The sequence below is a fragment of the Mytilus trossulus genome, chromosome 2 (assembly GCF_036588685.1).
Source record: "Mytilus trossulus isolate FHL-02 chromosome 2, PNRI_Mtr1.1.1.hap1, whole genome shotgun sequence".
Classification (NCBI taxonomy): domain Eukaryota; kingdom Metazoa; phylum Mollusca; class Bivalvia; order Mytilida; family Mytilidae; genus Mytilus; species Mytilus trossulus.
In genome coordinates, this window is record NC_086374.1 from 65,093,643 (window position 1) to 65,165,731 (window position 72,089).

The following is a 72,089-nucleotide window of genomic DNA, read 5'->3' on the forward strand; positions in this document are numbered from 1 at the left end:
CGATATCACTATCACTAATGCTAACAGTGGGTTGTTGGTTGGTCGCTGCCATGCTATCAGTAGAGCTATCAATGTCAGTACTTCTGATAAGATTTGTCTTTTTGGCAATATGTGTGTTTTGGGGAGATGGCCTGGATGAGTTTCTACGTCTCCGTTTTTTTAAATTTAAAGTCTCAGGTGTATTGCATTCATCACCCTGCATTAAACTGTATTTGAATTCTTCAAAAGTGTTTGACACAATTTTTTTATATTTCAAGTTTGGCTTTCAATGACAAATACATGACAGGCACTCGAATAACATAGTTTATATCATCAACGGAATGTGTGTTTGTTTACCTTTTGTTTACTTTTAAAAGGTGCACTCGAATGATACTATTGAAAACATTATACCTGTTCACATATCGTAGTTTTCAGTTACATGTGATTCAAAATTCATATAATTGATGTCCGTACCGTACATACATTAAACTAAGGCACTAAAGCATGTTAAAGTCACATATGGAAGCTGTTTTCCTGAGAAAATCACATTTTTTTTAACGGAGCTTCAAAACACGTCTGTTCCTTTTAGACATGCGCACTAAATATGAATTTGTCGGAGGATTTTTCTCTCTGCCAGTTCTAGCATATCCTTTTCTTTTGCAAGTAAGTTCATCACCTCAAGTCCGTATATGCTTCTTGGTACTGCATATGTTCTCCATAGCTTGTATGCAACCATGGGTGAGAATCCCCTTCTGACATGTAACCCAGCTCCAAGAAGGCTGTATATTGTTGCCCTTCCGGTTCTTATTCTTTCTGAGATATTTGCACGGTTTTGTTCGTTTCTTTTGATACCTAGATGTTTGGTTTCATTGGTTATATTGATGTCATTGTCTTCAAATTTCAACGTTGATATGTTTGAGCCTTTTGCATTGTATAGAACCGCTTCAGATTTAGTTGGATTGATTTTGACTAGATCTCTGCTCGTATGGTGTTGTACGATGTAACCCAGCTCCAAGAAGGCTGTGTATTGTTGCCCTACCGGTTCAAGAAAGATTATTCTTTCTTGGATATTTGCACGGTTTGGCTCGTTTCTTTGGCGGATACCTAGATGTTTGGTCTCATTGGTTATATTGATTTCATTGTCTTCAAATTGCAACGTTGATATGTTTGAGCCTTTTAAATTGTATAGAACAGCTTCAGATTTAGTTGGATTGATTTTGACTAGATCTCTGCTTGTCAGTGTATAGTGTTTTACTATGTCTAATATTCCTTGTGCATCTACAGTACTATTTGCCAGGACAGCAATGTCATCGGCACATGTTGGTGCAGGGACTTGTATATCACCAATACATGCTCCAAGTCCACTTTTTAATATGCTATCAAGTATGACGTTGTTGTAGCATTTATATAGCGTTGTAGATAGTTTTGCACCTTGTTGAATTCCTTGTAGAACCATGACATCTTCTGTACATTGTCCTTCCCATTTAACCTTGATGCTCATTCCTTTATACAAGTTTCTCAGTAATATCCAGAGTTTTCCTTTTATTCCATAATGGTACAGTTTGTTGAATAGTATTTCATGGTTTAGCTTGTCAAATGCCTTTTCTGCGTCAAGAGTTACTAAGATCAGCAGTATCTTTAATTTCTTACTTTCTTCGATTGCTTCTGATGTGAGGAATGCTGCACATAGTGATGATACTCCTTCTGTAAAGCCTCTTTGCAGGGAGTTTTGTATGTTGTTAAATACTGAGTCAACTCTATCCTTCAATATACTTTGTAATATTTTTGCAAAGGTTTTAGTTACAGTTATTCCTCTATAGCTAGATGGTAATGTTTTGTCTTTTTCTTTCTTTAAGATTGGTGTTAGAATCCCTGTCTTTAGGAAGATTGGTACATCCAAATAGGTTAAGATTAAATTTAGCAAATGTACTATAAAGGGAGTTAACTCTTCCATCCCATGTTTGTAGTGTCCTGCCGAAATTCCATCTTCATCGGGTGCTTTTCCTGCTTTAAGTTTTTTCTATAGCTTTATTTACTTCCTTTACATTAACAAGATCTATGCCTTGACCTTTTCCCCTTTCTATGGATTCTATTATATTGTTTTGTATCTCTACTAGCTCTAGTTTTTCAGTGTCAAAATTTTCCTCTATTGTTGGAGTAGCTAGTTGTTGGAAATGTTCTTGCCAGATGTTCATTATGCTTGGTCCTTCTTCTGCAGTCTTTTCGTTTAGTTTCAGTATCTTGGTATTAATAAGTGGTGTTTTTCTTTGCATGTTGATAAGCTTGTAAAAAAGTTTTGTATCTGAGTTTGAAGCTTTCATAATTTTTCCCGCTGTTGATTCTCTCTGCGAGGCATAAGCTTGTCTTTGTGCTTTTCGAAGTATCCTCTTTGCAGCTGTCATTTTGATTTTGAGCTCATTACTTCTTTCTTGAGGTGCTCCATGTTGCCTCCAAACTTTAAATGCATTTTTTGATTGCTTTGATGCCTTATCTATTTGTTCATTCCATATCGCCTTTCCCTTTGATTTGATTTTGATTTTTCTTCTATACTTTGGGATTGCTGCTTCTCCGGCTTTATGTAGCAGTTTTTCTAGATTTTTTATATCTTTCTCAATAATTCCTTTTGATTTTTGCATGAGTTTTGGAAGTTCTTTATTGATGACTTCCTTATAAATTTGATGGTCGCAGACAGTCCATTTAGGTTTTGCTATGATAGTTGTTGCTTTTTCCCTGACTTTTTTCAGTTGGCTGTTCAGTGTCAAGATAACAGGTACATGGTCCGAGGTATTCTCTGGGTCAGTATCAAGGACATCAATTTGTCTGATTTTGTTAATGATTTCTGAGTTACTTTTGAAGAGGAAGTAATCAATTTGTCCTTTCGACATACCATTCTGGTGATAAAATGTCTCTTTTACTGGGCATTTCTCAGTATTTCCTATACATTTTTCCTTGCAGAAAGTCTTTAGGATTTTATCATGAGGTGTCGAGCTTCTATCCAGGGACCCGTTCATGTCTCCACATACTATAATTTCGTGTGTGTCTTTATATTTCTCTATCATTTCATCAATTTGAGCAAATGTGTCTTTGTATTCGATGTCTGCATTTTTGCTATCTGATGGCATATATACATTTATAAGACATATTGGTTTGTCTCCTTGTTGAATATGTATGGCTTGTATTCTATTTCCACCGTCTATCAGTTCCTTTATATTTTCATTAATTTCTTTTTTCCAGATAATGGCTACTCCACCATATCCCCTTTTCATTGATATGTTGAAATCAGGATCATCATTATCATCAACACTTTTAGCTATGTATCCGCTATTTTCAGTAATTTCAGCTATGATTTTCTTTTCCGCATTGAAAAGCCAGTGTTCTTGAATGCATAGCACATGTACATCCCTTAACAAGTTTTTGATATAGAGGGCATTTGATTTCACATTTTGTACATTGAGTTTACCTATAATGATATCCTCCCTTTTATCTTGTTTGATCGGCCACTGCCTAAAAAATGGTTTGGTTTCTTTCTATTCCCATCTTCTTTTGCTTCTAGATTGTCAGCCTGAACTAGTCCCTTTAGATGCTTAGGACCACCAACATTGGCCCCCCTTTGAGAGGGGAACTTCTGATGGCAGTCCGCTTCCAGCGGGGCGTCCCCACTAGAAGCCGTTGTTATAAGACCAGTTCTGGGCATGACATCTACTTGATGGCTTACTTCTGTATGTGCTTTGGCTTCATTATTTTTGGTGGCAGCTGGTATGGTTTCGCACACGATCGAAAAGAAAACAGTTTCAATTAATTGATAATTTTTAAAGTTCGTTCTTATGTTGTACTGTTATATCACTGTTCCTGGTTAGGGGAGGGTTGGGATCCCGCTGACATGTTTAACCCCGCCACATTATTTATGTATGTGCCTGTCCCAAGTCAGGAGCCTGTAATTCAGCGGTTGTCGTTTGTTATGTGTTACATATTTGTTTTTCGTTCATTTTTTTACATAAATAAGGCCGTTAGTTTTCTCGCTTGAATTGTTTTACATTGTCTTATCGGGGCCTTTTATAGCTGACTACATGCGGTATGGGCTTAACCTTTGCTCATTGTTGAAGGCCGTACGGTGACCTGTAATTGTTAATGTTTGTGTCATTTTGGTCTTTTGTGGATAGTTGTCTCATTGGCAATCATACCACATCTTCTTTTTTATATGTGAGTAATATGAACGTTGAAGATAATGTTTTTCGTAGTTTGTTTCCTCATTTTCTTCTCTAATCTCCTTTCTCTTTTTTTTATACCTACTGTTCATGCCCCCTTTCAATTATAATATATATGATCAATTATATCTTGTATGAGACAGCTGTAACAATTAAAACAGATGAATAGATATTGATTTTTTTTTAAAACAGAAGACATAAGATATTGTAATGAAACAAAGCTCAACATTTTTAGGGGCTTATAATACGGAAGTATTAAAGACCAAGACATTTATGTGTTACAATTAAGTGTGATTAAGTTCAACAGAAATGTTTCAACCAAAAAGTTACAAATTTCTTACTTATTGTTCTTATATTTTTTTAATTTTGTGGTGTTTTAACGCCACTTTTAAGCCGCATTTAGGCTATTTCGTGGCGGCCGGTTTTATTGGTGGAGGAAGCCGGATTGCCCGGAGAAAAGCACCGACCTTCGATAGGAAAACTGACAATCCTAGACAACTAAGATTGGAGTCGAGTGCACCTGCACGAGCGGGATTCGAACTCACTACCCCAGTGTTGACCGTGACTAGTGATTACAGTAACTACTTTAATATACCACTCGGCCACCGTCCAAGGCCCTTTTGCTCTTACCTATTGTATGACTGATACCTGGCCTGGATTTGGTTTACAGAATAAGGAACAAATTGGGCCAAACATAAAGAATATAGGTAGAAATAATTAATGGTGCGACCGAAACGACTTATCATTATTACCAGGTTTCACGAAAATTACGTTTATTAGTGTAGTTAAAATGCCTTCTGTTATATTTTCTGGCTCCATTGCTGTCAAATAATCAGTTAATAGGGGAGGTCAGGATAAAGAATTGCATTAGTCCCATTTGCTTGTGAAGGCGTGCTTTCACTGGTAGATTTATAAAGATAGACGGTAAAACAATGTTTGTTTGGTTTAATAATGTATCTATTTATATATATATATATGTATGTAGTTCAGAAAAAAATCTAAGTAGATGGAAGAATATAATTAGCACTCCAAAGACTAAACTTCTAGTTGTACCATTGAAATTCTGGGAAAAAACTTTAACTCTACTAACGGACAATTTTTATGGGTAACAGTCTCCGTTAACGGACAAGGAAATAATGTAGCAAACAGTTGTCTCCCATTAAAAGTAATTTGTATTTCCGGTTTCTAGAAAAAAGCAGACGCATCGAGTTGAGGATGGGAAAGACCATTTTAGCGGACGAATCAATCCAGAGCTACATAACAGAACTTCTCAGTAAAGGACAGTGGCAACTTGGACTTATTATAGGACATGTAGGTTGTCATTCACCTGTCAATTCGCTAATTGAGTCAGAACACATACACATATTCCAAAAAATGAGAACAGCTGTTCATAAATCTAGATCTCAACGTATTTTAAGATTTCTTAGGATGCTGTTGCCATAAATATACTTCAAATACTAAGTGACAGGTTAATGTACTGGTCACGTATCAGTAACTATCAGAAATTTGTAGTTTTCTCTAATAGTTTTTGACAGGAATCTGTAAGGACCATATTCTCATAAGACTCTTAAGCAGTTAAGAGGGTGTTACATGTACAGGGTTGTTTTCGTGCAACATGTTTTGCCATTTTTATTTCAAGTGCAGCTGTGAAAAAGATTCGTAACTCACCGTGTTTCTTGAAATCGATCGTTCAAGACATTTTTAATTGTTTGTTCATCGTGAAATGGTAATTTTATTTTGCGTTCTTCCGATTAAATACCCCCCTTTACGCCGCTCTTATAACTTTAAAAGGGTTACCCCATGATATTTGGCATTGTCTGGTAATTATGCGTTTTGGAACGAGTAGTCAATTTGGCATTTGTAGTTGAATACTGCATAGATTTGCTTTTTAAAATCCTGATCGGGAATGAAACGAGGAATATATACACTGAAATTATCGTTAATTGCATGATTTTGTGAATTCAGTGAAGAGAAGGGCAGATATTATTTTTAATTTTTATTCATTAGATGAACATTACAAATTAGATGCACACTGAAGCTGGGAACAGTACATCTAACTGGAAATGAAGCTTGTTTATGATCATAACATAGTATGCCGAATAAAATTGAGAATGGAAACGGGGAATGTGCCAAAGAGACAACATCCTGACCATAGAAAAAAACAACAGCAGAAGGTCACCAACAGGTCTTCAAGGTAGCGAGAAATTCCTGCACCGGGAGGCGTCCTTCAGCTGGCCCCAAAACAAATATATACTAGTTCAGTGATAATGAACGACACACTAATTTCCAAATTGTACACAAGAAACTAAAAATAAAACAAGACTAACAAAGGCCAGAGGCTCCTGACCTAAATTTTGTAAAAAATTAAATCTTTTTTTTCATATTTTACTTTTAGATGGATTTAGTATTTCTGCCGGGAAATATAACATTCACTCTGTGGTTAAAGTTTTTAATAACTTTCTTATACTATTTTGGATTTGAACCAAACTTGGACAGCTTGTTTATGATCAAAAGCTAGTATCTAGCATGTCTAGAAGCCTGAAGGAAATTTTGCTTTCTTCCAGTTAACATTACATTCAGTCATTGTCAGACTGCAGTTTTAAACATTTATTAGATTCATAAACTATCCTGGATTTTTACCAAACTTGACAGAAACTTCTTACAATCAAAAGATAGTATCAACGGGAATAATTATTGATTTATTTCCTCATTTGTGTTGAGCCTGCCATTAACAGAAAGAGTAGACGCGAAACTGGGATCAATAGAACCCTTATAATTTTTTTTATTACTCTGTTCCTATTCTGTAGCATATTAATCTATTGCAATAAAAATTCATAATTTCTAATAAAATTTGTAGATTTAGCTAACAATGTCCTTATATTTGTATATAGTAACATTCATTTATAGGGGAAAATTGTTTAAACAATGAAATAGCTACAATTAAAATTTGCTTGCCAGCCCCTCTCTGTGATCTCAAATAGATAACTCTGGCTCATTTCCCAATCAATCTATCATGAAGGGAAGTTAATTTATGCAATTTTCATTCATAGTCTATTTCAAAAATGATCAACAGTTCTTTATATTGGTATGTAAAAATTTTAAACGTTTCAAATTTATGAAATTATATTCGTACATCAATCGTTTTAATACATCAATAACAAAAACTGAAATATATTGCATTGATTCATTTTGTAATTATTCAAAATTATATCAGAAACCTAAACATAAAAAATTAACCTGTTAAAGGGAAAATAATTCTCGTATAACTTTTTCGAATTGGCACATAATACCACAGAATGTCACTCATCATACAAATGGCACATCCATATAATTAACTGCGCAATCGTGCTCCACCTTCAATGATGATTCTGAATTATAAATATTACCAAAAGTTGTTAATCTATAGATAGTGAAGACTAATGAAAGCTAACCCACTGTAAAAATATTTCTTTGCACTTTTTTAAAACTTCCTCAGAAAAATTCTCGAGCCACTTGACTTTCATAGCTCAAAATTAAACGTTTTTACAGAATATTTGAATAAAGTAGTTACAGATTATTCGCTTCTCAAAGTGTAAGACGCATTAAAAATCGTGTGTTGCACAATCTTACCGAAATACGGATTTAATTAAGTCCTAAACATTTTGACATTTCTTCGTATATTTTTTATCGAAAGCCGGTTTAAACAAATCACAAGTACGTGTTAAGATCCGACTAAATACCTATTTCCCGATATGGTCAGGTAAAATTGCTATATTCTGTACTTTTCTGTGATGAAATGAAAGCGACAGATTACAAGTTCATTTCACTGGAATCACTTTAAAACTAAGTTTGAATGACATTTTATTGATATCTGAAATAATTAGTATGATAGCGAGTAAATTTTTTAACACATGTTCATTTCCGTATCGTGTCTTTATTTACTATGACCCAAATTATGATTTAATATATAATATTGTATAAATGCACATTAAAAGAATAAAGTTTTACTGACTTTGATAAAAATCTATGTGTAAACTAATATTGGCAGCAGTTAAACCAAGCTGAAAAAACCTAACATTACAATAATTTTATAACCTAAGGTACCATTCAAAACTAAAATAATCATTTAAATAATTGTTATACGACCGCAAAATTTGAAAAAAATTTCGTCGTATATTGCTATCATGTTGGCGTCGTCGTCTGCGTCGTAGTCGTCGTCCGAATACTTTTAGTTTTCGCACTCTAACTTTAGTAAAAGTGAATAGAAATGTATGAAATTTTAACACAAGGTTTATGACCACAAAAGAAAGGTTGGTATTGATTTTGGGAGTTTTGGTCCCAACATTTTAGGAATTAGGGGCCAAAAAGGGCCCAAATAAGCATTTTCTTGATTTTCGCACTATAACTGTAGTTTAAGTTAATAGAAATCTATGAAATTTTGACACAAGGTTTATGACAACAAAAGAAAGGTTGGGATTGATTTTGGGAGTTTTGGTTTCATTATTATAGGAATTAGGGGCCAAAAAAGGGCCCAAATAAGCATTATTCTTGGTTTTTGCTCAATAACTTTAGTTTTTGTAAATGGAAATCAATGAAATTTAAACACAATGTTTATGACCATAAAAGGAAGGTTGGTATTGGTTTTGGGAGTTAAGGTCCCAACAGTTTAGGAATTAGGGGCCAAAAAGGGACCCAAAAAAGCATTTTTCTTGGTTTTCGCACAATAACGTTAGTATAAGTAAATAGAAATCTATGAAATTTAAATACAAGGTTTATGACCATAAAAGGAAGCTTGGTATAGATTTTGGGAGTTTTGGTCCCTACAGTTTAGGAATAAGGGGCCCAAAGGGTCCAAAATTAAACTTTGTTTGATTTCATCAAAATTGAATAATTGGGGTTCTTTGATATGCCGAATCTAACTGTGTATGTAGATTCTGAACTTTTGGTCCCGTTTTCAAATTGGTCTACATTAAGGTCCAAAGGGTCCAAAATTAAACTTAGTTTGATTTTGACAAAAAATGAATCGGTTAAGTTCTTTGATATGCTGAATCCAAAAATGTACTTAGATTCTTGATTATTGGCCCAGTTTTCAAGTTGGTCCAAATCGGGGTCCAAAATTAAACTTTGTTTGATTTCATCAAAAATTGAATAAATGGGGTTCTTTGATTTGCCAAATCTAACTGTGTATGTAGATTCTTCATTTTTGGTCTTGTTTTCAAATTGGTTTACATTAAAGTCCAAAGGGTCCAATATTAAACTTATTTTGATTCTATCAAAAATTGAAATCTTGGGGTTCTTTGATATGCTGAATCCAAACATGTACTTAGATTTTTGATTATGGGCCCAGTTTTCAAGTTGGTCCAAATCAGGATCTAAAATTATTATATTAAGTATTGTGCAATAGCAAGTCTTTTCAATTGCACAGTATTGCGCAATGGCAAGAAATATCTAATTGCACAATATTGTGAAATAGCAATTTTTTTAATTTAGAGTTATCTTTCTTTGTCCAGAATAGTAAGCAAGAAATATCTAATTGCAATTGCAAGAATTTTTTTTAATTGGAGTTATCTTTCTTTGTCCAGAATCAACTTCAATCTTTGTTATATACAATATACAATGTATATTCACTTTTTACTACCAACTGATAAATTAAAAAAATCTTTACCATTCAGTGATAATAAGCAGTTTTTTTACATCTTAATATTTTATGATGTATTTAAATGAGTAGTTATTGTTGCAAGCTCCATTAGAAATTTTAATTGAAATTAGTTTTGGAATAAGGGAAAGGGGGATGTGATTAAAAAAATTGGGTTCAATTTTCTCATTTGAAATTTCATAAATAAAAAGAAAATTTCTTCAAACATTTTTTTGAGAGGATTAATATTCAACAGCATAGTGAATTGCTGTAAGAGAAAACAAAAATTTTAAGTTCATTAGAACACATTCATTCTGTGTCAGAAACCTATGCTGTGTCAACTATTTAATCACAATCCAAATTTAGAGCTGAATCCAGCTTGAATGTTGTGTCCATACTTGCCCCAACCGTTCAGGGTTCAACCTCTGCGGTCGTATAAAGCTACGCCCTGCGGAGCATCTGGTTTTTCTTGTTAAAATTTAGCAAAAAGATATTTTTTTTAAATGCACAGAAATGTTCTTGGCTGTGGTGCCATCTTGACAGTTAAAAGTCAGAACAACACTTCAGGTTTAAAGATAAAACATTGCTCTCACTAGAAGTTTTTTTTTAATTATGTGTGCACTATAGAAATGGAATGAATTTTCAGAAAGAAAAATCTTTTATATATAAATTAAGCATTTTAAATGTTTATGATATGTTCTAAAAGGGGTTTACCAACTCAGTATTCAGTACATGTACTTTGGCAATGACAAGATTTGAAACAATAAACACTTGTGTACTTATGTAATATATTTTTGTAAAAATACTTATATTTGATTAAAAACCACATTTTCGTATTGCCAGATAAGACTAATGTTTTTTTTTAAATGACCAACAAGGTTGCTCAACAATGTTGACAATAACTGGACATGTAGGTCTGCCTGATTGATATAATATGTTATTTTGCTTCCATTTAAATTTTCAATATTGACCAAAAAATAAGATTTTTTATTTAAATAATTGTTGTTAATTTAATTGCAGTTTGCTCAGCAGAAAGATTTTGCAGTACGTTTGATTTGTTCACCAGAACCAGTAGAAGATGAGGCCAGTGAAGAGGACGAAGAACCAAAAGAGAAAAAGATTAAGACACCTCAAAAACCAGAAAATATGGCAGATAGTGATGAACGGTGGATAGCTACACATGCTCGCCAGGTTAGGACAAATATGGATGTCTCAGTAAAATGTACAGACTTATCACAATTTGTTAAGTCTTAAGTCTACATTGTGATTGCAAATACAGTTTCATATACTGATTATAGATATAAGAAGATTTGGTATGAGTGCCAATGAGACAACTCTCCATCTAAGTCACAATTTATAAAAGTAAACCATAATAGGTCAAAGTACGGTCTTCAATATGGAGCCTTGGCTGACACCGCATGGCAAGCAATAAAGGGCCTCAAAAATTACTAGTGTAAAATTATTCAAATGGGAAAATCAACAGTCTATGTAAAAAAAAAGAAACGAGAAACATGTAAGAACCACATCAACAAACGACTGAACATAAGATTCCTGACTTAGAACAGGTGAAATCTGTATGTGTAAAAATAACATTTACATTAGTTTTTTTTTTTTTTTGTATACAAACTATACATTTTAGAAGGTAGAACAATATATCACCGCTAACGAAACGTTAAGATATTTTATGAACACCTCACAACAATTTGGTGATGGTATTACATTTGTATTTCATAATCACCTCCCCCAAATACTTGCCTCAATGGTCTCAGAATAGCAGGTTTGTCTACAATGCAGAAAGTCTGATTTGATCCCAACATAGATAAACCATGACATTATAAATTGTACACAAAATTTTCTGCTTCGTTTTTAACACACTTTGTGAAGTAAGAGAATTACTGTTTGTTCAGCTGTCTGATTTATAATATTATTGATTGATTTTATTTTACTCATGTTTTTGGACAACCAAGTTCTAAGGAGGACATAAAATATTAATAACTCATTAGTCTAGCTATTTTAACAGAAAAAGATATAGAGCAAAAGGAAGCATAAAAAGTCACATGTTTTATATATATAATTTTTTTATCAAGACTTAAACTAAGACATACCTATTTCAGCCAATGGCTTAATTTGATACGTTGCAATGGTCAGGTTGTAATTTCTGAAAGTTTTATCGTGATGAAGAGTGAAGAGGAGAACTGTGGATTCATATTTATTAATGGGATGCCCCGGATAGCAACTTTTCATTATTTTAGTTAGTACAAAAAAAAAATCTTCAATCAACAAAAATCAATATCAAAAACTATGGGAATCCATGTACAAATGTAGTACATGTATATTATTTCCTTAAATATGGGTCAAACATTGTTGAATTAAAGATAAACTATGGATTGTCATAAACTATTATGATTACTAATAACTTTAGAAGTCATTGATGCTGGTTATTGGATGATTAATTATTTAATTATATTTAACAGGTTAACAGGATGCTTCCAGGTGGTATAGATGTGTTGGGTATATTTGCATTAGCTCCACCAAATATGATGATATCAGCACAAACAAAATTACGACAGGTAACTTATTAAAATTGAGAATGGAAATGAGGAATGTGTCAAAGAGACAACAACCTGACCATAGAACAAACAACAGCAGAAGGTCACCAATAGGTCTTCAAGGCAGTGAGAAATTCCAGCACCCAAAGGCGTCCTTCAGATATACACTAGTTCAGTGATAATGAATGCCATACTAAACTCCAAATTATGCACAAGAAACTAAAATTAAAAATAATACAAGAGGCTCCTGACTTGGGACAGGCACAAAAATGCAGATTAGTTTTCGCTCATTACATAGTACATCCTGAAAAGTTTTGATTGGATAAAAGAACTACTTATATTGTAAGATATTTAAGTCATTTGAACTTAATCAAGTAATATTAAACTGCCAATACAATATGATACACACAAACATTTTAGCTCACCTGTTCTGAAGGGCAAAATGATTTTTTCTCATCACTTGGCACTTGAATGCACATCGATTCGGCATGTAAAAAAATAAATGTCAAAACAAAAATTTATAAATTGAATATAAAAGGAAATACCTATGTTGTCACTTTTTTGATTGATGAAATATCATTAAATAACGGCATTTGGTATCAAAATAAAAGTTTTATTGGAGATTATGACAAAATCGGACAGTAAATTGTATCTTTTACAAGATTTTAATTTGTAATACTCAGTCTAAGACATGTAGTTTTGGAGCACATTTTACAGTGTACAGGTCATCAGTTTGGAATGAGATATACCACTTGTCATTAGAATTATCAGAACCCCTTGATATTGTTGAAAATATGCTGAGGGGATGTGGTCGACAGACTACCGGAGCCAATCACCATGCAAACACGCCAAAACAGTATTGGAAAGTCTCATTATTTCTTTAGTCATTGTTTTTTGCATTCATAGACCATATGATAAGGGAACTGGAGAGTGGAGTTGCATCTAGTATTATCAGAAAATCTCTTCTTTGTGCTGTATCTGTTTCATAGTGTTGTAGGACATATAACAAACGAACAAATGTCAACATTGTCTGAGGCATACGAAACTGACCTGGCATGTAATGTTGACTTATTCAATTGGGAGGTCACTCAATGCCAAACAAGTACACTGGTTTATAACATCTTGTGAGTGCTACCATGGAGATCTATCAGTGTACTACGTATGTAGAAAACATTGTGAATATTGACAAAGTAATAGAGAAGTTTGTTTCTGCCTAGACCCGAAGGGCAGATTTAGGACAATTTCGAGTAATTCTGTATGATCACAAATATGTGTTGTTTATGTATTGTTCTATTCAAAAGATTTATTAATAGTTTTAAATTCATAATTTTTTTATAAGTTCTATCTACATATAGCTCCTCTATTAACAAGGGTCCAAAAATTTTTCGCCTCACAGTACTTGCTTGCACATTGTTTCAATCTAGCTACTTCCCTGGCATCTGTCTTCCTTTGCCGTTGTCTGTCTTTGGCATAAACTTATTACACTTTGAACTTCCAAAAAACCACTGAATGGAATGAAACTAAACATGGCATGAATGTTCTTTATGAGGAGCTAGCCAAGATGGCTGCCAGCAGGGGGACTTACTTAGTTTAACATGGGATCTGATGGGAATAACATACAAATGTTTTCTTATAGAGAACCACTGAATGGAATGGATCCAAACATGGCATGAATATAAAAAAATGGGATGTGGTATGGCTGCCAATGAGACAACTCTTCACAAGAGACCAAATGACAAAAAAATAACAACTACAATGTATAGGTCATCATATGGCTTTCAATAATGAGCAAAGCCCATACCGCATAGTCAGTTGTAAAACACCCTTAAATGACAAAATGCAAAATAATTCATAGAGAAAACTAACGACCTAATTTATGACAAAAAATAAATGAAAAACAAAATATGTAACACATCAACAAACGACAACCACTGAATTGATGGCCACCAGGATTTTTTTTTTGTAAATACTGTAGCCAATATTAAACAAAATTTGGCCTCAAACATTATTTGGGTATCTGTTATGATGTTAATCTATTTTTACATCATTTTCAAAACCGACGTAGAACCGGGTGAGCAACACAGGATCTTGAGAGCCTCTAGTTGTAATTAGCATGTGAATGCTATTATATTCCAAAAATTTGAACATCATAATTAAAATTAAATCTCCAGTTCTCATTGTGCTATGTTTCAGCTTACTGGATATATGCAGTTTATAAGTGGCAGTTATACTCATTTTTTGGTTAAATGGTGAATTGTAATTGTTCACATTTTGGTCTTTATGATTAGTTATCAACATGTAATTGGCGATCATATTACATTTTTTTACTTTCAAGCTTTTGATTTTTAAAAGGCACTTTCTGTTTTGAATTTTTGTTGGAGTTTGGTAAAAAAAATTATTTTACTTTTTACATTGAAATTTTTAACATTATTTATCATGTTTTCTTTTGAAATTTGCTGTTAATTTACAATGCCTTTATTTATTTTAGATTTTATACCTGATACATAAAAGTTTAAGCAAAGGTCAGACACAACCAAACAGTACATCAGAGAGGCATTTACTGCAGATATGTTCTACCACCAGAAAGTATCCTTTTTCAACTGGAGCACCTCAGATCTCACATATTTTTTTTAATGTGTTTGTGTTATTCAGTCTTGAATTTTCTATGTTGTTTTTGTAAACTGTTGGTTGTCTTTTATTTATTTTTTTGCCATAGTATAGTCAGTTTATTTTCAAAATTTTTTAAAATCTGCCAGACCACAGGACATGCTGACAAATGCAAAGCTATTTACCTCCCTTATCCTTCTATTAGAGATAATTAGCAGTTGTCTTTAAAATTTTAATGGCCTTGTTTAATTTTTGGAAGACAGTTAAAAAAAAAAATTCACTATGTAACTTTTGAAAGAGGAAATACATTTAATATTTAATGGTTTTGTTTTTTTGCCATTGGAGGCAGACTGGAATGGAATAATTTACCAGTTATACATGTTGTTACTTTTCCTTAATTAAAAATTCAGAATTACCTGTAGATCAATAGATGTAGCAGACCAAAAGGTAAAAGATTCAATGTTAATTTAACTCTAGCTATAACAATTTATTTAATGCATTTGCTTTATAATAGAATGTTTGAAAGTAATAATATTACAGTTAAAACCTCTACAGTAAAAAATCTGATTTCATGGTTTTGCCAAATTCTGCATATACATGTAGATATAAAATCCACAAAAAATTAGTACCCCATGAATAAAAAATAATGAATCCACTTCTTAAAGTAACATAATCCCCTGGTACGCCCCCCCTAAATCTGCCTCTGAGAATTTCTGACATAATTGTATGTGCATTTTTTTTTTATTTCAGAGTGCATTTAAACCAGCTGATTGGAAACCACAGTCAGGAAGTGAAAAATGGATCAAATTAAAGACAGATATAAATTTGGATCTCAAAATAAATGTTCCTGTAAAACAACAGAATCAGAATATGCTTAAACAAATACAGGTACATGTATAATGATTTTAGGAAATGCAAATACTGCAAATTCAGAAATCTTTTGCATCCATTTTTTTTTGCGATTTGTCATTTTGCACTAAAATGCAATTTGATTTTTTCAGATATTGAGATAAATACTTTTTAATTGATATAAAAAATTTCAAAATGCAATTTAAATTATTGTGATTGGAAGTAATAAAATCATAGCAAAAAATTTCTGAATTTACAATTTATAGACACTTTAATTTTAGGAAGAAATGAGGAAAGGAAGAACATTTTTCAAGATTCAGGGTTTAATTTTCTTGAAACTTAGGATGACTTCCTAAATGACATAGAATATAACAGCTATAGATTACTGTATGCCTTCAACAATGAGCAAAACCGATCCTGGTTGGTTTGCTAGAAAAAGCCATGAAAAGACTTATAAAAAACAACTTAAACAGGATAACTAACTGCCTGATAAATGTACTTAACAATAAACAGAGAAGATAAACAGCAACGAACAACAAACACAGAATTACAGGCTCCTAACTGAGGACAGTTATTTATAAAATGAGGTTGGGTTATACATTTTTTGTGGTGCAAAACTGTCCTTAAACCCGAGACAAGTTTGTGATTGTACAACATAAAGCAAACTATAAAAATCAGTTGAAAAAGGCATAAATCTTCAGATCTTTTCAAAGCACAAAAGAAACCTTATATATACACTAAAGACACAAAATACAGATCTGAGAGTACTCCCAGTAAAGCCACTTCAAATCCAATAACAACTAACAAAAAATCCTTTATCTTAGAGAATGTTAATTTATTAACAGCCCAATATGATGATATTATTTATAGTCAGTTGGAAAAGCTATTGAAAATGTGTTTTATAACTAATTTTTACAAATGATCCTATTAAATTTTTAGCAAGGACTTGTGCCATATTGTGATAATATATGCAATGGAATCATAACAATTAATGGAGAAGTTCGAGATGTGACAGAAGTTTTAGACCAGTCAGCGTCTGAATCTAAAAGAAGTAAAGGAAGAGACAAAGGACAGACATCACAACTTATTCATGACATTGATTTATATACACAACCAGTAAGTTTTGACAGCTGCCTTTCAATTGTTTTAAGTCTGCAATTTTTATCAATGTTCCAAAAATACTCGAAGATATAACATAGATGAATGGCAACTTAGAGTTGTGTCAATATGACAAAATATCATCCCAGACCAAAAATAATCATCTTGTATATGACCTTTAACAAGAAGCAAAATCATCCCACACAATAAATTTAATAGATATAAGATGTGGTATGAGTATCAATGAGACAATTCTCAAAAGCTATAAGAGGCTATGGCATGATAAAAGATGAAATAATTTGAAGAAAAAAATCAATGCCATCAACAAAAATAAGAAATTAACAGTCTGATCTTTGCTAAAAACAACATTAAACTAATATGTCAGACAACAACAAAGGACAACCACTGAATTAAGGCTCCCGAGTCCTGGCACATCATAAAATATTTTATTATATATTGATTGAAAATCATCTACAACATCAATGAGTTGATTCAGCTATATATACCAAATTGAGGCATGAGAAAATTTATTATCTCTCTTTTATTTTAACAGATTTCAAAGGAGAAAAGGGAACCAGAAACCTATGATAGTGTTTGTAAACTGGTCATACAAGGAGTGACTCATGGTAGAGCATTTGTGCATAGTAAAGCTCTAGTATCTGAAGCTAAACAAGTAAGTTTTGCGTACCATTGATTTTGATATTATAATGATTTTTTTCATATCTATCTGTGCATCTGTTTGTCAAGCAAATCAGTTTTCCACACTTTTTTTCTTCATGCCTGAAGATTTTGACATTATAAATAAATTTGGTGTATTTACTGTCTTCTGATTGGTTTAAAGTATTAGTTTTATTTTCTGACGTTGTGTATTCATATGCCAACATGTGTGTACGTTGTTATTGTTCATATAAATAATATAAAAAGTTCTTTGAGCCTTATTTTTTATAGAACTTTATTTTAAAATAATGAATGGCAATAATTTATTTTGAATTAATTGACCCATAGAATAAAATTTTGACTTCACATTTTACATAATCTGCGAACAATGCGAAGAGTCAAAAATTCATTTTATGGTTCAATAAATTCAAAATAGATAATAGTCATTCATTAAATTTTTTTTTTTTTAAATATATGCGTAAATTTAGGTTTAATCAAAATTCATTCTATTAAAGACAATAACAAAAAAAAATACCCACAGAATAAAAATGAAGATACAGTATATGCAAGGTTTGTATGCCTTTAAGATAAGACATTGTCTTGAAGACACACAGATGTTTAATGAAAAAGTTTAAAATTCATACCATAAGAATTTGAATGCCTTGATAGAAGGATTTTCATGGATGTCATTACTTCTTCCTTTGATATATAAAGCCTGGATAATATGGTGCTATATGTGTTACATATTTCAGGCAATTACCACAGACATAATCAGAAGTATTCATGCTAGATGTGAGTTGTTGTGTGAAGATATAGAGGTGGTGGAAGAAGAAGGTAATTAAACAAAACCAGAATGTTACCTGTCACTGACCGTTAAGCAACCAACAATAGATCAATCACAATGTTACCCATACATTTGTATGTAAAGATTTTTCACTTATCATAAAAATAAAAAGATGTGGTATATATGCAAAGTGACACCTTTTAACGAGAGACGAAATAATGTAGTAGTTAGCAACTACAGGTCACTGTACAGTCTTTAACAATGGGTAAAGCCTATGGTGCTTAGAAAGCTTTTAAAGGACCAGACAAAACAAATGATTTAACAATTCAATCGAAAAACGTAACGGCTTGATTTATAAACAAACCAATACATGATAAACAAGTACAATGTACAGTAAAAAATGACAACCACTGTTTTTATTATAAATAATGCAAAAAATATAAGTTTTCTCTTTTGAAAACAGTTCCTTTTAGGATATACCCTTCTGAAATACATAATATGTACTGGTACATGTACTTTTAGCTCACATGGCACAGGTCCAAGTGATTTTTTTTTCATCACTTGGCATTCGTCATCATCATTAACTTTTACTAATATCTTCTTGTCTGTCAATGATCGAGTAACCCCCCCCCCCCCCCCAAAAAAAAAACCTTAAGAATTTTAGGGGATAACACAAGATAGTTATTCAAATGTCTTCCATCAACACAAATTGACCAAATATAAAAAAAGAAAACATTTACCGTATAATTAAAGTTGAAAGGATTAATCTGTTAGGAGGTACAGGAAATACATGTATTAAATTCATTTTGATTTTTTAGGTATCAAGAAGGAGTTATATGACACACCAATCAGAGTATTTGGTAAATTACATGGATCAAGTCTTGACTTCTGTGATTATAAATTCCAAGATGAAAAATTAGAAGAAGTAGCAGATAGAATAAAAGAACTTTTAGATATAACCATAGACCCTGATGATCTGGAACTAGACTGTGAACAGGTTCCTTGTAAGTTCAGCTTTATGTTGTGTATTCTATATAATTTCATCATATAAAATCATATCACATCCTTTTGAAATGCCTATTTATCAAAGTGTCAAATTCAAAACTTTTATTAGCAAACAATTTAATTTGCAACTATAAAATAAGAAGATATGGTGTGATTGGCAATGACACAGCTCTGTAAATAGACAAAATGGTGCAAAAGTATGCAACTATAAGTCAACACATTGATTAAAATCCATACCACATAGCAACCTCTAAAAGGCCTCAAAATGACAAATGCAACACAGTTAAAAAAAGAAAACTAATGCCATTTTTTATTTACAAAAGGATAAACAAAAAACAAACAAGTGTCAAGTGAAAGATATAAAGGTATAAATGAGGATTCTGTTATGAAATTCCTAATGTACAATTGTTTTTAAATTACATAATGTGCTGAAGTTCTTTTTTAATCAACAGATTTCTTTATTTCTTTAAATTTAAAAATTCAAATATTCAAATCAAGCTGATCACTTTGCAAAATCTTATAGTGTAGTAAATCTTCAGTATAAAATATATAGTTCATTGTCCATATGCGTATAAAGTTCTCTATGCAATTAATGTACTTGCTTTATTGGATCTTCTATTTAGAAAAATCATCAAATCACAACACATTATAATTTGTTTCTTATTAAAAACTGACATATTATTTTAGTGGACAGCATATCCTGGTCCCATATAAATATTTGAGTTTGGCTTAAGAAGCTAAAAAATATTTGTGCATGACCTACCATGTTTAAAGCAATGGAATGACGTATGTTAATTATTTATTCCAATTTCACCTCTTGAAATAGAAAGTGTCAATTACTAGTACTATGTCTTGTGATCACACAAATTTATTATTTTATATTTTCAGGTGAAGAGGATTGGTCTAAAGATAAATCCCTAGATCCAATTGATGACAGTAGTAATGGGGCTTCTAATACATCTAGGTTTAATATGTGTAAGTTTATAAATTTGGTTTATAGACCAAAAACATCAATTTGAAGAGTTCCTGTACAATATTGTATAATTTTTCGACTTTCTGGTCACTATATTCAAAATCCAAAGAACATTAAATACTGTGAGTACTTTTATTCATGTGGTACCATTTTTCCTGGTTTTCGTGGATGACTTTATCCACGAATTTAAGTGTCCAACTAAATTAAACAACCATTGTCCAAATCAGGAAATGGAAAGATCCCCATCGGTAGATTTGACTACTGATATGATCTATTGAATATTTTGAATAACACCAAATATGAGAATACTCTAATAGCAGTCATAGAACTACAACTGCATGCAGGAATATACCCATTTAATCTTTAATACTCTAAACTGTTTTTAATTCTCATAAAAAATATTTGTGATCAATGAAAGTAAGATTTCTGATATTGATATGCTAGTATGATAAAGGGTTCATTTTATATCCTCATCCTCGTGCATTTGTGAAATAATAATTTCATACTGGGCTTGATTTTGATAAGAATTATTTGACAATTTTAGATACGTTTATAGCATTTGTTTATATTACTACTTTCTCTAGGTGACATGTTTATGGCCTAATTAACACTTTTGATAGTCTTTAATCTGTTGATCACTTTATCATGGGTTAATCAGTGTTATCACTACGATTTGCACAGGTCAATGTTTACTTTGCAATTTTCTTCACTCCAGACTATTTGTAAACTTCGTTTCTAAAGGCTTTAATTTTTCTATTTTATTTTTTAGAAAACAAAAATCCACGAATTTAGAAACCCACGAACATCTTAATATTGCTAAATACAGGAAAATTGATACCCACGAATTAAAGTACTTTCACAGTACCGTACATTCTAAATATTTTAACATGTTTTTAACGTTTGCAAAAAATGTGACTGGATTAGTTTAGCATTCAAAAAATCTAACATCATTGCTAGCATTTACTGAAATCTCATGAATCATTCCCTAATTTTTTGTTCATTGATAACAAATGCAACTATATTTTAATAGATATAGGAAGATGTGGTGTGAGTGCCAATGAGACAACTCTCCATCCAAATAACAATTTAAAAAGTAAACCATTATAGGTTTTTAAGTATGGCCTTCAACACGGAGCCTTGGCTCACACCGAACAACAAGCTATAAAGGGCCCCAAAATTACTAGTGTAAAACCATTCAAATGGGAAAACCAACGGTCTAATCTATATAAAGCATGTTAACTTATATCTCAGAATACAAGTATTTTCTTTTTCAAATGATAAACTTGATATTGACAATTATTCATCATTACACTTGAGATGTGGTATGATTGCCAAAGAGACAACTATCCGTCAGAGAGAAATCACATTAAGTGGATATCAGCAATAACAGGTCATAATACCACCTTCAACAATGAGGTAAAAATCCACACCTGAGTAGTTTGCTATAAAAGCCTGTACATGAAAAATGTGAAACAGTTTAAACAAAAGAGCTATAAGCCTTATGTACAACAAAACAATTTTCAAATAAAAATATGACGGACACGAACCAACAACAACTAATGAAATACAAACTCCTAACTAAGGATAAGAACATACAGAATATATTTATAAATTAGCAGGATAATCAACTATTACTGAATCTAAGTATACATGTAATATCAGGGTTTCCCCTGGGTCTATTATTTTTTTCGCCACCTCTTTCGCCAAAACAATATATTTTTCGCCACATTATTATTTTTTTCGCCAAATAACATAACTATATGTTTTGTTTAAAATTTATATTTTTTTTGTTAATGAATAAACACTAAAAAATTACTTTAAAACAACAGATTTTTTTAATTTAAAAGGGAAAACTATTCATTGTATTTTAAACAACTTTAGTAATTGATTGGGCCACTATACTTTTAATAATAAAGAAGATATACGTCCTGGAATATAACAATATTATTGGACATGTTTTCATTATATAATACCAGTATAGTTCGTAGGGAAAGTTTCTTTAAAAGAAAAATACTGATGTTCCCTTTCGTACTAAGAAGGTTTTTTTTACAACAAAATTAAATCTTTTATCACATGAAATTGATCCCTCGTTTCATGTGTAGTCATTACATTGAAGGGCTACTCTCAATCGAGCCAACCTTTTTGGATAGATTTCTTCATAATGACAGTTTTCTTTTTTTTCTTGACCATCGTAAATGAAAAAGTTGAGACGTAAAACTAGGCTTGAAACACGTGTGTCACTCAAACGTCTTCCTAATCAATTACCGATATTTAAGTCAAAGGATAATTAAAGTTTTAAATCCGAGATTTTTCTTGCTTTTGGACATTTTTCGTCACAACAACAGCTTTCTTTTCTAAACTATCTTTAAAAGCGGAGGAGACGTCAAAAGTTTGCTTCAAACACGTGCGTCGCAAAGTGGTAAATAAATTCTATATGTGACATTTAGCAGAAGCCATTTAACCATATCATTTTGTCAAACAATTCAATCAACATCTTTATTAATATAGTCCTTTGTTGTCGATAGAAATAAAATGCAATCAGCTGATTATTCATTTTCTGTCCAGACGTTAATGAGGTCAAGGTGATTTCCGAGTATTGTCTGATCGGGTAAAGTCCGAGAAACTCGAAAAAAGTAAATAAACAAGATGGAGGAAAATAAATCGTTCTATATATTTCTTTCGCCAAATTCTTTCGCAAATGACGAATTTTTATCGCCACAATTATTATTTTTTCGCAAATTGCGAAAATGGCGACCGCCAGCGGAAACCCTGTGTAATATATAAAAACATAATTATCTTGTACAAAAATTAGTGCCAACTGAATTATTATTTTGTAAATGCTTAGTTATGCTAAAAACTGTATTTTAATTACTGTGCATTCATTTTTATTCGTTTGATACCAATTTTCATGGTTTTCCTGGGTACAGGTGAACCACGAAATTAAATATTCAACAAATGACAAATTGTCTAAAGGCTTGTATGCAATTTTCGGCAAAACCAAGAAATTAAATGTCAATGAATTCTCAAGTTTTCCCTCTTCCACCAAAAATTGATACCTACAAAAATAACTGAATCCACAGTATGAATCACTATGTATAAAATATCTTGATTACAAAAAAGCTTCTCTTATCAGTCTTTAACATTTTTTCCTTTTGTTCTGTTTTCAGTGACGGCGATCGGAGGAGGTATAGCTGTTGTGGCAGCTGGACTGTCCTATATGTTATTTGGTGATTCACAGACCTAAACTATTAAAACATAATATATTTTTATTTCATCTTTTTGTAAATTATTTCCACCAAACTTATGAAGGTTTTTACTCCTTGAGTAACTTACTAAGCCGAAGAAGTTATCGTCCCTTTCATTATCTCTGATTTCTTTATCAAGTCATAAATGTCATATGTTGGACTTCATCAAACATCCATTTTGATTTGACAAACAAAAAAAAAAGGTTAAAAAGGTTTGTTTATTATAAAGAAAAAAGTGAAATGGTCAATGTAGAAAATTGATGTTTTAATCTTTCCTTTGATTTTGTTTAGACGCTTCATATTGTTTTACAAATATATGATTGATTGATTAATTGGCTCAATTCTATTTTGCTTTTTCATGGTGTAGATATAGGAAGATGTGGTGTGAGTGCCATTGAGACAACTCTCCATCCTAATAACAATTTATAAAAAAGTAAACCATTATAGGTCAATGTATAGCCTTCAACACGGAGCTTGGCTCACACTGAACAACAAGCAATAAAGGGCCCCAAAATTACTAGTGTAAAACCATTCAAACGGGAAAACCAACAGTCTAATCTATATATTAAAAAGGAGAAACGAGAAACACGTATAAATTACATAAACAAACGACAACTACTGTACATCAGATTCCTGACTTAGGACAGGTGCAAACATTTGCAGCGGGATTAAATGTTTTAATGAATCCAAACCTTCTCCCTTTTTCTGAAGGTCAGTTTTTAATGTTGGAGGAAGCCAGAGTGCCTAGAGAGAGCCACAAATCTTGAAAATATAAGTCTGACATGTCTATTCATTCAGACAATTTACATCTAGCACAGGCGCACATGCAAAATAGCTAAAATAACTGTATCTGTTCACGACATTATACAAAATGCAAACTAGCAATTAACTTTCTTGAACATAAGCACCATAAATGGCTATATTGCTGTAGAAATATTGGAGTGCACACACTGAATGTTTCTTTTGCTTAACTTTTTATGATTTAAATTGTGTTGAATTCTTAATATGAAGTTTCACTACAAGTACCACAGACCCTTACCATTATCATTTTATGAAAATGAGGTCACTTTGATAAACCCTGCCAGACAGACATGTTCACCTCACAATTATACCCTACACCATATTACTTGGTATCAGAAGCATGATTTCTAAAAAAAAAATTGAACATTTGACCAATGAACCATTAATATGAAGTCAAGGTCACATCCTCCCTGCTAGACATCATGTACACCATGAAATAGTTCCATATACATGTACCAAACATAGCTGTTTATTTTGGTCATAGTATCTGAAAAAAATACACAACCATACAAAACTTTATACTGACTAATGAACCATAAAATAAGAGGTAAATGTCAGATGAATCATTAGGATTTCATATAAAACCTACCAGACGGACATGTACATCTTGCACTCATTTCATAGTGTTCCTATTGTTCCCAAGAAACAGCCCAAGACAGACACTAAAAACTTTGCATTTAAGAGTGACCACGAAATTAAGGTCAAGGTCAAATGAACCATATTTATTCTACAATCACTCCATACACCAAATATATTTGACATATTACTTATATGTCTGATAAACTTAACATCTATGATCATTCATACAAATGAGGTCAAGGTCATTTGAAACTGCTAGATGGACATGTACACCCGACAATCATTCCATACACAAAATATATTGGCTCCTTTGCTTATAGTATCTGAGAAATAGACCAAACACACAAATGAATAAAAAAAAGCCAAACAGTTAAGGTCTTGAAATCTAACAATCATTCCATACACCAAATATAGTTGACCTGTTGCGTACAGATATAGGCAACATGTTTCTTTCTTTCATTGTCATCTGTGGGTCTTACATAGCTGTGACATTATTAAATCATACATTGAACACCGGGAAGGTAACCTGAAATTGTGTGGATTGTGAAATATTGTTTTGAAGTCTAAGAAAATGTATATAAAATTGCTTGTGGGTACTTAGGCAGCAACCATTTGATTTTCTGGGGGGGGCTATGTTTTTTTTTTCTGTGCACCCTTTTTTTTCTTCGGCGAAGAACAATCAATTTTTTTAGCGACAAACCGAGAACAATTTTTTGCTTTCAATTTTAGAATTACATATAGTTGCAGCTGAGGGTGAAACAAACAATTTTTTTTTCTCAGGGTCCAAAACAAATTATTTTTTTCACCAAAACCTGGAAACAAACTTTTTTTTCCAAAAAAAACCATAGCCCCCCCAGAAAATCAAATGGTTGCTGCCTTAGTATTCCTTGCTATACTAAAAATTGAGTATGGAAATGGGGAATGTATCAAAGACTCAACAACCTGACCATAGAAAAAAACAACAGCAGAAGGTCACCAACAGGTCTTCAATGTAACGAGAAATTCCCCCACCCGGAGGCGTCCTTCAGCTGGCCCCTAAACAAATATATACTAGTTCAGTGATAATGAACGCCATACTAATTTCCAAATTGTACACAAGAAACTAAAATTAAAATAATACAAGACTAACAAAGACCAGAGGCTCCTGACTTGGGACAGTTGCAAAAATGCGGCAGGGTTAAATCGTTATGAGATCTCAACCCTCCCCCTATACCTCTAGCCAATGTAGAAAAGTAAACGCATAACAATACGTACATTTAAAATTCAATTCAAGAGAAGTCCAAGTCTGATGTCAGTATACAGTATTGATTAAATCATTTTGCTCACTTTTGGAGGCTGTGTAGGGATGTTGTTCACAACCTTGTCAGATATGAAACATGATTTTTTTTTAACTTGCAATGTTTCATGGGATCAGCCATTTATTTGCCTTGTACACTGTGTTTAGATGTAAGTATTGGAAAGTACTTGTACAAAAAATGCACATGAATCAAGGTGTACACAGTGGCACAGACATGAATGAGGTTGATCCTTGCAAGAGATGACAGATTGAACACATTTTTGTCTTGTACTCATAATGTATTCTTTTATAACTGTAAAGTATGAGCATGTGAACTTGTTTTTAAAAAAAAAAAATTTTAGATAATTTTGTTAGTTATTTTTTCCATTTCTTTTTTAGTCTCCTACTGACAAAGTGGAAGGGGACTTTATAGATTTGCACTCCGTCCTTGAAGATATTGTTTTGATATTTGGTGTAAAGTTTAATCATGACAAATACAGATCATGTGAAATTTTGTTATGGTCTAATGAATTTTTTGCAGAATTCTGGACATGGACATAAAAAATTCACTTAAATAATCAGTTTTCTACACTTTTTTCTTCATGCTTGAAGATATTGACCTCATATTTTTTAAAAATTTAACACCACCACAAGTTATAGATGAAGTTAGCATTTTTGTTCCAGCACTTTGAATTTTTAACCGGTGCATGGGCATGCAATGCTCTCAGAATGCTTGTTAACCATATGTTTGATACACTGTACAGAATGTCTGGACAACAAACATTTGTGTCATGATACTTTATTTAATGCTGCATAAGCTTTGTCTATATATTGTTTGAGTAAGTGTTCATCTTGCAAAAGTTTCTTCAGCTTATCTGCCTCCATCTCCATCAACATGCCTACAAAATAAAATATTGTATTAAAGATTACAAAATACTCCAAATGATATCTAAAGTTTTTAGTGCTTAAACTATTAAACCCTCTAATCTAAAATACTTTGATTAACTCGAAAAGAAATATATTTTTTTAACTTTCTGATTTTATATTGTAAACGTTCATTATCACTGAACTGGTGTATGTTTGTTAGGGGGCCAGCTAAAGGACGCCTCCGGGTGCTGGAATTTCTCGTTACATTGAAGATCTGTTGGTGACCTTCTGCTGTTGTTTTTTCTATGGTCTCGGGTTGTTGTCTCTTTGATACATTCCCCATTTCCATTCACAATTTTAAAAACGTGTGATAAATCAAGATGTCTGGAAAAACAGAATTAAAGAGAGCTTTCTTCCATCCATTCAAATATTCCAAAGAAGTTGCATAATGTTTGATTGGATTTGAATTTCTGTGTTATAACGCCACTTTCATGAACGTCTTCGTGATATTTAGTGGTGGCCACTTTTTATTGGTGCAAGAAGCCAGAGTGCCTGGAGAAGACCCCTGACCTTCAATAGGAAAACTTATAATCCCAGTCAATTAAGATTGGAATCTAGTGCATCTGCATGAGCTGGGTTTTAACTCACAATCTCAGTTTTGACTGGCTAGTGATGACAAGGCCCCTTCACAGTGTTTAATAAGAGATCCTATTTTTTTATTAAACATGTAAATTAACAGACGGTGACATCCCATTACTCCGACAACCATTATTCCGACAGCCCATTACTCCGACAGCCCACTATTCCGACAGCCCATTACTCCGACAGCCCACTTTTCCGACAACCCATTACTCTGACAGCCCATTATTCCGACAATGCATTTTTCTTATGTGTATGGGTAAATTTTCTCTAAAAAAGACCAACTCCGTTCTCTGTAACATTTGTGGTTGTATGTTTATCCTGGTCCCTCTTTCGTTTTACGTGTCTGGGTATTTTATTTTTCTTTACATTTTATCGTTGATGTGTCCACTGTCAGTCTGTGCTGCTCGCTGTGTATTTTTTGTGTGTCTTGGTCTACCTTCTTTCACTAGTTTGTCGATTATCCCCTTTTGCGTATCAGGGGAGTTAGGTTTCATCACTATTAACTACATAAAGAAATATAACGGAGTTGGATAACACTACCTGCCTTCTTTGGTCGCAACACTTTCTATCCCTTGTATCACTTATCTGAGTTTTATTTAAATTAATTGTGTCGCAGAAATAAGGGACTAATGTAGCGTCAGTCAAATTGAGAAAAACAAAGAGACAAATACATACCAGATCCTTAAAAATAAGATGACAACCAGGACGAAATATGAGCTCAGAAAAGATTAGCAATTCCAATTATGAATATGGTATCATGTTCGGGAATGTGAATCCAAGAAATACGGAGACAGTACACAGCACTTCCAATAGCGATCGATCAGACATATAAAGTCTGCGAGATGACACTCAATTTATTTGTAGTGATACTAATTTTATATCCCGAGCTTATTTCAAAATCTAGAAAAATATGTCTCTTTTATAATAGTTGAAGGAAGTCGGGTCGGTGACTGTTTATGACATAGAAATATACAGTCAATGTATTTTGACTGTTCATGCCAATAGAACGATACTCAGTGCAGTATAAAAGCAAATAACAACTAGTAAAAAATCTAAGACAATGTGTTTGTGTCTTTCTCAATGTCTAATTGTAAAAACTTACTACATTACATGTATGTGTTTTGTGGCAAACTTGACACTCATTTTTATTTGAAGATTGTTTCCAAGGACAAAAATATTTAGACATAATTGATTTTAAGGAAGGAAGTTCAGTTAAGAATCGGTGCTCACCCATTACATTAAGAACTGAAAATGCCAGATATTCAAAAAATCGTATTGTACAGCTGATAAAGTTGAGCATGAGTGTCATTTTTCAACGAATGCTCTCATTATCAAAATTTGAGGGAGCCTGCGGAACTCTTTCAGCATAATCAGTCTAGCACATGTGGGACTTTGAAAAGTTAGATAAATATAATAATAAATCTTCGATGTAAACACAAGAAAACTTTACTATTACATGTATAGGGGAAACAAATGATGATTATATTGTTAGTTCTTTTGAATTATGTTGTACATGGTTTGATACTGAATGTTATTTGATATCAATGTGCTAGTTTTTTATTCTATTTTGTTTTGGCTCCGATTGTGAATGAGGCTTACGGTGTTATAAAGATACTTATATCATATTATTACTATGATATTAGTATTGTCAAGTCTTAATGTTGACCCAATCATTATACCACCGCCTCACAAAAGTGGAAATATACTGTTTTACCACGGTCTGTCTGTCCATTCAACCGTCCACTCGTCAGTCAGCCCGTCCGTGAGTTTGTCCGTCCGTCCCATGGATATTTTCGTTGCATCTTTTTCATGAACGACATTACAAGGATTTCTAGAAGGTTTATTGAAGTCGGCTATATCGTGGTTGTTCGTGATTTTTTATGCTGTTTATATATCTTTAAATTTAGAAAGTGAAATAATATTTTCTGTTCTTTTCTATATACAGATTTCCAATTGAGTGTATAGAAAGTATTCAAACTACCTCATTCTTATGTTATATATATTTAAAAAAATATATTATTACATATATCTAAACGTAATAATACAGACAGACAAGTTTTATTTAACCCTGATATCCTAATACTTGGCTTGATTAGTGTCGGACTTATGGGTTGTCGGAGTATTGGGCTGTCGGAGCAATGGGTTGTCGTACTAATGGGTTGTCGGAACAATGGGCTGTCAGACTAATGGGCTGTCGGAATAATGGTGTGTAACTGAACAGACAAACAACATTAAGATGTCCTGCTGATAACAGGCATACATTGGGACTGGGTGGTAAACAGGATAGCTCAAAGCAATGTCAACTTATTACACACTTAAAACCTCCAGTACATATTTCCAATGTTCCTAAGACATTTATTGCTGTAGGATAAACTTTTGACATGATGTACCTGTGATTTTCTCTACATGTTTTGGATAAACTGTCTCTATCTTCTGGTACAACATCTCTCCTATAAATTCTCTTTCACTGCTATCAATAGCTAATCTGGCTTTATCTACAGCTACCTGAAACTTTTCTTTATCTTGCAACAAGACTTTCACATTTTCATTTCCCAATTCCAGAATCATACCTATAGAATAAATTTGTTTTCTATCAAATAAATTTCTATTTTCAAAAATAAAAAGAAATGTACAAGTCCCAGTCATTATGAGTTTCTCTAGTAGTGAAAAATTGTCTCATTGTTATTGTTCTATTTAATTTGATTTTTGTTAGTTTAAACACCACTTATAAGAACCGCATTTAGGCTATTTCATGTCGGTAATTTTCTATTGGTGGAGGAAGCGGATTGCCTGGAGAAAACCAGTCTTTTAATAGGAAAACTGACAATCCTAGTCAATTAAGATTGGAGTCAAGTGCACCTGCACTAGCAGGGTTCTATACTCCCAACCTCAGTGTTGACTGGCTAGTTATTACTGTAGTAACTACTTAGACCACCACTCTGCCACCCAGGACCCTGTGTTCTATTTTAAGAAAAGATAAACTTATCTTTGTAAAAATATTTTTTAAATTTTATTAATTATCTCCCTTTACATATTTTCTTTTACAATCAGTGTCAAATATTATCTGAAACTGCATAGATGCTATAAATAAACAGAATATAAACATCACTTTTATTTCGTTCAAATGGGGTTTAGCATTAGACACAGAAACATCCAATTTTTTCCTGAATATGCATGAAATACTTGCCACTGAAAATTCAGCATACAACTATCAATCAATACCAAACTGATTGACAAATGGTGTATCCATTCATATGAATACTTATAATGCAGCAACAACACTCAATAGGTATAACATTTATCTATTAATTATTAACAACAGACAATACTTGTAAAGTCTAAAGCTCTTTAAGTTTGTGTTGCTCAGTCTTAGTTTTCTCTGTTGTGTTTTGTATACTCTTGTTTGGGGTTTTCTTACATTCTTTTATATTTGCTGTCACAGTCAGTGATAATTTCAGTTTGTGACCTATTTATAAAAGGTGCTTCACTATATAGCAACAGCAGGCATGATGTCACAAATCTGTACTCTGACTGGACAAAAAAATGGAATTGAACAAAAACCAACAAAAAAAAATATATGCTACAATTAAAAATGTATTGTAAAAGGAAAAAACATTCTGTGCATAAAATCAAACTTAACCAGATGCTCCGCAGGGCGTAGCTTTATACGACCGCAGAGGTTGAACCCTGAACAGTTGGGGCAAGTATGGACACAACATTCAAGCTGGATTCCGCTCTAAATTTGGATTGTGATTAAATAGTTGACACAGCATAGGTTTCTGACACAGAATGAATGTATTCAAATGAACTTAAAAATTTTGTTTTCTCTTAGAGCAATTCACTATGCTGTTGAATATTAATCCTCTCAAAAAAATGTTTGAAGAAATTTTCTTTTTATTAATGAAATTTCAAATGAGAAAAATTGAACCCAATTTTTTATTCACATCCCCCTTTCCCTTATTCCAAAACTAATTTCAATTAAAATATTCTAATGGAGTTTGCAACAATTACTACTCATTTAAATACATCATAAAATATTAAGATGTAAAAAAACTGCTTGTTATCACTGAATGGTAAAGATTATTTAAATTTATCAGTTGGTAGTAAAAAGTGAATATACATTGTATATTGTATATAACAAAGATTTAAGTTGATTCTGGACAAAGAAAGATAACTCCAATTAAAAAAAATTCTTGCAGATATTTCTTGCTTACTATACTGGACAAAGAAAGATAACTCTTAATTAAAAAAAAAATTTGCTATTTCACAATATTGTGAAATTAGATATTTCTTGCCATTGCACAATACTGTGCAATTGAAAAGACTTGCTATTGCACAATACTTAATATAATAATTTTAGATCCTGATTTGGACCAACTTGAAAACTGGGCCCATAATCAAAAATCTAAGTACATGTTTAGATTCAGCATATCAAAGAGGCCCAAGAATTTAATTTTTGTTAAAATCAAACTTAGTTTAATTTTGGACCCTTTGCACTTTAATTTAGACCAATTTTAAAACTGGGCCAAAAATTAAGAATCTACATACACAGTTAGATTTGGCATATCAAAGAACCCCAATTATTCAATTTTTGATGAAATCAAACAATGTTTAATTTTGGACCTCGATTTGGGCCAACTTGAAAACTGGGCCAATAATCAAAAATCTAAGTACATTTTTAGATTCAGCATATCAAAGAACCCCAAGGTTTCAATTTTTGTTAAAATCAAACTAAGTTTAATTTTGGACCCTTTGGACCTTAATGTAGACCAATTTGAAAACAGGACCAAAATTTAAGAATCTACATACACAGTTAGATTCGGCATATTAAAGAACCCCAATTATTCAATTTTGATGAAATCAAACAAAGTTTAATTTTGGACCCTTTGGGCCCCTTTTTCCTTAACTGTTGGGACCAAAACTCCCAAAATCAATACCAACCTTCCTTTTATAGTCATAAACCTTATGTTTAAATTTCATAGATTTCTATTTACTTATACTAACGCTATGGTGCGAAAACCAAGAAAAATGCTTATTTGGGTCCCTTTTTGGCCCCTAATTCCTAAACTGTTGGGACCGAAACTCCCAAAATCAATACCAACCTTCCTTTTGTGGTCATAAACATTGTGTTTAAATTTCATTGATTTCTATTCACTTTAACTAAAGTTATTGTGCGAAAACCAAGAATAATGCTTATTTGGGCCCTTTTTTGGCCCCTAATTCCTAAACTGTTGAAACCAAAACTCCCAAAATCAATCCCAACCTTTCTTTTGTGGTCATAAACCTTGTGTCAAAATTTCATAGATTTCTATTCACTTTTACTAAAGTTAGAGTGCGAAAACTAAAAGTAGACGACGACGACGCCAACGTGATAGCAATATACGACGAAAATTTTTTTCAAAAGTTGCGGTCGTATAAAAATAAAATCATACAGATTAATCATATAAAGAAGGTGTCATTATCACCACTGTCAAATTTGGGGATTTTGTAGGCTTCGCATGATAACATGTCAGAAAGGTTCATACCACTGACAGGTTCGTTAGATCTACCATGTCAATAAGGCTTTTAATAACTTTAGAGCTATAAATATATTGTATCCACAAAAACTTCTGTCAATCCCAGATACACACTAAAATAGGTTGTTTCTCTAATTTTTGTGCTATTTTCACATTTTCTGACCGGTGTGAGAAAAATATTTCTCCTCAGTATTGAAAAATTTGTTCTCTGCAAATGATTGGTTGAAATTTAATTGTGGCGTTAAATTTTCTTGTTTTCTTCTGAATTTTCTCATTGTGACGTCATGAAAAAAGTGACCATGTCTGATGACGTCACATCAAAAGTACACAACTTTCCTCAAATCTTTGAAACGAAAGGATAAAAATCATAAGAGAAACAGATTCCACCACTGTAACTCATGCATTACAATAATTGTTAAAGTTGTTCTAAATATATAGTTATAAATGACATTTCCAACTCATGTATCTGAACTGTTTCAAGTTTGTTAATAACTGCAGATTGTAATTTGTAGCCTATTAATATGTTATGTGTGTCAAGCATGAAGTTTTTAACATTTTACAATAGATAAACCTATACATGGTTAAAGTACCTGTTATTTTCGAACAGTGTTCACTGTCAATTGATTGAACAGAATCAAATAATAGTTCTTCATCTGTTGATGATGTATGGTCTGAGACATCTTTTGATGAATACAGATCTACTGGAATAGGCTTACTGTAAATGAAAATGTTTAATTTAAACCTGATTTCAAATACTGTGATAAAATATTATCTTTTAAAAGCTCAGGTTTTTTCCTAAATTTCCTCTATACTCATGATACTAGGGTACATTTTCAGTTTTGAATTCACCTGAGTGACCTCAGAGTTCAGTACATTTGTTGTAGTTTCGTGATTATCACTTTTTTATAGTGTTCATTTCTGAGAATGTTGATCCCATCTACTTTTTTTCTGTGAAATGAATATTTGAAATTATCCTAAATTATAATATTTTTTTTTAACCATAATGGATAGTCATGAGGGACAATCAACAAATATCTATATGATATCTTCCTTATTATCAAAGTACAAAATGTAAATATGGTATTATTTACAACTATCCAAAGAACATAAATAATATGCACATAATAAAATTGAGAATGGAAATGGGGAATGTGTCAAAGAGACAACAACCCGACCAAATAAAAAAACAACAGCAGAAGGTCACCAACAGGTCTTCAATGTAGCGAGAAATTCCCGCACCCGGAGGCATCCTTCAGCTGGCCCCTAAACAAATATATACTAGTTCAGTGATAATGAACGCCATACTAATTTCCAAATTGTACACAAGAAACTAAAATTTAAATAATACAAGACCAACAAAGGCCAGAGGCTCCTGACTTGGGACAGGCGCAAAAATGCGGCGGGGTTAAACATGTTTGTGAGATCTCAACCCTCCCCCTATACCTCTAACCAATGTAGAAAAGTAAAAGCATAACAATACACACATTAAAATTCAGTTCAAGAGAAGTCCGAGTCTGATGTCAGAAGATGTAACCAAAGAAAATAAAAAAAATGACAATAATACATTAATAACAACAGACTACTAGCAGTTAACTGACATGCCAGCTCCAGACTTCAATTAAACTGACTGAAAGATTATGATTTCATCATATGAACATCAGGCACAATCATTCCCGTAAGGGGTTTAGTATCATACCATCATAACATATATGAGAAGAACATAACCCGTGTCATGCCAACAACTGTTTTAGAATAAATGTGTTTAGTTCCGACGCAAAGACCTTATCAGTGACTAAATATTAACGCCAAAATATGCAATCTTCTATGACTTGACAACAGTATCGTAATTATATCCCTTCTTAATAAGTCTATTCAAAGGTTTTGTAAGTTTATGAGGTGAATACTGACACCTTTGTGCTTTATAAAGAATATTTCCATAAAAAATTGGATGTGAAATACCTGAACGTATAAGAAGTCTGCATGTTGAGCTATATTTACGAATGATGTCTTTATACCGATGATAAAATTTAGTAAATGTTTTGACTAGTTTGTGATATTGAAAACCCTGGTGTAATAATTTTTCAGTAATACATAAATTTCTCTCGTTAAAATCTAAAACATTGTTACATACACGAGCGAATCGTACAAGTTGAGATATATAAACACCGTAAGATGGTGACAAGGGAAGAGAATGCTTCTTTGTCATTTGCATAAAAAATACCTTTAATCTATAAAATTTTTTATGATCAGTTATATGCTGGATTTAAAATAAGAGTCTAAACTTTACTTTTCTTTTATTATGATGTTGAAAAATAAGGTAATGATAATGGATTGATATTTTATACCCACATGTAAATTATAACATGCACATCAGCACAAGAACAAGTTAATGTGACATCTGATTGTGAACAGGCTTTGTTTAAAACTGACCTCAAGAGCCTAATTAATAATGTGCTAGTTCATGAGATAAGGATCAGAGTCTGAAGAAAGATGTGTCACCCAGGTTCCTACCAGGATATATTATTTGGGATCTCAGCTCACTAGGACTTGAATGATGCATGTATGGTGCATGTTAAGTGGAAAAGCAGCAAATTTAAGGTCTTTGGATTGGGCCGACCTGGAATCTCTTAAATTTATATGTCTGCATGTTTATGCATTGTTTGTTAAAAAGTTTTCTATTTAACAATACTACATTATTTAATGAGGAACCCAGGTATTTCCAACTATATAGAGCAGTTATGACATCATGGAAAAGTAATGTTATATCAGAACCTATCTTTATTGAAACAAATAGCCATAATAAAGGTACAAAAATGTACATGTATATAAATATATATTGAACATTTTATTATATGATGCATATGTATGTAGTAAAGAACTTCACAATAATAAAGTGAATACATGGTTTTCAAGTATAGACTGTATTTTAAAAAAGCTAGGCATACAAACATGTAATTCAAAAACCAGTATACATTGTATACTCTTTCACAAAATTTATCAAAATAAGCTATATAAAAAAGCTATATATATCTCCATTTCTGGAAGGAAAATAGAAATAAAGTTTTACATTCAGATCAAGGTAAACTTACTACCTATTTTTCTTTTAAAACTCTATTTTGTTTTGAAAAATATTTGGATCTAAAAGATTTTAGATTAAGACAATCAATCTGAAAAAATAGAATAAGCGCTCATCCATTAAGGATTGAGACTGATAGATATGCCAAACTGTATGTGAATTAAGGACACTCAGAAAATGTTTATTCTGTACTTTAAATAAAGTTGAAGATGAGATACACTTTGTAACTGAATGTCCACTATATATTGATAACAGAAATATTTTTTTTACTGAAATATCTCTAAATTGTAATAATTTTCAATCGTTAGACAATTTTTCAAAGTTTTTATGGCTATTTACACAAGAAAATTTAAATGTGTATAAATGTTTAGGAAAGTATTTATCTAAAAATCTAGAGATAAGGAGAAGTTCAAAAATAATGAATACAAATTAGCCACAAATATACATATTTTGAGTGGTATATGATTTTAAAAGGTATATTTTTAAGATCTAAATTGTATTGTCTGGTTCTTTCCTGGCCTTTTATAGCATTTTTAATAGTACTTAACAATGTTGTTTTCTTATATTATATGTCTCTAATTTATGTCTAATATGTACTTGTATGTAATGTCACGAAAGCTCTTTATAGGGCCCTTTAATTGGAAATAAAATATTCTTATTCTTATAAAAATTTGAACCTTACATGTCTGGGTGGGATACAACTTCATCAACTCTCTTTTTCAAGAAACTATCATCACTAAGCATCCGCAATAATTCATCATCTTCTCGTTCAAGAAGGACTCCTGTAACTTTGCAAATGAGTTCTGAATTTTCAGAGACTTGTCCTGTGTTGACAATGTGCGAAATTTTGACATACAAGTGTTCACCAAGTATTTCTTGTTTATCTTTTATTTTTGGAACAGGGAATTTTTTAATTGCGCTCATTTAGGAAATCTGCATAGAATAACGTATTTTTGCCTAGGAGAACTTAAATTTTATTATTAGTTAAATAACATTAAAAGATTATCAGTTTCAACAGGGACATATGTCTCTGGTTTCAACATGTGTTCTCCATTTGTAAACAAATATATTAATGCGCTTATTCACTTCCGGTTAAAAATTGATAAAAAATAGTTCAATAAATAATAAGTTCAAATTCATTTCTTAACTTATTATATAATTAATCACTGTGTAATTTACGATAGAGTGTATTTTATCCCTTTTCTAAGTAAAAAAATATACACATTTCTAATAATTTAAGTAACCGGAAAACAGCTGAAAGAAGTTCTGACAGGGCCTCTTTTTCACTGCTCACCTAAGGTATAACATGTGGATCTAACACGCTGCTTAACTTTGCAGTTTTCCACATTTATACCTAACAATTTTCCACTGAATGAAATAAAACAGTCTTTTCCCATAGTTTGGCAAAGGAAATGACTGTCAGAAATAATTTAAAATGAACCATTTAGTTTGAATTCCATAGTCTAAAAGGTTTCAGCTCTGTTCCCCCCTTTTTCTACTTTGGCCAAATTTATATTTCGTTCTTGTTCTGTTGAAATTCAGTTGCGCTTTTAAAACTGTATAATGGCTAGACACTTCTCGATTTTTTCACTTAAACATATCTCTAACAAACTGCATATGAAAATTTAGTTTCTGCATTATTTATAAATTATATCGTGCTTGAAGTTCAATTTGAAATAGTATTCCCTGCTCTTGTACATCAGCGATCACAGGCACTTGACCTTGATTGTTAAACCCATATACTTCATGATCAGTATAACACAAGGTATGTAAGTCGCATATTTCAAAAATGTCTCCCAGTTGTAAAATCAGTAGCATTGTCAGTTTATTTTCGACTGCCTCTGCATTACAAAATTTCCTTTATTTATGTCAGAGGTGAAGACTAAAATAGTACATCTACAGTAGTTGTGTATATGCAGCTGCCAATGTAAAGTATCTACTTTTGATATTTTCAGACCAGACAAAATGGCAATGTCTGCAGATCTACAGTGGTTAATCATCAGAAACAATTCCAGTTACTTGTTGAAAGGTAGCAGACAGACCTTCAGCACTGTAAGTATACTTAACAGGTTGGGCTCAAGTCATAAAACGTAGGGTGATCCCAGATTTATGGGGTAAACACGTTTTTCTGGAATCGAAAAACACCACAAAACTAGGGTATAAAACTTCTTACATTGTTTCCCCAGCAACTGTGAAAGAGAGCACCATGTCAGCTGTTGCGGTAAGTTTAATCCAACATGAACTTTTGTTAATGTCAAGTTGTTTGCCATTGCTTTACTTATTCTTTTGTGTAAGTCTCAGAATAAATAGGCTTCATAACCGGAAGTGTAAAAATCAAGTCATTTATCAATAATACCATCATTTCTTTACTTTCTAGATGAATTATCTTTCTCACTAACTTTGTCGACTAACATTGCACCATCTTGAACAACAATGCAAGTGCAGTATAAAACAAAGCTTTCTATTGATCAATTAATCTTTTGAGCTTTGTTAAATTCTATGGAGTGCAAAATTAACAAAACAATACCAAAAACGGTTCTAGTTTAAAAATATTTCAAACAATGGTTTCAGTACTTCTGCAAGTGATGACTTAAGTATTGACACCTCTTATGGGAGTATCATAAGTATACATATCATGTTTGATTTTTGGTGGTGCAACTTTAACATTTTTCTCTTCTCAAAATCTTTAACATTTAATTTTCAATTTCAAACACTGGTTTCAGTGCCTCTGCAAGTGATGACTTAAGTTATTGACACCTCTTATGGGAGTGAAGTTATCACAATGAATATAACAAGCTTACTTGTTTGACTGATGCAGTGGTATTGACATTTTGACAATTTTAATATTATCTAGCAAAAGGCTATCAATTTGTGCCTTTCATCTGTAAGATTTTCTGTAAAATGACTGAAACAATTGAATTATAATTGAATAATATTGATCCTGAATGTATAGATTATGGATGGTTGATGTCGATTTAAGTTTATCTACCACTGAAAAAGTGTTTGCTATTTCACCTTCAAAAAAACATTTTGCTTTATGAAAAGATTGTTATGCCCCTGCTGTAACAGAGGGGTCATCAAAATTTACTTCTGGACATCCAAAACAGTTTCACTTCCCCAAGTTTTGAATTCTGCAACCAAATATTATGAAACTGGCACAATGCCTACTACCACAAAATACAGATCCAGTTTGATTTTCAAACCTGTTACATTTTCTATTTCAAACACTGGTTTCAGTGCCTCTGCAAGTGATGACTGAAGTTATTGACACCTCTTATGGGAGTGAAGTTATCACAATGAATATAACAAGCTTACTTGTTTGACTGATGCAGTTACATACAAAATTATGATGATTTTGGATCATCTAACGAAAAACATAACATTTTGGCCCTTCATCTTAAGGTTTACTGCAGATCCTGAGGGTGAATTGGTTATGGTTGGTTGATTTATTATAAGTTTATCAACCACTGTCTCATTTCAACATAAACTAATTATGTGTTTCCTATTTCACCTCAAAAAAGTTAAAGAACGCCTAGGGTAGGTTAAACTTTTTGCTTTGAGGTTAATGAAAACATTTTTATGCCTGCTTTAGCCATAGTAGGAGGTGGTCATAAAGATTTTCTCCTGTATGTCCAAAAATGTGTTTCTGTTCTCAACTTTAGTTTTAAGCATCCACATATTATGAAACTTGTACACTATGACTACTCCCACAAACTACAATTGAAAATTGAATTTGGTGGTCAGAGTTGGCGAAAAGTGTCAGTCCTCAGGATTTCACCACCAAAATTTTCCATAGGACTGACACAATTTTAGTATTTTTCAATAGATTAATAGTGAGGACCAGCAAATTTTCTTCAAGGACCACCAGGGGAAAAAAGATTTCTCGAACTCTGGGTGGTGATACTTAAACCTTTCTGGAGTTATGCCGGTTTAAAAAAGAGAAAAATGTTGCAAATTTCCTGCATTCTGTAATTTAAGTTAAAGTAGCCTTAACTGTATGTTATGAAACTAGTACACAATTCTTATTAACACAAAATACAGATCAAGTTGGATTTTTGGTAGTGCCACTTTAACTGGTCTAACGTTAAAAAAACCTTCAAACCTGTTACATTTTCTATTTAAAAATCTGGTTTCAGTGCTTCTGCAAGTGATGACTTAAGTTATTGACACCTCTTATGGGAGTGAAGTTATCACAATGAATATAACAAGCTTACTTGATTGACTGATGCAGTGACATTGAAAATTTTGATAATTTTAATGTTATCTTTCAAAAGTCTATCAATTTGTGCCTTTCATCTGTAAGATTTTCTGTAGATCCTTTCTGTAAAATGACTGAAACAATTGAATTATAATTAAATAATATTGATCCTGAATGTATAGATTATGGATGGTTGATGTTGATTTAGTTTATCAACCACTGAGTCAGGCCAAAATAAAAGTTGTTAGTTATTACACCTTGGAAAAAACTTTTTGCTTCATGAAAACATTGTTATGCCCCTGCTGTAACAGAGGGGTGGGTCATCAAGATTTAATTCTGGACGTCCAAAACAGTTTCAGTTCCCCAAGTTTTAAATTCTGCAACCAAATATTATGAAACTTAAACACAATGCCTACTACCACAAAATACAGACCAGTTTAATTTTCAAACCAGTTACATTTTCTATATCAAACACTGGTTTCAGTGCCTCTGCAAGTGATGACTGAAGTTATTGACACCTCTTATGGGAGTGAAGTTATCACAATGAATATAACAAGCTTACTTGTGAGACTGATGCAGTGGCTTTGAAACACATGGTAATTTTGGATCATCACACGATAAGCTATCAATTTGTACCCTTCTGTAAGTTTTCTGTACGTAGATCCTTTCAGTAAAATGACAAAAGAATTGAATTGGTCTTGGACAAAATTGGTCATGAGTGTAGATAGATTATGGTTGGTTAATTTCATATAAGTTATTCAACCACTTTGTCAGGCCAAAATAGATTGATTTTGTGTTTCCTATTTTACCTCCAATTAAATTATGTACAATGTACCAGTAGTTAGTAAAAATATTTTCCTTTATGGAAACATTTTTATGCTGTGTCTGTAGCAGAGGAGTAATGAAGATTTACTCCTGTACATCCTTAAATCCCATAATTGGTTTCCATTATCTAACTTAAGTTTGCAGCAACCAAACATCACGAAACTTATACACAAGGCCAAATACCACAAATTACAGATCAAGTTTGAAATTTGGATTGCAGCATTGTCTGCTGGTGTGACTTTAACTTTTCTAGAGTTACTGTTGGTTTAAAACTGGTAAAATTGCTGAATTTATTTTTATTATGGACCTTAAGTACAAATGTAAGTCTCAACTGAAGGTCATTTAACTTGTACACTATGTTTATAAACCTTAAATACAGATAATCATAATGTCAGATTTTTGGTGGAGCCACTTCAATATTTCTAGTTTAAAAAGACCTCAAACTTTTTACATTTTCAATTTCAAAATCTGGTTTCAGTGCCTCTGCAAGTGATGACTTAAGTTATTGACACCTCTTATGGGAGTGAAGTTATCACAATGAATATAACAAGCTTACTTGTAAGACTGATGCAGTGGCATTGAAGATAATAATTTTAATATTATCTAGCTAAAGGCTATCAATTTGTGCCTTTCATCTGTAAGATTTTCTGTAGATTCTTTCTGTAAAATGACTGAAACAATTGAATTATAATTAAATAATATTGATCCTGAATGTATAGATTATGGATGGTTGATATTGATTTAGTTTATCAACCACTGAGTCAGGCCAAAATAAAAAGTGTTTGCTATTTCACCTTCGAAAAAACATTTTGCTATTTGAAAACATCGTTATGCCCCTGCTGTAGCAAAGGAGTCATCAAGATTAACTCCTGGACATCCAAAACTGTTTAGTTCCCCAAGTTTTAAATTCTGCAACCAAATATTGTGAAACTTAAACACAATGCCTACTACCACAAAATACAGATCCTGTTTGATTTTCAAACCAATTACATTTTCTATTTCAAACTATTTCAAACACGGGTGTCAGTGCTTCTGCAAGTGATGACTTAAGTTATTGACACCTCTTATGGGAGTATCATAAGTATACATATCATGTTTGATTTTTGGTGGTGCAACTTTAACATTTCTCTCTCCTCAAAATCTTTTACATTTAATTTTCTATATCAAACACTGGTTTCAGTGCCTCTGCAAATGATGACTTAAGTTATTGACACCTCTTATGGGAGTGAAGTTATCACAATGAATATAACAAGCTTACTTGTTTGACTGATGCAGTGGCATTTAAAATTATGATAATTTTGGATCTTCTAGCAAAATACATTACATTTTGGCCTTTCATCTTAAGTTTTCTGCAGATCCTTTAATTTCTGTGAAATGACTGAATGAATCGGTCTTGGAAAAAATTATCCTGAGTGTGAATTGGTTATGGTTGGTTGATTTATTATTAGTTTATCAAACACTGTGTCATGTCAACATAAACTAATTATGTGTTTCCTATTTCACCTCACAAAAATTCATTAAGAACGCTGAGGGTAGGTTACTTTTTGCTTTTAAGTTTATGAAAACATTTTTTATGCCTGCTTTAGCCATAGTAGCAGAGGGGTCATAAAGATTTTCTCCTGTTTGTCCAAAAATGTGTTCCTGTTCTCAACTTTAGTTTTAAGCATCCAAATATTATGAAACTTATACACTATGGCTACTCCCACAAAATACAATTGAAAATTGAATTTGGTGGTGATACTTTTACCTTACTAGAGTTACATGTATGCCAGTTTAAAAAAGAAAAAAAAATGTTGAAAATTTCCTGCATTCTGTAACTTAAGAACATGTAGCCTCAACTTTATGTTATGAAACTTGTACACAATGCTTATTAACACAAAATACAGATCAAGTTTGAATTATAATTAAATAATATTGATCCTGAATGTATAGATTATAAATGGTTGATGTTGATTTAGTTTATCAACCACTGAGTGAGGCCAAAATAAATAGTGTTTGCTATTTCACCTTCGAAAAAATTGTTATGCCCCTAGCTGTAACAGAGATGTCATCAAGATTTACTCCTGGACATTCAAAACAGTTTCAGTTCCCCAAGTTTTAAATTCTGCAACCAAATATTATGAAACTTAAACACAATGCCTTCTACCACTAAATACAGGTGATATCCAGTTTGATTTTCAAACCTGTTATATTTTCTATATCAAACACTGGTTTCAGTGACTCTGCAAGTGATGACTTAAGTTATTGACACCTCTTATGGGAGTGAAGTTATCACAATGAATATAACAAGCTTACTTGTGAGACTGATGCAGTGACATTGAAAATTTTGATAATTTCAATATTATCTATCAAAATGCTATCAACTTGTGCCTTTCATCTGTAAGATTTTCTGTAGATCCTTTCTGTGAAATAACTGAAACGTTTGAATTATAAGTGAACAATAATGACCCTGAATGGTTGGTTGATTTTGTTTTAGTTTAGAAACCACTGAGTTGGATCTATTAAATAGTGTGTTTGCTATTTCACTTTCAAAAAAACTTATTGCTTCATACAACCATTGTTATGCCCCTGCTGTAGCAGAGATCAAGATTTACTCCTGCACATCAAAGAATCAGTTTCAGTGCCCCAAGTTTTAAATTCTGCAGTTAAATATTATGAAACTTATACACAATGCCTACTAGATCAAGTTTGACTTTCAAACCTTTATTTCAAACACGGGTGTCAGTGCCTCTGCAAGTGATGACTTAAGTTATTGACACCTCTTATGGGAGTGAAGTTATCACAATGAATATAACAAGCTTACATGTTTGACTGATGCAGTGGCATTTAAATTGATGATAATTCTGGATCATCAAGCAAAAGGCTATCATTTTGTGCCCTTCTGTAAGTTTTTCAGCAGATCCTTTCTGTTAAAAGACTAAAAGAATTGAAATGGTCTTGTATTAGTTTATCAACTAAAGTCTTGCCAAAATAAATAAAGTGTTTCCTCTTCCACCTTCAAAGAAAAGGGTAGTGTTGGTAGGTTAAACCATTTGCTAGATGAAAACAATTTTAACCGCCTGCTGTAGCAGAGGGGTCATTAAGGTTTACTTCTGTACATCCCTATGTCCCAAATTCATGAAAATTGGTTTCCTTTCTCTAACTTTAGTTTGCTGCAACTAAATATGAAACTTGATACACAAAATACAGATCATGTTCAATTTTTGGTGGAGTCCCTTTCGCCGTTCTAGTTTAAAAAGATCTCAAACCTTTATATTTTCTATTTTAAACTCTGGTTTCAGTGCCTCTGCAAGTGATGACTTAAGTTATTGACACCTCTTATGGGAGTGAAGTTATCACAATGAATATAACAAGCTTACTTGTTTGACTGATGCAGTGGTATTGAAAACCATGATAAATTTTTATCATCTTGCAAAAGGCTATCAATTTGTTCCTTTCATCTGCAAGACTTTCTGTAGATCCTTTCTGTAAAATGACAAATTGAATTATAATTTAATTATATTGATCCTGAATGTATAGATAATAGTTGGTTGATTTTGTTTTAGTTTAGCAACCACTGAGTTGGGCCAAATAAATAGTGTGTTTGCTATTTCACTTTCAAAAAAACTTTTTGCTTTATGAAATCATTGTTATCCCCTGCTGTAGCAGAGGGGTCATCAAGATTTACTACTACACATCCAAAAATCGGTTTTAGTTCCCCAAGTTATAAATTCTGCAGTCAAATATTATGAAACTTATACACAATGCCTACCAAAACAAATACCCATCAAGTTTGATTTTCCAACCTATAACATTTTCTATTTCATACAACGGCTTCAGTGACTCTGCAAGTGATGACTTAAGTTATTGACACCTCTTATGGGAGTGAAGTTATCACAATGAATATAACAAGCTTACTTGTTTGACTGATGCAGTGGCATTGAAAATTATGATAAATTTGGATAAAAAAAATTAGGTAAACTAAGAGTATGTAGGTGATAACATTTGTTCAATGAAAACATGGTTAATGATCCCTCCATGGCAGAGGGGTCTTTCAGTACATCTGTACGTCACAAAATTGATTTTTGTTCTCTAACTTGGAGTTGCTGCAACTAAATATTTTGAATCTTAAACACAATGCTTATTCATTTTAACACAAAATACAGATCAAGTTTTATTTTTGGTGGTGCCACTTTAACCATACTTGTTTAAAAGTACCTCAGACCTGTTACATTTTCTATTTCACACTCTGGTTTCAGTGCCTCTGCAAGTGATGACTGAAGTTATTGACACCTCTTATGGGAGTGAAGTTATCACAATGAATATAACAAGCTTACATGTTTGACTGATGCAGTGGCATTTAAATTGATGATAATTCTGGATCATCAAGCAAAAGGCTATCATTTTGTGCCCTTCTGTAAGTTTTTCAGCAGATCCTTTCTGTTAAAAGACTAAAAGAATTGAAATGGTCTTGTATTAGTTTATCAACTAAAGTCTTGCCAAAATAAATAAAGTGTTTCCTCTTCCACCTTCAAAGAAAAGGGTATGGTTGGTAGAATAATCCATTTGCTAGATGAAAACAATTTTAACCCCCTGCTGTAGCAGATGGGTCATTAAGGTTTACTTCTGTACATCCCTATGTCCCAAAATTCATGAAAATTGGTTTCCGTTCTCTAACTTTAGTTTGATGCAACCAAATATGAAACTTGATACACAAAATACAGATCATGTTAGATTTTTGGTGGTGTCCCCTTTAATAGTTGTTCTAGTTTAAAAAGACCTCAGACCTTTTACATTTTCTATTTCAAACACTGGTTTCAGTGCCTCTGCAAGTGATGACTTAAGTTATTGACACCTCTTATGGGAGTGAAGTTATCACAATGAATATAACAAGCTTACTTGTTTGACTGATGCAGTGGTATTGAAAATTATGATAATTTTGGATAAAAAAAATTAGGTAGAGTATGAAGGTGATAACAATAACATTTGCTCCATGAAAACGTTTTTTATGATCCCTTCATAGCAGAGGGGTCTTTCAGTACATCTGTTTGTCCCAAAATTGTTTTTTGTTCTCTAACTGAAGTTTGCTGCAACAAAATATTTTGAACCTTGAACACAATGCTTACCTTTTTAACACAAAATACAGATCAAGTTTTATTTTTGGTGGTGCCACTTTAACCATACTTGTTTAAAAGTACCTCAAACCTTTAACATTTTCTATTTCACACTCTGGTTTCAGTGCCTCTGCAAGTGATGACTTAAGTTATTGCAGGGTTTCCCCTGGGTCAATAGTTTTTTTCGCCACCTCTTTCGCCAAAACAAAATATTTTTCGCCACTTTATAATTTTTTTCGCCAAGTATCACATATATCTATTTTTTTTTAATTTTCCTTTTTGCCAGCCCCCCCCCCCCTAAAAAAGAAGTGGTTTTTACAACAAAACGAAGCATCTTATCACTTGGAATTGAGACCTCGTCTAATGTGTAGTAATTACATTGTAGGGTTATTTCATGCAAACCTTTTGAATAGATTTCTTCATAAACATGATAACGACAGTTTTCTTTTTTAGACTATCGTAAATAAGTAAAACTACATGAATATACTTGAAACATGTGTGTCACTGAAACGACTTTGAAGTACCCACTTAAATCAATGATCTATATGAAAGTTAAATGATAAAGTTTTAAATCAGAGACCTTTCTTGCTTTTGAACATTTTTCGTCATAGCAACAATTTTCTTTTCTGGACTTTCATTAAAGAGGAGGCGTAAAAATTTTGCTTCAAACACGTGCTTCGCAAAGTGGTTTATACATCCTTTTTGTGACAAGTGACAGAAGCCATTTAACCATATCATTTTGTCATATCATACAATCAACACCTTTATTAATTAGTCCTTTGATGTCGATAAGGCCAAAAAAAAAAGTAGGTGTGTTTCCGGTCGCCCGACCGACCCTAATTTTTTGGCGCTGACCCTAACTTTTTTTTCCCGGAAAAAAAATAAAAAATAAAAAAATCCGGATTTTTTTCGTTTTTTTCCGGAAACGGTTTTTGTTTAGTATAGCCTTTGAATGGCATCTTTTAAACGTTTGATTTCAAATAAAATTTTAATACAGTAAGCATTTGTGTGATACAGATTGAAGTCAAACAACGGCATGGCTTCTGCTATGGCCATCAGTCAAAGTGTGTTATAGGAATAAAATTGACAGTATAACAAGTTTACAATGTTTTGGCATTTACTTCTGACAGTCTTTTCTAATACAAGAGGGAAGCCAAACGTTCAATTTAGGATTAAATTTACTTTTAATATCTGATATTTGCTCAACCATAGCCCCAAAACTCAATTTGTAATTGATTTTCTTTTAAACAGCTAGTATATAATCAAAATTTCAAAGATTTTCACCCATCCCTCTATCATGTTATTAATATTTGGTATTTGTAGAAAAGCTGGCATCAGTTCTGTGAACTAAATTGTCTGAAAGAAACTGATTATAAAACAGGTCTTTGCTGAGACAGACTTTGATGGGCTTTCTGTGTAAGACTATAGCCTGACCCGTACAGATGGCGTATCAGTTCTGAAAAGTTTGAAAATTTTATAAGCTGGAAGTCCTGGCCAAGTCTTCTGCAACTTTTGAACATGGACTATTCATATCTTGTATACTTTATACAATGAACTGATGAAAATAACCTGATAGAATAACAAACTGATTATAAAAATACACAAAAAACAACCGAAGCAGGCCAGTAAAAAAAAAAAAAAAAAAAAAAAAAATACCTACCTACCGACCCTAATTTTTTTGGGCATGCAACAGGAAACACACCTATTTTTTTTTTTTGGCCTAGCTATGTATGAAATCAGCTGATTATTGATTTTTTTGTCAAAATCTTAACGAGTTCAAGGTGAATTCTGAGTATTGTCTGATCGGTAAAGTCAGAGAAACCCGAAAAAAGATAAATAAACAAGATGTCTGAAAATAAATCGTTATATATATTTCTATCGCCGAATTTTAATCGCCACAATTATTATTTTTTCGCAAATTGCGAAAATGGCGACCGCCAGCGGAAACCCTGAGTTATTGACACCTCTTGTGGGAGTGAAGTTATCACAATGAATATAACAAGCTTACTTGTAAGACTGATGCAGTGACATTGAAATTGATGATAATTCTGGATCATCAAGCAAAAGGCTATCATTTTGTCAGCAGATCCTTTCTGTTAAAAGACTAAAAGAATTGAAATGGTCTTGGACAAAATAATTTCTGAGTGTGCATAGATTATGGTCGGTTGATTTCATATTAGTTTATCCACTCAAGTCTTGCCAAAATAAATAAATAATGTGTTTCCTCTTCCACCTTCAAAGAAAAGGGTAGGGTTGGTAGAATAATCCATTTGCTAGATGAAAACAATTTTAACCCCCTGCTGTAGCAGAGGGGTCATTAAGGTTTACTCCTGAACATCCCTGTGTCCCAAAATTCATGGAAATTGTTTCTGTTCTCTAACTTTAGTTTGATGCAACCAAATATGAAACTTGATACACAAAATACAGATCATGTTAGATTTTTGGTGGTGTCCCCTTTAATAGTTGTTCTAGTTTAAAAAGACCTCCGACCTTTTATATTTTCTATTTCAAACACTGGTTTCAGTGCCTCTGCAAGTGATGACTTAAGTTATTGACACCTCTTATGGGAGTGAAGTTATCACAATGAATATAACAAGCTTACTTGTTTGACTGATGCAGTGGCATTGAAAATTAGGATAATTTTGGATAAAAAAAATTAGGTAGAGTATGAAGGTGATAACAATAACATTTGCTCCATGAAAACATTTTTTATGATCCCTTCATAGCAGAGGGGTCTTTCAGTACATCTGTGTGTCCCAAAATTGTTTTTTGTTCTCTAACTAAAGTTTGCTGCAACTAAATATTTTGAATCTTAAACACAATGCTCATTCATTTTAACACAAAATACAGATGTTTTATTTTTGGTGGTGCCACTTTAACCATACTTGTTTAAAAGTACCTCAGACTTTTTACATTTTCTATATCAAACACTGGTTTCAGTGCCTCTGCAAGTGATGACTTAAGTTATTGACACCTCTTATGGGAGTGAAGTTATCACAATGAATATAACAAGCTTACTTGTTTGACTGATGCAGTGGCATTGAAAAACATGATAATTTTGGATTAAAACAAATTAGGTAGAGTATGTAGGTACAATGTAATAACATTTGCTCCATGAAAACATGTTTTATGATCCCTTCACAGCAGAGGGGTCTTTTAGTACATCTGTATGTCCTAAAATTGTTTTAAACAGAATTTCTGGGACAAAAATGTCTCATTGATTTGGAAATGTACAGCGGGCAGGTAGGTGGCTGGTCGAGTGGGGGGCAGTCAAATGTTGTCCGTGCATTTACTCCTGAACCGTTCAACCAAAGCTTTTAAAATTTTAATATGTTGTTACTTCAACTTACTGATGACAAAATAGAGGTCAAGTTCAATGATGATGATTTTGACTTATCGTTAAGGAGTTATGGTTCTTCAAAGATTGAAAAATTGTGTTTCCAGTCATGATGTTGAATTTACTATTGAACCATTCAACCATAGCTTTTAAATTTAAATATGTTGTTACTGATGACAAAATAAAGGTTAATTCGGATATCGAATATTTTCACGTTCACCGTTCATCAGTTATTGTTCTTGTGATATTAAAAAATACCAGGACACGAATAAATTTTAATAATTCTAGTTTGCTGTCACTCTGACAGCCTCTTGTTTGTTCTCTAACTTAAGATTTTAACACAAAATACAGATCAAGTTTTATTTTTGGTGGTGCCACTTTAACCATACTTGTTTAAAAGTACCTCAAACCTTTAACATTTTCTATTTCACACTGGTTTCAGTGCCTCTGCAAGTGATGACTGAAGTTATTGACACCTCTTATGGGAGTGAAGTTATCACAATGAATATAACAAGCTTACTTGTTTGACTGATGCAGTGGCATTGAAATTGATGATAATTTCCAATCATCAAACAAAAGGCTATCATTTAGTGCTTTTTACCTGGCATTTTTGCTGCAGATCTCTTATTGTGAAATTGATAAAACAGTTAAAATGTAGTAAGATAACTAGACTACATAAACTTGTAAAGTTTGAAAAATATTTTGTTAAACTGATTTTACAAAAAGAGAGCCAGAGTTAATATTTTAAAATCTTCTATTGGTAAACATAATTATGTTGGTAGGGTAAGTGGTGTCTTTGTCCAAATGGTCTTATTTTGTTAGTTACTTCTTATACAGATCACTTCAGACAAACAAACGAAAATACACTGTAGAAGGGTCCTTGATTTTCAAAATACTTAGAAATGTTATTAGAAGAATAACTCTTGTATGCTGTACGAAGGTCTTAAATTATAACCATATATGTCTCAACATGTAATTCTATTTTTCAGGAACCCAATAATCTTAAAGCAAAGAATTGCTTCCGTTATAATGGTTTAGTTAACCGAAAAACTGTTGGCGTTGAGCCAGCTAAAGATGGTAAAGGTGTGGTCATGATTACTAAAAATAGCAAAGGTAAGTTGGACTTGAGAAAAGAACTATTAATGCAGATGTCAGAGGTCTTTGTAGAATATCTATATTGTTCTTGAACATAATGATTCCCTTCAAAAATAGATGGTGTGTCCCATGACAAAACTGATGAGTCTGGGCATGGACATCTCCTTATTGTTGTCATTGCCAAGTCTGTTGAAAAAGTTAAATGTGCTATTTTGACAACATTATATTGATACACGTATTTCAACATTTGTTTTGATAATTGATAATAAATACCTTGCTATCACAAGCCATCATTTCTATGATTTGAGTTACCCAAGTAAGGTCATGACACCTGCTAATACTGGCCAGTTTCATTTTTTGCATTCAAAGTAATTAAGTTGTTTCACTCATCATGATTGAAGAATATATTGTATAAATCTAACTTGTAATTTGTTTGTGCAGATAAACCTTACTTTGTTATCACCCCTGATTCCTTAGACATTAGTAAAACTTTATTACAATCTTTAAACTTCATGAACTTAAAGAAGGTAAATTTGTACATCTAAGTACTTATTGCTACTAATATCTCAATACTAGAATCTTTCCTTTCTTGAAATTCTTTTTCCTTTATTGAAAAAAAATATTGAAATATATATTTAGGGGTAAAATATTTCTTTTAGCAAAACAAAGTATGATAACAGCATAAACATAATTATTCAGTATGATGCATGTACATCAGTCAAACAGGCAACATTTTCATCCAAATTAAAGGGTCTGAAAATTTGAAGGATTAATTTACTGGTAGCATTTGCAATAGGCAGGCTAGTTATATTGCGAATAACCCCATTGAACAGGTCAGTTTACAAAAAGATTTTGTATTGAATGATAAGCCAGATAAATTGTAATTGTTGGTTTTTTATTGAAGGCTACAGAAAACCCAACAAAACCTACACCAGAGTAGAACTGAAGAAAGGTGCCAGGAGAACAATGGCTTCCATCAGAACTCTTATTAGAAATAAAAGATACAGGAAAGATCTTAAAATGGTTTGTACTATTTTTCATGGAAAATAAATTAATAAGATTCTGAAAAGTGTCCAAGGGAAGTCACTGAACTGCAAATTTTTTTCTTATGAATGCCAAATAGTGTCCATTTAAAAAAAAAAAAAAAAAAAAAAGGACAATGGATCAAAATGTGCATAACTAGTTTTAAATTGCTATTTTATTTGTTCGCTCTAAATATAATGAAATATTTGCCACTGAAAATTGAGCAATCAGTCAAGATGTAGTTGTATGTGTTAGAAATTGAACTTGCAATTATGCTTGATATATAACCATTACATGTGCCACTCTTACCTAGTATCTAGTGTCTACTTACCCCAGTATCTAGTGTCTACTTACCCAGTATCTAGTGTCTACTTATCTAGTATCTAGTGTCTACTTACCCAGTACCTAGTGTCTGCTTACCTAGTATCTAGTGTCTACTTACCCAGTATCTAGTGTCTACTTACCCAGTATCTAGTGTCTACTTACCTAGTATCTAGTGTCTACTTACCTAGTATCTAGTGTCTACTTACCCAGTATCTAGTGTCTATTTGAAAGCAGAAATAGCTGTTGATACAGATCACTAAAACTTTCCCTCAGATTTTCTTGGATATCGGCGTTGATCTTTCTTTTTTTTAGAATCTAACTACTTCAAACATGTTCCCCACCAATGAATAGCCATAAATATTGTTAAAATCACTAATGTAATATCCTGTTATTATCTATTTTTATACGACCGCAAATTTTGAAAAAATTTCGTCGTATATTGCTATCACGTTGGCGTCGTCGTCGTCGTCGTCCGAATACTTTTAGTTTTCGCACTCTAACTTTAGTAAAAGTGAATAGAAATCTATGAAATTTTAACACATGGTTTATGACCATAAAAGGAAGGCTGGTATAGATTTTGGGAGTTTTGGTCCCAACATTTTAGGAATTAGGGGCCAAAAAGGGCCCAAATAAGCATTTTCTTGGTTTTCGCACTATAACTTTAGTTTAAGTTAATAGAAATCTATGAAATTTTGACACAAGGTTTATGACCACAAAAGAAAGGTTGGGATTGATTTTGGGAGTTTTGGTTTCAACAGTTTAGGAATTAGGGGCCAAAAAAGGGCCCAAATAAGCATTATTCTTGGTTTTCGCACAATAACTTTAGTTAAAGTAAATAGAAATCAATGAAATTTAAACACAATGTTTATGACCACAAAAGGAAGGTTGGTATTGATTTTGGGAGTTTCGGTCCCAACAGTTTAGGAATTAGGGGCCAAAAAGGTACCCAAATAAGCATTTTTCTTGGTTTTCGCACCATAGCGTTAGTATAAGTAAATAGAAATCTATGAAATTTAAACACAAGGTTTATGATTATTAAAGGAAGGTTGGTATTGATTTTGGGAGTTTTAGTCCCAACAGTTAAGGAAAAAGGGGTCCAAAGGGTCCAAAATTAAATTTTGTTTGATTTCATCAAAATTGAATAATTGGGGTTCTTTAATATGCCGAATCTAACTGTGTATGTAGATTCTTAATTTTTGGTCCCGTTTTCAAATTGGTCTACATTAAGGTCCAAAGGGTCCAAAATTAAACTTAGTTTGATTTTAACAAAAATTGAAACCTTTGGGTTCTTTGATATGCTGAATCTAAAAATGTACTTAGATTTTTTATTATTGGCCCAGTTTTCAAGTTGGCCCAAATCGAGGTCCAAAATTAAACATGGTTTGATTTCATCAAAAATTGAATAATTGGGGTTCTTTGATATGCCAAATCTAACTCAGTGATCGGGAAGGACGTGCGCCCTGCGCCTATAGCGCATATTTACCAGAACTGGCGCACGATATTTTTCACATCGTTTCGAAACGTTTAGATATCGTCAAATAGTTTTCCGATCGTGTTCCGTGCCGCCATGTGTGTGTACACAACTGTATAATGTTCCTCCAATCATAGGAGCACCCATATATTTTTAGGACGTCTCGGTTGTTTTCCTATGGTAATAGAACCATGCGGTTTAACGTCTCGGGTGTTTTCCTATGGTAATAATAGAACCATGCGGTTTAGCTGATAACCCAAAAAAACGCAATTAACCATCATTCATGATATAATTTTTTTATAAACAACTTAACATTTGTGAAATTTGGCTATTACAGACGAAATTTAACTCTAATAATAATCTTTTAATTTAGTTTAGCTTGCTATTATTTCGATTGAAAACCCCTTAAGCCTTTTTATGAAAAAAGTTTTTGTCTCCATAAAAGGCGCTTAACTGTCCTTGTCATTTTTTGGTCTTTGGCTCGTTTTGACATTTTGTAAACATGACTTCAGCGAATTATTGTTTTGTTCTATCAATTAATGGTACTCTCTATTGTTATTCTTGTCATCTTGATGAAGTAATAATAATAATACAAGAAGAGCAGAGGACATTCCTGAAATGTCCTCTAATACGGAACGACTGGAATGAGTATGGTATCAACGAAGACCCAAATTTAATGTTAAAAAAAACGAACATGAACAAGCCAAGGCAACAGTAACAGTTTAAATATTGTAAATAAAGGTTTATCTTTAATATTGTCCGTTTTGGAAGAAGTTATTGTATATTCATTGAAATTACAGAATCACAGGAACAATATTATTTAAAATCATAAAGGTAAACTTGTACCAACACCTGTTTTCCAAAACATGAGAAAATAATGATACTTTTTATTTTTTTACAGAAGTCAATTCGAATGGCCCACTCATTTGACAACATGGCCCATTATTTTTTAAAATGGCCCATTGAATTTAATTTGAGGGGCCCTGGGCCCAAAGTGAAAAAAAACTTCCAGATCACTGTAACTGTGTATGTAGATTCTTAATTTTTGGTCCAGTTTTAAAATTGGTCTAAATTAAAGTGCAAAGGGTCCAAAATTAAACTAAGATTGTTTTTAACAAAAAATAAATTCTTGGGCCTCTTTGATATGCTGAATCTAAACATGTACTTAGATTTTTGATTATGGGCCCAGTTTTCAAGTTGGTCCAAATCAGGATCTAAAATTATTATATTAAGTATTGTGCAATAGCAGTCTTTTCAATTGCACAGTATTGTGCAATGGCAAGAAATATCTAATTTCACAATATTGTGATATAGCAATTTTTTTTTTAATTAAGAGTTATCTTTCTTTGTCCAGTATAGTAAGCAAGAAATATCTGCAAGAATTTTTTTTAATTGGAGTTATCTTTCTTTGTCCAGAATCAACTTAAATCTTTGTTATATACAATATACAATGTATATTCACTTTTTACTACCAACTGATAAATTTAAATAATCTTTACCATTCAGTGATAACAAGCAGTTTTTTTACATCTTAATATTTTATGATGTATTTAAATGAGTAGTAATTGTTGCAAACTCCATTAGAATATTTTAATTGAAATTAGTTTTGGAATAAGGGAAAGGGGGATGTGATTAAAAAATTGGGTTCAATTTTTATCATTTGAAATTTCATAAATAAAAAGAAAATTTCTTCAAACATTTTTTGGAGAGGATTAATATTCAACAGCATAGTGAATTGCTCTAAGAGAAAACAAAAATTTTAAGTTCATTTGAATACATTCATTCTGTGTCAGAAACCTATGCTGTGTCAACTATTTAATCACAATCCAAATTTAGAGCGGAATCCAGCTTGAATGTTGTGTCCATACTTGCCCCAACCGTTCAGGGTTCAACCTCTGCGGTCGTATAAAGCTACGCCCTGCGGAGCATCTGGTTCAAACATCTTCTCCTCTGAAACTGCTGAATGGATTTGAATGAAACTTGGCAAGATTGTTCCTTAGATTATCCTGCACTAAGTGTGTGCTTCGATTTTTGATCCGTCAAAAAACATGGCCGCCGTTACTTAAAATAGAACATAGGGGTCAAATGCAGTTTTTGGCTTATATCTCAAAAACGAAAGCATTTAGAGCAAATCTGACATGGGGTAAAAATGTTCATTAGGTCAATATCTATCGGCCCTAAAATTTTCAGATGAATCAAACAACCCATTGTTGGGTTGCTGCCACTTAATTGGTAATTTTAAGGAAATTTTGCAGTTTTTGGTCATTATCTTGAATATTATTATAGATAAAGATAAACTGTAAACAGCAAAAATAATCAGAAAAGTAAGATCTACAAATAAGTTAATATGACCAAAATTGTCAATTGACCCCTTAAGGGGTTATTGTCTTTTAATGACAATTTTTCACAATTTGTTCATCACAATTGCTAACTTTAAAAAATCTTCTCCTCTGAAACAATTGAATGGATTTGGATGAAACTTAGCATGATTGTTCCTAAGATTATCCAGCACAAAGTTTGTGCTTGTATTTTTGATCCATCAAAAAATATGGCCGCCGTTACTTAAAATAGAACATAGGGGTCAAATGCAGTTTTTATACGACCGCAAATTTTGAAAAAATTTTCGTCGTATATTGCTATAACGTTGGCGTCATCGTCGTCGTCGTCCGAATACTTTTAGTTTTCGCACTCTAACTTTAGTAAAAGTGAATAGAAATCTATGAAATTTTAACACAAGGTTTATGACCATAAAAGGAAGGCTGGTATTGATTTTGGGAGTTTTGGTCCCAACATTTTAAGAATTAGGGGCCAAAAAGGGCCCAAATAAGTAATTTCTTGGTTTTCACACTATAACTTTAGTTTAAGTTAATAGAAATCTATGAAATTTTGACACAAGGTTTATGACCACAAAAGAAAGGTTGGGATTGATTTTGGGAGTTTTGGTTTCAACAGTTTAGGAATTAGGGGCCAAAAAAGGGCCCAAATAAGCATTATTCTTGGTTTTCGCACAATAACTTTAGTTAAAGTAAATAGAAATCAATGAAATTTAAACACAATGTTTATGGCCACAAAAAGAAGGTTGGTATTGATTTTGGGAGTTTTGGTCCCAACAGTTAAGGAAAAAGGGGCCCAAAGGGTCCAAAATTAAACTTTGTTTGATTTCATCAAAATTGAATAATTGGGGTTCTTTAATATGCCGAATCTAACTGTGTATGTAGGTTCTTAATTTTTGGTCCCGTTTTCAAATTGGTCTACATTAAGGTCCAAAGGGTCCAAAATTTAACTTAGTTTGATTTAACTAAAATTGAAACCTTGGGGTTCTTTGATATGCTGAATCTAAAAATGTACTTAGATTTTTGATTATTGGCCCAGTTTTCAAGTTGGCCTAAATCGAGGTCCAAAATTAAACATTGTTTGATTTCATCAAAAATTGAATAATTGGGGTTCTTTGATATGCCAAATCTAACTGTGTATGTAGATTCTTAATTTTTGGTCCAGTTTTAAAATTGGTCTAAATTAAAGTGCAAAGGGTCCAAAATTAAACTAAGTTTAATTTTAACAAAAATTAAATTCTTGGGCCTCTTTGATATGCTGAATCTAAACATGTACTTATATTTTTGATTATGGGCCCAGTTTTCAAGTTGGTCCAAATCAGGATCTAAAATTATTATATTAAGTATTGTGCAATAGCAAGTCTTTTCAATTGCACAGTATTGTGCAATGGCAAGAAATATCTAATTTCACAATATTGTGAAATTGCAAATTTTTTTTTAATTAAGAGTTATCTTTCTTTGTCCAGTATAGTAAGCAAGAAATATCTGCAAGAATTTTTTTTAATTGGAGTTATCTTTCTTTGTCCAGAATCAACTTAAATCTTTGTTATATACAATATACAATGTATTTTCACTTTTTACTACCAACTGATAAATTTAAATAATCTTTACCATTCAGTGATAACAAGCAGTTTTTTTACATCTTAATATTTTATGATGTATTTAAATGAGTAGTAATTGTTGCAAACTCCATTAGAATATTTTAATTGAAATTAGTTTTGGAATAAGGGAAAGGGGGATGTGATTAAAAAATTGGGTTCAATTTTTATCATTTGAAATTTCATAAATAAAAAGAAAATTTCTTCAAACATTTTTTTGAGAGGATTAATATTCAACAGCATAGTGAATTGCTCTAAGAGAAAACAAAAATTTTAAGTTCATTTGAATACATTCATTCTGTGTCAGAAACCTATGCTGTGTCAACTTTTTAATCACAATCCAAATTTAGAGCGGAATCCAGCTTGAATGTTGTGTCCATACTTGCCCCAACCGTTCAGGGTTCAACCTCTGCGGTCGTATAAAGCTACGCCCTGCGGAGCATCTGGTTCTCACATGTTCCTGATGTGTTTTATTATTATTTCAGGCTGCAGTCCGAAGAGCAAGTGCCATTATAAGAAGTCAGAGACCAGTCACAGTTAGAAAAGCTGGTAGTCAAAAGAAGACTGGCGCTAAGAAATAGACTCTTTGATGAGAAAATAAAAAAAATAATTTTAATCTTATTTTATTTCATGCTTGGAACAACTAGAATAGGAACAGACTTTCCATAAAGATACACATTAACTCTGTGGTATTGATGGCTGACTATAATAGACACTCACTTTCAATATATGAAATCAAACCAAACATACATACACGCTGATAGTAAAAATACAGCATTATTATACCCTTTATCAAAACAATGTATTAATTATAAACCAACAAGAAGATGTGAAAGTCAGTTTCTAAACTATACACCTAGAAAAAAAGTAGAGCAACACTGCTATGAAAACAATGTAAAATGACATGATTATAGAATGTGTATATTAAATTTGGGTTTTACCAAATACTTTTCATCCGTTTTAGGTTTTAAATTGAATTCATGGTATTAACCAATTTTTCATCCAATATTAATGCTACATGGATAGGACGTAACAGCTGCATGGAAATTGTTTCTCACGCTTTTCACAAAAAAATGTAAATTTTGCAGGACTCATTTTTTCCTAAACATTAACCCTGCAATAAATACAGATTTTTTAGGCATTAAACTCGTTCAGAACTGTTTGAAATGGCTAGTTAAACACACATTGTCTGTATCAGATATTTAGTTTGCTGTAAAAATTACTTGTATTGAATGTCAGTATAGAAGACCGCAAGCTTGAGTCACTTTTTCAGTACAGCCTTTATGATGCATCTCTCTAGTTTTTAGTTTGCCTGAAATGTAAGTTAATAAGACAGATTAACTTGCATACCATAAACGGATTAAAAGTATTTGTTAAACCCAAATTATACACATTCTACAATCATGTCATTTAACATTGTTTTTAACGGAAGTGTTGCAATACTTTTTTTCCAGGTGTATATAAGGATACCACTGTTTATCTAATTCTTGAAACCATAAAAATATATATATATACAATAACAAATCTTGGTAGAATCTCTTAAAAATGGATGCTTCTCTCTTGTGGCTGTGCTCTTTTCCATTAAGTTCTGCATTTCAGAAGGGGGAAAAACTTTGTTTCATATCAACAAAATGTAGTAAAGAGATGTTCTGAAAAATCTGTCTAACATATACACATTGTCTAAAACCTCATCATGGTTTTTATTAGAGTTCAAAGTAAATTTTGGGTTTGTATTACTATCATGTCGTCAGAGTCCCAAGACACATTTGGTTTCGAGACAACAATGTGAATGGTTCTCTATGAAATTTTACAATAAGGTTCAATACCACTAAAGGAAAGCTGGGATTGATGGTACCTACAGTTTAGGATTCAGAGGACAAAAACAAGCATTTGTGTAGTTTCTGGACATAACTTGTGTAAATGCATGGATCTCTCTGAAATTGTATCACAAGGTTCCATATAGCAAAGGGAAGGCTGGGATTGAGTTTGGGGGTCATTGTCCCAAACATACAGAAATTTGCCAAAAAAGGGACCTAAAACAAGCATTTTTCCAGTTTCCATGCATACAAGAATGTGTTTTAAGTGTATGAACCTCTAAAATTGTACTTCAAGGTACCATACCACAAAGGGAAGATTGGGATTGAGTTTGAAGGGTAGGAGGGGGTTTCATATTTTTTCCTTCAAGAATTTTATAAATTTCAATTATTTTGAAATGTTTTAATATAAAATCTTCAATTGCATTGCGCTTAAGATTTTGTTCCTCGACCTCATTTATTTTGTGTCGAAACGTATATTATGTAAAAAATTTGATCTTAATCCAAATTCAGACAGTATCGTGTCCAGACTTGATCAAAGTGTTCAGGGTTGAAACTCTGCTGTTGTATTAGGCTGCCCTCAGCAAAGCATTTTATTGAATTTTGGTCTGTTTTTGTTAAACTATGCAATTGGTCAACTATATTTGGTGTACATGTTCAACTGGCAGGTTTCATCTTTTTGAGTTTTTTTAGCTGGTCTTTTGCCCCCGCCATAGCGTAGGGGGCATCAAGTTGTACCATTGTCTGTATGTCCCAAAATTGAATTCTGTTCACTTTAGTTTGCCTCAGCCAAATCTTATGAAACTTTAACAATTTAACCACTAAGCACAAATCAAATTTAAATTTCGGTTGTGTCACTTTTATGGGTTTTGAGTTGTGCCCTTATACAAATGGAAAAATTGCTGTTTTTTTTCATTTCAGTTCTCTAACTGAAGTTTGTCTCAACCAAATGTTATGAAACTTATACACAAAGTTTATTACCATAAAACACAGATTGTATTTGAATTTTGGTAGTGTCACTTTAATTGTTCTAGAGTGGGCGTTTGACATTTGCGCCGATTTTGAAAATTTTCATTCTTTCATTTCATTTGCGCCGATTTCATTTTTTCATTTTCGCCGATTTGATATTTGCTCCTAATTAGATTTACAGGTAAGTTAAAACTTGTACCTGTACTGTGCTATACCATTGGTAAAATCTGGTTATAATTATTTTTCATCCATGTTTAAGTTAATTTTGATTCATATTGTTCTGGAACTTCGTTGTAACTTAAAAAGCGGTGAAAGACAGATGCTAAAGAACTACGGATACGGTCAACAAGGAAAACAGTCTGGAGATGTATCGTGTAGGCCTTCTTCCACCTACCAGTGGTGAGCAGGGTACAACATTTATATACATATTGTGATTGACAATTCATTACATTTGTACAAGTGGCAAATGGAAGAGGTCTATAATGATAAATGATAAATAACATGACTTGGATGGAGAGTTCTATCATTGACACTCATTTCACATCTTCTTATATCTATTCACCTGTAATTTACCTGTAATAAAATCGGCGCAAATGAAATGCAGATCGGCGCAAATGCAAAACGCCGTCTAGAGTTATGCCCCTTTACAAATGGAAAAATTGCTGGATTTTAATTACAATTCTCTAACTGAGGTTTGCCTCTACAAAATTTTATGAAACTTATACAAAATGCTCATTACAAAAGAACTCTGATCAAGAACATGCAGCTAGCGTCACTTTAAAGTTGAGTGGTGTCCCTTTATAACATTATATGCAAGCAGGGGCATCATCTGCATTCCCTATTTATAAGTCCACTACAGACAAAATCAAAAGGGTCTCTGGTGGAGAGTTGTCTCATTGGCAATTATACCACATCTTCTTTTTAAACAAAATTTTTTGGTCGTATATTGGTATCACGTCGTGTCGTCGTTGGCTTCGGAAAACTTGTGGTTTTTGCACTTTAACTTTAGTATAAGTGAATAGAAATCTATGAAATATAAACACAAGGTTTATGACCATAAAATGAAGGTTGGGATTGTTTTTGGAAGTTTTGGTCCCAACAGTTTAGGAATTAGGGGCCCAAATAAGCATTTTCTTGGTTTTCGCACTATAACTTTAGTATAAGTAAATAGAAATCTATGAATTTTTGACACAAGGTTTATGACCACAAAAGGAAGGTTGGGAGTGTTGGTCCCAACAGTTAAGGAATTAGGGTCCGAAATAAGCATTATTCTTGGTTTTCACACAAACCTTAGTATAAGTTAAAAGAAATCATTGACATTTAAACACAAGGTTTATAAACACAAAAGAAAGTTGGGAGTTTAGGTCCCGACAGTTTTGGAATAAGGGGCCCAAATGAGCATTTTTCTTGGGTTTTCGCACCATAGCTTTTGTATAAGTAAATAGAAATCTATGAAATTAAAACACAAGGTTTTTGACCATAAAAGGAAGGTTTGATTGATTTTGGGAGTTTTGGTCCCAAAAGTCTAGGAATAAGGGGCCCAAAGGGTCCACATTTAAACTTTGTTTGATTTCATCAAAAATTGAATAATTGGGGTTCTTTGATATGCCAAATCTAACTATGTAGATTCTTAATTTTTGGTCCCGTTTTCAAATTGGTCTACATTAAGGTCCAAAGGGTCAAAAATTAAACTAAGTTTGATTTTAACAAAAATTGAATTCTTGGGTTTCTTTGATATGCTGAATTTAAACATGTACATAGATTTTTATTGGATGAGTCTTCAATTTAGTTCAAATTGAGGTCCAAATTAAACTTTGTTTGATTTCAACAAAAAATGAATTCTTGGGGTTCTTTGATATCATGAATCTAAACATGTACTTAGATTTTTTATTATTGGCCCAGTTTTCAAGTTGGTCCAAAATTAAACTTTGTTTGATTTCACCAAAAATTGAATCCTTGGGGTTCTTTGATAAGCTGAATCTAAACATGTACTCAGAATTTTTATTATGGGTACAGTTTTCAAGTTGGTCCAAATCGTGGTCCAAAATTAATCTTTGTTTAATATCAACAAACATTGAATCCTTCGGGTTCTTTGATATGGCGAATCTAAAGATGTATTTAGATTTTTCATCATAGGCCAAGTTTTAAAGTTGTTCCAAATTGGGGTCAAAAATTAAACTGTTTGATTTCAACAAAAATTGTATATATGGGGTTCTTTGATATATGCTTAATCTAACCATTGTATTTAGATTTTTATACGACTGCAAAAATTGATTTTTTTTTCGTCGTATATTGCTATCACGTTGGCGTCGTCGTTGTCGTCCAAATACTTTTAGTTTTCGCACTCTAACTTTAGTAAAAGTGAAAAGAAATCTATGAAATTTTGACAGAAGGGTTATGACCACAACAGGAAGGTTGGGATTGATTTTGGGAGTTTGGTTCTAACAGTTTAGGAATTAGGCCTTAATAAGCATTTTTCTTGGTTTTTGCACAATAACTTAAGTTTAAGTAAATAGAAATCTATGAAACTTTAAACACAAGTTTTATTACCATAAAAGAAAGGTGGGTATTTTTTTGGGAGTTTTGGTCCCAACAGTTTAGGAATAAGGGCCCAAAGGGTCCAAAATTAAACTTTGTTTGATTTCAGCAATAATTGAATAATTGGGGTTCTTTGATATGCCGAATCTAACTGTGTATGTAGATTCTCAATTTTTGGTCCCGTTTTCAAATTGGTCTACATTTAGGTCCAAAGGGTCCAAAATTAAACTTAGTTTGATTTTGACAAAAATTGGATCCTTGTGGTTCTTTGATGTGCTGAATCTAAAAATGTACTTAGATTTTATATTATTGGCCAAGTTTTCAAGTTGGTCCAAATCGGGCTCCGAAATTAAACTTTGTTTGATTTCATCAAAAATTGAAGAAATAGGGTTCTTTGATATGCCAAATCTAACTGTGTATGTAGATTCTTATTTTTTGGTCCTGTTTTCAAATTGGTCTTCATTAAGGTCCAAAAGGTCCAAAATTAAACTAAGTTTGATTTAAACAAAAATTGAATTCTTGGGCTTCTTTGATATGTATCTAAACATGAACTTAAATTTTTGATTATGGGCCCAGTTTTCAAGTTGGTCAAAATCAGGATTCAAAATTATTATATTTAGTATTGTACAATAGCAAGAATTTTTCAATTGCACTGTATTCAGCAATAGCATGAAATCTTCAATTGTACAGTATTGTGCAATAGCAAGAAATTTTCAATTGCACAAAATGGTTCAATAGCAAGAAATCTTCAATTGACAGTATTGCGCAATAGCAAGAAATATTTAATTGCACAAACTTGTGCAATAGCAATCAATTTTTATTTGGAGTTATCTTTCTTTGTCCAGAATAGATATTTGTGCAATATCAAGATATTTTCAATATTCTTTGAAAATTTTAGTTATCTTTCTTTGTCCAGAATAGTAGTTGAATCAACTTAAATCATTGTTTTATACAATATACATTGTATTTTCACTTTTACTACCAACTGATAAATTAATTAATCTTTACAATTTAGTGATAACAAGCTCTTTCTTACATTTTAATATTTTATGATGTATTTAAATGAGCAGTTATTGTTGCAAACTCCTTTAGGAATTTGAATTGAGATCAATTTTGAAATAAGGGAAAGGGGGATGTGAAAACAAAATTGGGGGGGGGGGGGGGGGGGTCAATTTTTCTCATTTCAGATTTCATAAATAAAAAGAAAATTTCTTCAAACATTTTTTTGAGAGGATTAATATTCAATAGCATAGTGAATTGCTCAAAGGCAATTTTTTTTTTAATTTTATTAGACCACATTCATTCTGTGTCAGAAACCTATGCTGTGTCAACTTTTTATTGTCACATCATTTCAGATTCATAATATGCCTGGTTTCTCTGAAATCATCTAAAAGCTGTTCACAATGTAAATTTTGGTTGAATAGATTGGGTTTTTTAATTGGTGTCTCGCACCTACACTGCGGACAGTGACACCGCTCATCCGATTGACAGAGATCTACACTACGGACAGTGACACCGCTCATCCGATTGTCTCTGTCAAAGAAATGATAGTAATACAATGGTGTCTCGCACCTACACTGCGGACAGTGACACCGCTCATCCGATTGACAGAGATCTACACTACGGACAGTGACACCGCTCATCCGATTGTCTCTGTCAAAGAAATGATAGTAATACAATGGTGTCTCGCACCTACACTGCGGACAGTGACACCGCTCATCCGATTGACAGAGATCTACACTACGGACAGTGACACCGCTCATCCGATTGTCTCTGTCAAAGAAATGATAGTAATGATCAAGGGTTTGTATTATACAAATCCCTGCTCTGTTTGAACAAATTAATACGTTAATTTGACAGGTGGCGGCCGAAATATTTGAACTACTAATAAAAACGTTGGAATAAGTATTCGGGGTAACACTTAATTTAGGTGAGTCTGTTCTTGATGGAGGTCTGAGAAATGCATGTATGATATTTTAAAAAATGCAGTGAACTTTTCTTTAAACAATACTCTCTGGAACACATGGTAGGTCACGTACAGTCAATTATTTGTTCTACTATATACCGGCTTGGCACATAGTTATAGAAGTCCCTGAATAGGTCCTGTAACACTTAACAATTCAAAGTTTTGAAAAGTTTGATTTTAGAATTTTTGAAAAGTTTTGAAATTTTGAAATTTTCACCAATCAAACGCTATGCTTATATTAGAGTTTGTGTGGGTTTTTTTTTTTAAAGTAAATTACTTAAAAAAAACCTAAATCAACTTGTTTGATGTCGGTTTTTGTCGAGCCTGCAACTTTTGTTGCAGAAAGCTTGACATAGGGATAGTGATCCGGCGGTGGCGGCGTTAGCTAACTTCTTAAACGGTTTATATTTTAGAAGGTGAAAGACCTGGATGCTTCATACTTTGTATATAGATGCCTCATGTTACGAAGTTTCCGTCAGTCACATGTCCAATGTCCTTGACCTCATTTTCATGGTTCAGTAACCACTTGAAAAAAAAGTTCAAAAATTTTGTAATGTTGAATTCTCTCTTATTATAAGTAGTAGGATAACTATACTTGGTATGTGCGTACCTTGAAAGGTCCTCATGCCCGTCAGACAGTTTTCGCTTGACCTCAACCTCATTTCATGGATCAGTAAACAAGGTTAAGTTTTGATGGTCAAGTCCATATCTCAGATACGATAAGCAATAGGGCTAGTATATTTGGTGTATGGAATGACTGTAAGGTGTACATGTCCAACTGGCAGGTGTCATCTGAACTTGACCTCATTTTCATGGTTCAGTGGTTATAGTTAAGTTTTTGTGTTTTGGACTGTTTTTCTCATACTTTATGCAATAGGTCTACTATATTTGTTGTTTGGAATGATTGTAAGGTGTACATGTCTAGCGGGCAGATGTCATCTGACCTTGACCTCATTTTCATGGTTCAGTGGTCAAAGTTACGTTTTTAAGTTTTGGTCTTTTTATCTAATATTATATGCCAAAGGTCAACTATATTTGGTGTATGGAAATATATTATGATCTATATGTCAGTCACCGAGGTTTTAATTGACCATGACCTCAATTTCACGGTTCATTGCACAGTGTTAAGTTTTTGTGTTTTGGTCTATTTTTCTTAAACTATAAGTAATAGGTCAACTATATTTGTTGTATGGAAGCATTGTTAGCTGTACATGTCTGCCTGGCATGGTTCATCTGACCTTGATCTCATTTTCATGGTTCATTGGTCTTTGTTGAGCTATCTTGGTTAATGTAAGTTTATGTGACAGTTGTAATAAAGCTTTAATCTTAGGACTATCAGCATAATATCAATGATTAGAAAAGAAGGCGAGACATTTCAGTGTGCACTCTTGTTAAAATAGGTTTGATTTTTTTTTTGCAAACACTTAAAAATTTCAGGATACTGTTATCTCATTTGATATGTTTTATAAAAAAAATACGAATTCTTCTTGTAATGATTTATTTTGCAATAAAAAATTATTAGGTATATTTCGTGCTGTTAATTCCTAATTAAGAATGATCATGATCAGAACCGTGTTTAACAGGGAACCCCTTTTTCGACCCTTTTCTATTTTTGACATCTTAATAAAAAAATAAAAAATAATCAAACTCTCAAAAAGCAAAATAAACAAAACTGCATGTTCAAATTAATTCTTTTAAATTAAAAAAAAATTAAAAACGATATTTTGTATTTTAAAATTTAAATTATTTGGTCAAAACTTTAATTTCAAAATTTTAAAACTTTTAAAACTTTCAAATTTTAACAATTCAATAAGTGTTACACAAATTTTTTTAAACTTAGATAAAAAAAATTCCAAAATTTCAAAACTTTTTAAAACTTTGAATTGATAAGTGTTACCAGAGACATATAATAATGTATTATATGTCTCTGGTGTTACACGGACTAGTCTGCAGAGTTTCTGAGTTTACCGTGATAGTTCGGATAATATCACGTGATTACCAATTGGATCACATGATTCTCACATGACATTTGTTTACAAACATCTATCGCATGGCGTTGATTCAGTAATTTTCCATCCTATATAAACAAACTAAATCGATGAAAAATGACAGAATCTCAATCGGTAAGTAATTGAAATATATTGTGCATGCATTTTAGATTTCTATATCATAATCAAATCTTTAAACAAGACTTGCATAATCGCTACAAACTAGATAAACTTGGGAAGTGAAAACGACCCATTACGCAATATTCTATGTTATCATGTCATGATGTTGTTCATGTATACATATAATTTTATCTATGAATACACAAAACACATCACTTCTGATTTGAAGCATCGTCTACCAAGCTTTAATTTACCTTTAGGCTTATTTTTTTTTTATCAGAGTAAAGTATTCATAGCTTGATTATTTGCATATATATATGCTGTTATGCATGACAGTACGTGCATTTGTAAATACTATAAACCATTTAACCACGCCTCAATGTATATTACAATACACATGTTTGGTTCATTTAGAAAAGGGAGATATATTGTGTTATAAGCTGGACCGTTTCTACACAAATTTAGTATTATTTCCAAATCACGGATTTGGGTCAGGGAAATTAAACAAAATGTTGCCTACAGTAACATAGATTATTACATAATAATATTGAATGTTGTATGTTTTCAACTAATGTTACTATTAAAAAACACATAATCTCATGTTTTGACACGTTACTGTGAACATAAATGTTTTATTCAAATAATCGTGTTCGTTGATTATACTGTTACAATGGCATTAATTGTTAGGATCTTGTATTATCAATTAAAAATACTTTGGTAACCATAAATCAATATTTTTGTTATAATTTTTCAAGATTTTTGTTTATAAGATATCTACATTGTACATTTATGTCATGGATATCTTCATTTTGTTTGTCTCTTTATCTTTAGGTACCTTTTCTCTGTTTATATTTTTTTAACCATAACATCTTATTTTGTAAACCTCAACTAGACTCTCTGACTTAGAAACGTAGATTTATAAGAGATCTTTTTGAGTTTTAAAAGGTTTCAATTTCCCAAAACAATTTTGTGGTGTTTTTCTTTTTTTTTTTTAATTTTTATTACCGATTTTTTTTTATATTGAACAAAAATTTACCTAGATTATTAAGTTGCTCCACATTAAAACTGATAACAACAATATATTAAGTTTAAAAGTGGATTGTTTTTGCCAATATTATTTTTTATTATATTGTTTTGCTTCTTGCATCAATTTGTATATCACATTCTAGAATACTTTACTTCTTTTTCCAGTTTCCAGATGTTGTAGAATTAAATGTGGGTGGACGCCATTTTACAACTAGCCTGCTTACATTAACCAAAAGCAAGGACACAATGTTAGGTGCTATGTTTAGTGGAAATTATCAAGCAATAAAAGATCAAGACGGTCGATACTTCATAGATGCTGATGGGGACAATTTCGTGTATGTTCTGAATTATTTGAGATATGGTGAACTACCACCACCGAACTTAGCAACAACGATTTATCGCGAAGCAGTCTACTTCGGGCTTCACGGAATGGTGGAGCAACTTGAACTAAGCCCGGCACTGCTGGCACAGATCCATCGAGAGACTTACAGAGCTCAATTTACGGGCTACCATAAAATAATTAACTCCATATTGGATAGGATTAAAGAATGTAGCACCAAGAATACCGAAACTACCACATCGTTGCTCCTTGTATTATTTGCAAAGGAAAAAAAGAGAAAACTTCCGAATTTTGATAAAACTCATACTTGTTTTTCCAAGTCAAAAAACCGACCCAATAGAATGAGTGACGTGACGTTTGGTCCATGGAGAAATAAATCTACCACAGAAAAGGACGTTATGAATTGTGTAACTTTTGACTTGCAAGAAAAAGGCTTCAATATAACACAAGAAGCAGCAGGACAATGTGGTTTCACATGTGAATCGCCGCCTGAGAATACCGGAGAATCAATGGTGGAAAACTGTACACATCTATGTTACACTCTTACATTTCATTGGTGGAAAATGTAATAATCTTTATTTAAAAAAACATAACTTGTAGGCATTCTTTGCTTAAAATTAAATAAAAAAATACTAGCTGGAGAAAAGAAAAAAAATCGAACTGAAAAAATACCATTTATTATCCCTTAATATAAGTAATATGGCTATATACGAGCTCTGTTTTAATGATATTGACGTGAATATACGATATACGTATAAAATGTATATCCAATTTATATATATGTACATATATATGCATTTTACAGAATTTTATCAAATTTTATTGTTTAATTTTACTGTTCCGTATTATAGATTTTATGATTTTATTTCTTATACATGTTTTATTAAACCATATTTTATTATTATTTCTTATAATTTCATTTTTATACGTTATTTTGATTGGCCGTAACAGAGTAACAGCAATCTCGCGTATTTCGTCATTTCAAAATGAAATATCACTGTTTCAAATTGTTTGCAAAACCTCAATTTTTTTCTTAATATCGCATTTGTTCACCGATCATCGTAAAACTTAATAAGAACGAAGAATGGTTGCCTTTGTTAACGTTCTACTTCCAAATACGACCCACATTCAACATGAAGAATATTCGGCTTATTAGTTATTAGTCTGTCCAAGTAAAATCAACACCACAGAAACCGTAAAAGGGAAAATGTCATATTTGTAATCAGTCGAAAAAAAATGTGCAAGCGTTTGCAAGGTATATATTGGATTTGTGCATTTGTACAGTGAAATTAGAAAAGCTGCACGACTGGAAAACTATTTAACTGCGAAATATACAAATAAACCAATATTAAACAACTTCACACATAAGACTAACAAGGCAACTGGTTTCTGACTTGCGCCACAAATATCTTGAAACAGATAGAGACAAACTTTAAAATGTAAAAAATAGTCATGATACCAAGTTTTACTTGTAAGTGATCGATGAGCATGGCCAACTGATACGAGTTTGTTCTTCATATACAATTAAGTCAACAGTTATCATTTTTGAGTGTTTTATATGTGATCTGTGAAAAAGGATACTCTTTGTGTGAAGTGACAAAAAAATACGAATGACAGAACCAGTCTGACTCTCCCAACTGAATATGTAAACATAAGATTGAGAAATGTTGATGAATGTTGTCATTTACTAAGTTTATCATACCAATAATGAAATCTGCCATACTGGGACATGTAAAGCAGACTATACAGTATGGTGTTTTTAGGCAGTTAAGCTTTTCATTCTGGATTACAAAAAATATGACCAGAAAAACCTTAAATGATCGTCGATTTTCCCAAAAGTTAAGTTGCACATAGGAAGTAGAGCACATTAGGAATCCTTATGTAGTTCATTATCCCCCGAGCTTTTGGCTAAGATGTCAAAGAACAAATGTATGAAATATTTAATCGCCGAAAATCTCTAAAGACAAGTTGTTAAGATTTCCCAAATTGCAAAAGTCGTAGGAATATTGTTTGTCGTCAATACGTAGTCAACTACGTATATATACGTCAGTAGTTCAACTGACCATTCTCAGATCCATGAAAATAAGGTCAAGGTCAGAAGAACCTTGTTAGACAGACATGTGCACCATACAATCATTCCATCCATTAAAACATAAATAAACATGAAGAATTACCTTGTTTCAGAGAAACAAATACATAATCACAAAACTGAACATTAATCACTGAACCATGACTTGTTTAGGCTAGGCATTCCCTCAGGATGGTAATAATGAATTGCTGTTTAAAGTCCTGTGGCAATTAAATGCATATTCAGGACAGGTTCATGAATATTAAGCCTACTTTGTGCAATCCACAAATAGAGCAGCAGCAAATGCCATTTTTTAAATCATTGATTTTAACATGCCAGGGGATCCAACTTGAGACCAACGCAATAACACAAGACAACTGATGTAATCTTTGTATGAAGGACATGTATACCTTTTTTATAATTTTATAATATACCAAATATATAGTCAGCCATATTACACATAAGGTTGCAACCATTTGATTTTCTGGGGGGGGTGGGGGGCTATGGTTTTTTTTTCCTGTGCAAACTTTTTTTTTCGCCTTTGGCGAAGAACAATATATTTTTTTAGCGACAAACCAAAAACATTTTTTTTCTTTCAATTTTAGCATTACATAGTGGCAGCTGAGGGTGAAACCAAAATTTTTTTTTTCTCATGGTCCAAAACAAATTATTTTTTCACCAAAACCTGGAAACAAACTTTTTTTTCCAAAAAAAACCATAGCCCCAGCCCCCCCCCCCCCCCCCCCCGAAAATCAAATGGTTGCTGCCTAAAAATGTCAAATTCATGTCATAACAAGAATGTGTTCAAAGTACCCAACATGGATGCCCCCACTCGCATTATCATTTTACATGTTCAATGGAACATGAAATTGGGTAAAAAGTCTTCTTTGGCATTAAAATTAGAAAGATCATACCATAGGGAATGTGTGTACTAAGTTTCAAGTTGATTGGACTTACTTCATCAAAAACTACCTCGACTAAAAACTTTAACCTGAAACTTGCACTTTCCTTTTCTATTTTAATTGGACCGTGAAATTGGGGTCAAAAGTCTAATTTGGCTGTAAAATTAGAAAGATCATATCATAAGGAACATACATACTTTGCATAATTATGATTTTACATAAATCCTTTTAGCATTATAGTCACCTATTAACAGCATTGGTAGCTATATGATGGTAATCAGCAAACACAATGATCAATTCTGTAAGGTAGTGCTTAAAGCATCGTTTATTTTGGGTCTTATTCAAACCAGCAAAGAAATTACACAAAAAATTCTTAAAAAAGTTGAATGATGATGATCGACACCTGATGGAAATATAAATCATCTGCATGTGTGTCATACCGTGGACCACAGAAATCTCTTCCCCCTTTACTTATCCAAATTCAAATGAAATGAGGCTGGTTTTTCAAATATATTTTATTTACCAATTATAATTATTATGATATATCACAATGATACAAAATATCCAAATGAAACCAAACACAATCTGCTTTTGTTAGGTGTGTACGAATATCAAAAAACAAATTGATTCTAGGGATATGATTTTGGACACGTCTGTAAATTATCTCTACAATAAAAAGGAGGAAAAGGATCTGCATCATGGGTTTTGTATCATTAGCATAATATTACATTTATACAAA

General features: G+C 32.3%; 4 protein-coding genes across 4 annotated transcripts; 3 read left to right on the forward strand and 1 right to left on the reverse strand.

The window, feature by feature from the left end:
- Positions 1–5,361: 5,361 nt before the first annotated feature.
- LOC134707792 (protein odr-4 homolog) lies at positions 5,362–23,589 on the forward strand. The gene is made up of 12 exons (XM_063567836.1): positions 5,362–5,495; positions 10,819–10,989; positions 12,273–12,368; positions 14,836–14,933; positions 15,365–15,401; positions 15,705–15,842; positions 16,743–16,919; positions 17,455–17,574; positions 18,311–18,392; positions 19,161–19,346; positions 20,236–20,322; positions 23,488–23,589. Exons 1-12 carry the CDS (start codon positions 5,400–5,402, stop codon positions 23,562–23,564), a joined length of 1,365 nt encoding a protein of 454 aa, XP_063423906.1. The 5' UTR covers positions 5,362–5,399; the 3' UTR covers positions 23,565–23,589.
- A 3,415-nt stretch (positions 23,590–27,004) lies between these two features.
- On the reverse strand, positions 27,005–37,370 carry LOC134705327 (uncharacterized). Its single transcript, XM_063564071.1, has 4 exons — positions 37,005–37,370; positions 33,837–33,961; positions 30,121–30,300; positions 27,005–27,120 (listed from the first exon to the last, which is right to left on the reverse strand). The coding sequence occupies exons 1-4, from the start codon at positions 37,244–37,246 to the stop codon at positions 27,011–27,013; spliced, it is 657 nt and encodes a 218-aa protein (XP_063420141.1). The 5' UTR covers positions 37,247–37,370; the 3' UTR covers positions 27,005–27,010.
- A 207-nt stretch (positions 37,371–37,577) lies between these two features.
- On the forward strand, positions 37,578–58,235 carry LOC134707793 (large ribosomal subunit protein eL28-like). The gene is made up of 5 exons (XM_063567837.1): positions 37,578–37,621; positions 38,278–38,374; positions 50,765–50,888; positions 51,775–51,893; positions 58,105–58,235. The coding sequence occupies exons 2-5, from the start codon at positions 38,288–38,290 to the stop codon at positions 58,198–58,200; spliced, it is 426 nt and encodes a 141-aa protein (XP_063423907.1). The 5' UTR covers positions 37,578–37,621; positions 38,278–38,287; the 3' UTR covers positions 58,201–58,235.
- Positions 58,236–66,924: 8,689 nt separating this feature from the next.
- LOC134707795 (BTB/POZ domain-containing protein KCTD7-like) lies at positions 66,925–68,983 on the forward strand. The gene is made up of 2 exons (XM_063567838.1): positions 66,925–67,029; positions 68,206–68,983. Exons 1-2 carry the CDS (start codon positions 67,012–67,014, stop codon positions 68,947–68,949), a joined length of 762 nt encoding a protein of 253 aa, XP_063423908.1. The 5' UTR covers positions 66,925–67,011; the 3' UTR covers positions 68,950–68,983.
- Positions 68,984–72,089: the final 3,106 nt, after the last annotated feature.

What these genes read in the sequence shown, in the direction of transcription:
- LOC134707792 (XM_063567836.1), top strand. Translation starts at nt 5,400, where the DNA reads ATGGGAAAGACCATTTTAGCGGACGAATCAATCCAGAGCTACATAACA. An exon ending in TAGATGTAGCAGACCAAAAG is followed by an intron (nt 15,402 to 15,704) that starts GTAAAAGATTCA and finishes TTTTTATTTCAG; the next exon opens with AGTGCATTTAAACCAGCTGA. An exon ending in TTGATTTATATACACAACCA is followed by an intron (nt 16,920 to 17,454) that starts GTAAGTTTTGAC and finishes TTATTTTAACAG; the next exon opens with ATTTCAAAGGAGAAAAGGGA.
- LOC134705327 (XM_063564071.1), bottom strand. Translation starts at nt 37,246, where the DNA reads ATGAGCGCAATTAAAAAATTCCCTGTTCCAAAAATAAAAGATAAACAA. An exon ending in ACACTGTTCGAAAATAACAG is followed by an intron (nt 30,301 to 33,836) that starts GTACTTTAACCA and finishes TTTATTCTATAG; the next exon opens with GTATGATTCTGGAATTGGGA. An exon ending in ACATGTAGAGAAAATCACAG is followed by an intron (nt 27,121 to 30,120) that starts GTACATCATGTC and finishes TTTATTTTGTAG; the next exon opens with GCATGTTGATGGAGATGGAG.
- LOC134707793 (XM_063567837.1), top strand. Translation starts at nt 38,288, where the DNA reads ATGGCAATGTCTGCAGATCTACAGTGGTTAATCATCAGAAACAATTCC. An exon ending in GATTACTAAAAATAGCAAAG is followed by an intron (nt 50,889 to 51,774) that starts GTAAGTTGGACT and finishes TTTTTATTGAAG; the next exon opens with GCTACAGAAAACCCAACAAA. An exon ending in ACAGGAAAGATCTTAAAATG is followed by an intron (nt 51,894 to 58,104) that starts GTTTGTACTATT and finishes TTATTATTTCAG; the next exon opens with GCTGCAGTCCGAAGAGCAAG.